Here is a 72,089-nt window from a genome sequence, read left to right on the forward strand (position 1 = left end):
AAACAAACAGTAAGAGGAATGTCACGACATAGAGGGATTAGACAGATATTGCCTTTGGTGTTGTAGCCATGAAATGTAGCAATATATTGTGACAGTGGGATTAGAGAGATATTATCTTCCCTGTTGTAGCCATTCAATATCATAATATATTGTGACATTGTAAAAATAAAATATTATCTTTGGTGCTATGGTCATGGAATGTGACAATATATTGTGACATAGTGAGATTAGGTTGATATTGTCTTTGGTGCAGTGGTGATGATATACCACATTGTGCAAACGTTGTAAAATTAGGCTGATATTGTCTTTGGTATTGTAGCTATGGAAATAGTAGTGATATTTTTGTTGTAGCAGTACATCTAATTTTTGCTTGTTGTGCAGTACAAAGCTATACAGTGGGCTACCTCCACTGTACCCATAACAGTGACAAAGTCTTGAATTTTAGAATTAATATCTCACATTTGTTGCTGAGCTACCAGAGGATGATAGAGTTACTATAATCTTAATGGTATTGTAGTTGTAGAAATACAGCTGCTAATTTCAGTTATAGAAGTGTAGCTGTTACCTGTAACGATACATACACAACTTTATTTGTAGAAGTGTTACTGATAACTTCAGTTCTAGATGTATCAGTAATAATTTAACAGTATCACTGTTTGGAATCTTGGCAAATAACATTGGTTGTATTGCACTGCCCCAGATTTCTAATAACCATGTTTGCATTATAAGGTAAAATCACAAACAACTGTTTTTTATGGAACAAAGTGACAATGGTTTGTCTGTTGTATCCACATCAGGGAATCAAGTCTCATACTTTAGCATTGTAAGTCTGAGACTTACCATCTTCCCACTGGGGAGGTAAGGACAGAGAATCCCATAAACATTTGTCAAAATTTTCCAATCCTTATAACTAAATCAAACTCAGGAAGTGTGTAAGTAGCTTTAGTAATCTTAAAAAGTAACCATCATTCTGAGAAAATGCCATCAGTTGTAAGCACGAGTTCTTTTACACAATCAGTTTATTGTTAACAGGAGTTTATGGCATAGGCCAGATTATGATAAATGAAAGTTTATTGTTTTGTATGCTTTAGTATAAAGGATCTGTTTATAAGTATTATTTAATAAAGTAGATGGAACTGTTTTATCACACTTAAAAACAGTAAGGTATAGAATTTAGTAAAACTAAGGAAGTTGCATGTGTCACAAGTTCATTCACTGCCTGCACATTTCAGCAGTAAAGTCATAATTACATAAAAACTGAAACTTTGAAGTGTGTATGTATACGTTCAGCCAATAATCTATTTCAAACTTTGAACATTTATCAATTACATTGTCTCCAACACCGTACCATTTATCGGTTTCCCCTTCTAATTAGATTTTTTTTTTCTGATCATGTCAGTTTCTGGGTTTCACTTTTAAGTGTTTTTCAATGTGAATTTCCACAGCGAGTAAGAATGCAAGTTCTGATGTGTGCTTGGTGAATCTCTTTATGAAAGATACAAACAGTTGTTTTTCATCTGGAAACATTTAATTACACACAGAAAATAATGATATTAAAGAAAATTCCTTTATCACATATCCTTTGTTCTTAGAGTTCCATACCACTGTTTTACATATAGGTGAAACAAACCAATAACTAAAGGAATAAACCTCTGAAGTTATAACAGCTATGTACAACAATAACATCATTAGAAAAACTAATAATAAGAAGTTTTCACAACAGATGGCAGTTAAAAAACAAAATCTAGATAGTAGGGTAGAGATACTTGTTTACTCTAAATACCTGACTAGAAATATGAAAACAAAAGTTTTCTCCCAAAACATGAGGTAAAAAGTATTGGTAGTTTTAGACAGTAAGTAACAATGTCATTCTCATAACACAAATTAACCTGTTTGAATGTTAATAATAAGAACACCATTCATCGGAAAAATTATATAGAACCTGGAGGAGGAACTATGTAAATTAATTAAAATGGAACCTTTATATACAACCCCATGACCTGGAAAAACCAGGTCTCTTTCTTGAAATAATAATAATGCTATAGATATTTTACTATGCTGATTAAGCCATAAACATTAATTAATTCAGAAAAAATATTGAAATGTTTGTTGCTTTGTCATATGGAAAAGCAGATTTCTAATGAATATATAGATTGTTAAACCTCTACGATGATACAAGGTAGTCTGAATGATGGATCATATCTCTCAAACTTTATTTTAAGATCAAAATGGGTTATAGTTTAAAGTATCCTATCAGCATGATAAAGATTTTTTTTAAGTATGCACACGCATTTGGTTTAAAATTTCCTTGCATGTAGGTAAAATGTTGGAAGCTGGAACTTTTAATATGTCTAACAAGCAATGGAGAGATCTTGAAATTTTCAGTCCTACACTTTATTGTGCTGAATACTCTAGTCAATAAAAAACTAATAATTAATGAAGGTTATTTGTAGAAAAAAGTTCTTTCTTTTAAGAATTTAAAAAAGTCAATTTTATACTTTAGATTTCTACACACACACGCACACACACTATTGGTAAGAAAGCCGTATCTAAAGTTTAATAGCCGTAATTCTTATAATTATTAGCATTAGATATCAAGGTATTAAGAGTACTTTAACGTTAAAAACATTTACATTTAATTCATTATTTCTAAAGTAGGTTATTAGAGAATCAGAACAAGTTTTATGTTTCGAACAGTAACATATTTAATTTGTTTCCCATAAATTCAGAGCATTGGCAAAAAAAGTTCCGTTTGTTAAAATTTATGCTGAAAAAAATTGGTAACTCATTTTTAAACCTCACAGGTGATAACCAGCATAATGTAACATTTCTTTCCTGCAATGCTAAGGTTAAAAGTGCACAAGTTCGCATAAAATGTACAGTACAATTGCTGGTTGTTTTTGTTTTTTTTTTAGAAGTATGTGCCAGCTTTTATTAAACATTTATCTTTCCTAATGCCCTTATTATTCTTTTAACAATTTTTTTGTATTTCAAAGAGGAGAATAAGTCTATAGAAGTTTCTAAAAAGCCAACAAGCAACTGTTTAAACTACAAAGTCATAGTTTAAGCTGTCACTCATTACCTCTCCAGTCAATAATTTAAATGTTATAATTAATGACAACAAAACCAATATACATCTCTGAAAATGACGTAGCAATGGTACTTGCTTTGAGAGAATAATTAATAACATTACTAAACTTGCTTAGTTATCTGTTTCTGTACTTTGTTGCAAAATTCTAACACTTGTTTCACTGCTATCTTTGAATGTAAAACTGTCAATAAACACTGAGTATTGAAGTATTTGTTTATCAGAATAGAATACTCCCACACACTTACTAATAAATACACATAATGAATCTGACACAACAACATACACCTATACAGTTTTGGTAGTTGGTTTTTTTTCATAATGACAAGAAACCCACTTGAAGTAAAAATGTATCTCAAGATGGCTGGTATGGGCATTAACACTTTTATTTTAAAAAAGTAGAAAACAACATTTTGACCTATACTTCTTAGGTCATCTTCAGGTTAACCTAAAAAGGACCTAAGTAGGTCAAAACATTGTTCTCTACTATTTTAAAATAAAAGTTGGTCTATTTTCGTAGCATTCTGCGTGTAGGTGTTATACGTTTTCTAAGGGTTACACAGTTCTTCTTATTTATGTGTTATGTCATGTTTAACCATTATTCCGATGTTTGATTACTTAAAATCCATAGTCTTGGTCATATTGTTTGCCTTTATTAACACAGATTAGCAGCTTATGGCTTTTCTATCTAATATCTGTACCTGTTGTATTAAAAAATACTGAGTATTCTATGCTCTGAAAAAAATAAGTAGAATTACATAGCTATCTTAACGAGGAGATGAAATGTAAACATTTAAAGTTACTAAATGCAATGAAAAGCATTACATTTGTGAACCTATGAATCAAAGCAAAGAATCTGAACTGAAACAATCTTCGTCTCACGATCACTGTGAGAAATAAATATTAATAACGGTTGTACTCTTTTGGTCTTGACAAATATACTTTAAAATAAATCCAAGACCAATCATAATGCCTGACAATTCCACAGTTCATTCCTATGACTGCTATAGTCCACATTCAAAATTCATATATATTAAAATTTTTTACTTATGATAACTCATGTTGGACTGGACACTTTAAAAGTGAAGTTACTTTACTGGAAGAATTTGATTTTTCAATAATGTGAAAAAATATATTCAAGCTTTTCAATTTCCAAATTTTGAGGAAAAAAAGAACAGTTACATTCTACTGAAGTTGCTCTTAACCGTTACATTCTGTACCTAAAACACTTCAGATTTTAAGGCGAAAAATGTTCTTGCCGTCAATGAGAAATGTAATGGTGTTAAATATCTAATTCTCGAAACAAGAGCACACAAAACTATAGTTTTTCAGCCATCAAAGAAGAATAACGACTTGAGTTAGTTCTCGGAAGTCTAAAAAGTTAATAAACTTAACTCGGAACTAAATCAGGTACTAGTTTTTAATTTTTAGATTTGTAACTTCCTTGGTGAAGATTCTGTTGAATCTGGTGAGGGTGTTACTGAATCAAAAAATATGTATCGCATGTTGAAAGAGAATTTTTTTAAATACAGCTTCACGCTTGGTTTTCTATACTTAAGAGTTTCCTACCATCTACAATATCTATTCCAATCACATAAGAAGTTCTCAGCCTATACAATATCTATATAAATCACTATAGAAGTTCTTTTCCTATATAATATTGATATCAGTCACTTTATAGGTTCTCTCGCTATATAATATCTGTGTGAGCCCCTTAAGAAGTTTTCAGCCTATACAGTATCTGTACCAGACATGAGATTGCCATTCTATCATATATATATATATATATATTTCACTGCAAAACAATTTTTAAGTTTCCAGTATAACAGTTTGTTTTGTTTTTCTCATTTTGGACAATTTTCTTTCCTGAGAAATTACTTTCCATCTACTGTTTTGTTTTTTGGCAGGAGTTCTCTACTGTCAAGACATTAACAACATGTTGGTCAAAAGTCATCGTTAAGTTGAAATTTAAATGGTCAACTAATTCTGTCATATTGATTGTTTTCTTACGTCAACATGCGAGTTAAGTCGTTCACTTACCGTCTACATTTTTGTTTTCAACTAAAGGTTCTTTTATGTCTCAAGTCTGTGTTGGTTACTGTGGGGAATTCCAGTCTACCTCAAAGTTACATCAAGTAATGTGAGGATTCCCACCTAACTTGAAGTTGCTTTAGCATTCTACGATGCCATCTTTGGTTTCACTAACATAAATGAACCATTTTTTTTTCATCGAATGCATACTCCAACTCCCAAAAAACTCAGCCAACAAGTTCTTTTTCTCTTTGACAGTTTACTTAACCATCAGCACTTAAGTTTGCGTTCTTCTGAACTACACTGTTCGTGTAGATATTTTTTTCTGGTCAGAACCAGGAGGTTCATCAGCATATAAGTGGTCTGAAGTAGAGGTAGCAGCAGTAGACAGGTCTGAACAGAGAGTTAACACTTCTGATTGGATGGACAGCCGAGATTCCATTCCTTTCAATCTTTCCATCAAGGAAAGTTCCAGAACTTGTTCTAAGTGGAGAAAATTTTTGTAAACACAAAATGAGATCAGAAGTTATCAGGTGTTTTAAGAGTATGCTAGAAAATTTGGAATGAGACACATACGAGTAATAATAGTCAGTCTTTAACAAATATAGGCAATAAACACAAGAAAGAGGTTTAGGTATTGTTGGATACATTGGGCTTGTACTTTTATGGGAGAAAGGCAGTTTCTAATAATAGTGCTCAACACCTGTAAATGTCATATTTCGTATAATGCAATAAACGCCATATGTTTCATAACTGTTGTTTACAGATTATGTCATCCATTGTTGTTTGAAGAAACCCTAGTTGATTTTAAATTAACTGGTTTGTGAAGAAATGCCGTCCTGTGATGATGGGACCCACGATGAAGATTATATAATTCTAATAAATATGTTATGATTATTTGTTAACAGATGGCAGCACAAGTACTTTAAAATTATGAAGCAGCATGGAGACAGAATCGTAATGTTCAGGGATAACAAAATGAATTCTTACATAATAAAATGTGTACTAGTATTTGCATTGTTGGAAACGTGTCATCGAAATAATCATGCGCTCATGCTCAGTGTACCAATCATGAATATACTGGACTTCAACTCTTCAGGTTCTTTGCTCTTGTAGGCCTAATATTTGAACAAGAGGAGATATACTTTAAAAAATGATAACATTTACCCACTGAGCGTAATAATCATGTTTCCGAGTTTACTCTCGCTCTTATGTGGACTAGTAAAAAACAAATCTGACGTTTTAATAAAATTAGTAATTTTCTATAACGCATTATTGTTAGTTGATGGGCTGGTTTCGAATCACCTTAAGTCATTTAAATAGACCATTTTGTTCCAGTGAGTAAAAGCGTTTCTCAGGGAACATAGCATGTCTCAACATGAACATGTGATTATTGTGAATGCGCATTTTTCTGTTCAACTTCAGCATTTCTGCCTGATGACGTCACTAAGTAATGTTGTTCAGCATTGTTACAGTTTTTTGTGTTTATTGTTTTATACATATTGTTTCACTGCATCAGTGTTTATTACTGGTCATAACCCTCAAATACGTACTTTCATAATGTTTAGGAAGTTTATCGATTGTAAACTATATAAACAAAGTAATTACTAATTTTTTTCACATTTATAAATCATGTATTCAACAATAATTTTCTACAATGAAGTTTTCCTACTAGATGGGCTCTAAATATATATTTTTTTTCTTCTCTGTATACTGGTCGTTTGATATATATATTTAAAATTAAAATACGTGTTTAACCTGCGTATTTAAAGGTGGCTTAACATAACAGGTAATAACAGAAGCGCCATCTTACGATATCAGCACTACCTACCATCTACGTTAAAGTTGTCGGTTGTTAATGTGCTTATAATCCTTTTGTAGTACTCGAAAGTCACCGAGTTCGAGATGACACGGCCTTCACACGCCACCTGGAGATTCACCACTGCTGCGTCATGTGCTGAAAATTGTCGTAATAAAAAAAATAATAATAATAAATCAGCCCTGCAAATCATTCAAAATTATCAATACAATAATTTTACGTAAAAGACCAAACATTACTTTTTCCTTTGTTTGAGGTCCAGAAAATTAAGTTCTAATGCACCGAATTATATTAAAGATATTAGTTAAAAAAGACTGGACATAGAAGTTCGTGAGTTTAGTATAAATTTATACATAGCGCGATCAGATATGCTGAACAAAGTGATTTAGGCTTAGAACGAATCAGATTGAACTACAAATTTCTTTTCAGTTACCATTATACAAAAGGACTAACTGGAATGAATAATATGTTTTTTCTTCCTCAACTTCTCCGAGGTCATTTATGTTTATGTTGAAACGCATTAGGAAAGAATTTTGTGAGACAGAACTTATTTCGCTTCTTCCCCCCCTTTTTTTTGAAATTTAAAATTATTACGTTTGGAATTTGATATTTTTTTACCTAAATACTTGATGATTTGATGTAAAATATAAAAAATAAAATAATTCCACATCTAGAACGAGTCCAACGATGACTTTATAAAAAAAATATCAGTTATTAGGGCATTCACATTCAGAGAAGAAAATGGTGATGGTAGAAATAGTTTACGTGCAGTAATTTAGTTTACTGGATCATTAGCAGAGTTTTAGGTTTGGATTTCGTTTTGTCTCGGTTTTCACATGAAGATGATACGTATTTTTTAACCAACTATACCAACTCTAGGTGGCGAGGTTTCTATATTTAATAATTGTTTGCTGTTTAAATGAGCGAATTTTAAACAATTTAGCTATGTCTCTGATAACGCCCCCTAGTGGTAGGTCTTTAGGATTGTAATATGCGTGGTAAGCAGGACACACATAGCCCACCGTGTAGCTTTAGGCTTAACAAAAACAAACCAGTCTCTGCTAACAATATACATCTGAAAAAATTATCTATAGTAAAATTAAAACCTACCAGGACAAAAGCATCGAAGAACTCCACTTTGGACAAGAGTAGTTGGAACGTTAACGCCATCGAATAAGGCAGTATAGAGGGAGCTAGAAGAGTCCCAGGGTCCTGATATGAGAACCTTGATTCCACCCTGAAAAGAAACAAAATAACGCATATTTAGAATATTATCTCGCCTAAATCCTTAACATTTCAAAATGTCACGTAAGAGTAAATTAAATTTTCAGTAATTACCAACGTTGCCAATTTTGGTTAAACTATATATATATATATATATATATATATATATATATATAAAACAAAAATGCATATTCGAACTGAAGAAAAAGTTAGGACACCCTACCCCCTAATAACTAGTGTTACCCCTTTTGCTGAAATAACTGCAGTGAGACGCTTCTTATAGCCATCTACCAGTCTCTGACATCGGTCTGAAGAAAGTTTGCCCCACTCCTCAATGCAGAATTCTGTCAGCTGTGAGATGTTTGAGGGGTTTCTTGCATGTACAGCCCATTTCAAGTCACCCCACAGCATCTCAATGGGATTAAGATCTGGGCTTTGACTCGGCCATTCCAGGACTCTCCATTTAGTTTTTAACCAGTCCTTGGTGGATTTACTGGTATGCTTTGGGTCATTGACGTGCTGCAGGGTCCAGTTCCGCTTCAGCTTTAATTTTCGTACAGATGGTCTCACATAGTCCTCAAGCACCCTCTGATACACAGTGGAATTTATAGTGAATTCTATGATTGTGAGCTGTTCTGGTCCTGCTGCAGCAAAGCAGCTCCAAACCATGACACTTCCACCTCCATGCTTCACAGTTGGTATGAGGTCTATTCCTGGAATGCTGCATTTGGTTTACGCCAAACATGTCCTCTGTTCTAATGTCCAAAGAACAATATTCCATAAGTCCTGGTTGTTGTCTACATTCTCTCTGGCAAACTTCAGTCTGGCCTTGATGTTTCTCTTAGAGAGCAAAGGTTTCCTCTTTGCACACATCCTATGCAAGTTAAACTTGTGCTGTCGCTTTCTGATTGTAGAGGCATGCACTTTCACATCAACAGTAGTCAGAGCCTGCTGTAGGTCTCGTGATGACATTTTAGGGTTTTTTGAAGACCTCTTTTAGCATCTTGAGGTCTGCTCTCGGGGTGAACTTGCTTGGACGACCAGACCTGGGCATGTTGGCAGTTGTTTTGAAAGCCCTCCACTTGTTGACTATTTTCCGGACAGTGGAATGGCTGATTTCAAACTCTTTTGAGATCTTTTCAAATCCCTTACCAGACTTATAAACTGCTACAATTTTCTTTCTGAAGGCCTCAGACAGCTCTTTTGCTCTCACCATGGTGCTCACTCTCACTTCAACAGTAAGGAGCACACCAAACTAAATGTCTGAGGTTTAAATAGAGCAAGCCTCATTCAAAATGCTGAGTAACGATCTTCTAATCATGTGCACCTGGTGTGATACACCTGCGTGTGAGTTCAGCCATTTTAAGTGAGAATAAATGTGGGGTGTTCTACTTTTTTCTCAGTTAGAATATGCATTTTTGTAGACGTTCATTTACAGAAGAACTTGAAAAGTCTTTTCTTCAGTTTTAATTGTTTAGTAATATCCCCTATAATCTTTCAGTATTGTTAAAATTGAGATTAAATATCTATATATCCAAAAATGTTACAAAAATACACAGGCTTTCATTGGGTGTCCTAACTTTTTCACATGACTGTATTTATTTATTTATTTCATTCCCACTGTTTTGTCCAAAAACAAGCATGAAGTTTGCCATCTGTTTCAAACGTATAATCATTTACTAGCAAAAATTTCGTGTTTTGTTTAGGGCTTCATTAAACAATAAGATATATAAAACCAACATTCACTGAGGATTTGTGAAACTAGATCAGCGATTATCTTTAAATACCAATTTGGATATAGATAGTTTTCATTTAGTAAAAGGCCCGGCATGGCCACGTGGGTTAAAGCTTTCGACTCGCAATCCGAGGGTCGCGGGTTCCAATCCCAGTCGCACCAAACATGCTCGCCCTTTCAGTCGTGGGGGCTTTATAATGTAAAAGAGTAGCCCGAGAGTTAGCGGTGAGTGGTGTTGACTGCCTTCCCTCTAGTTTTACACTGCTAAATTAGGGACGGCTAGCGCAGATAGCTCTCGAGTAGCTTTGCGCGAAATTAAAAACAAACAATCATTTAGTTAAACTTTGCTTTATAAACATTAACATACTAAACACATTTCGAATGTTATAAACAACTATTATTTCAGGGCATTTCTATTTTTTATTAAAGATTCTTAATGCAATTGTCATTTACTGCTATGAGCAAGTTGCATCAAATTTGAAATGATGATTTAAATATTTTCGTTACTTTCATAGAAATCACTTTTATGATTTATAATCTTTCACACTTGCATGCAAGAAATTTCTCGTAAACTGATTTAACAAGACTGAAAACACGTATGATATTTTAACACCATATTTCGGCAAAGTTTCTGCAGGCAAAACGGTTTTGTTCCCACAGAAATGTGCTTCTGTTAGGTTCATGGGGTATTTAAGTTAACAGCACATGTTATAGTAAGCTTGTCTTTTGAGTAACTGAAATTCTTTTTATATATATTTAATATAAATCTTTTCTTTTTGGAATAGTTTTAGCCTTAACTGGACTATCGCAATTCTTTTGGGGAAATCGATTCCCCGGAAGTGTATATCTGGTCAGAACGCTATATCAACTGCGAAGTAATAATTGTTCCGCTAAAATTGTCCGAGTCTATGCTATATATAAACGGATTGGACGTATAGCGTAGTACGCAATGAAAATCTAGTGCTTGAACTAGATGCTGGACTGTTACTTTTACTGGAGCCACTCCCTCAAGAAGTATTTTTAATACTGCTCGATTAACTTAAGTTGATGTTCCATACTGTCCACGTCCCCTCCCCACTACACAGTTGGATTGGTAACTTCAGGTTTACCCCGAGAGACCATGTGATGGTTATTTCCACTCAAACATAATTGAGCTTGTATCCTTCGTATACAAAAGTACAGCTTTACATCCATACCCTCCACAGGCAGACCAGGCGCTAACTCAAAGGGAATGACAAGCAACAAAGGTAGATACAAATAATAAAAAAGAAAGCAGTTTTTTTCTTGAGTATGTGTTGTGTGATAATAAATATATAATTAAAAACTTCTATGTAAAATAGGAAGGTACGAAATTTATGGTATGTTTGCATAACACACCATTTTCCCAGTGTAACTAACATCTCGCATTTTTGTTGTCGTCGTCTCACACAAATGATGCATCAAAGCGTATTGAAAAATGTCATTCAGCAGTTTATTCTGAATACTCATGAAATTTCTGATAATATATCAGGGTAGACTGATATTCTAAAGGCCAAAACTAGAATCAAAACTGTCAAGAGTCGAGACGTTAAGAAAATATTTTAATTTTTTTGCTACATGATTCTCGTACCACTTAACACACACATAACCTTCAAGCAAAACTACAAAAGACACCGAAAGAAAAGAAAAATATTTTTCTCACCTCTGTGTATGACCAATCTGGAGAGTAATCATTGATTGATACCACGTCATCATGCTTATGTTGTGGTAACTCCATCTGCGAAGAGCAACTGAAGGCTGGAAATGAAGAAGATGCTGTTGTCACGATGGATGACTCATTTCCTGGTGAGTGCTTGGAATTGGGACTGACTAGAGTATTGAAATCAGTTAACGTATGGAGTGAATTGTATTGGAAAACGTCGTCAATGTGGTTAATAGGAAGGTCACTGTCCGAAATGTCCATAGGAGTTACGTCAAAACTGTTAACATCGCTGATTGTTTGGATATCCATCTCTTTTGGAAAAGTTTCTGCAGATGATTCTTGAGAAGACAAGAATAGGTTTTGAGATTCATGTTTAGATTTGCGTCGATTAGAGGCCACTTTACCAGATGAAACTGTTTGGTCACCTCTGTGATGAACAGTTCCAGTGGGATGAGCCTCAGAACTAGATGCAAAGAAAGCAATAGAACTAAGAAAATCCTGGGAATCAAGGCCAATGGAATTCGTTGTAAGTTTAGGTGATACAATATTTAGAAAGGACTCTCTTCCAGGAAGCTCGTTACGAAAACGTGCTGGAATAGAAATATTATTTGCATGTTGTTTGCTGGTTCTGTTATCCTCTGATGACCTTTTCGAGCCCAGTTGTAATCCCAAAAAGGCTGTTTTACTTTTTTGCTCTGTTTTAAGTGGTGTTCTTTGCACAGTTGTATTGGAATTCTGTCCAAAGTTTGTCAGAATATTTGTTGTTCGTAGTCCTAATTCACTGACAGTTGTGGAACTATGAGACTGAACGAGTCTCTCGCCTGATGCTGCTGTTGTTCTTTGTGCAGGAGTAAGTTTTAATATGGATTGTACTGTTGTCGTGCTTAACGCGGGTGAACGTGCCAGTTCAGTAGCAGCAGTTGTATTTTGAGTCGGAGTGATGTCCAAACCCGTGATGTCCGTTGTCGTGTTTTGGACAGAAGTAAATTCTAAACACGTAACAACAGCCTCGTTATTAGAAGACGGGGTAAGTTCAAGTTCTGTAAGATCAGTTGTGGTATCTGGAGTGGTCGTAGTTCCTAGCGTCGTAATAGCGGTAGTTGTTTTATGAATGGGAGAAATGTCTATGCCAGTGATCGGCGTTGTGATATCCATAGTGGGAGTAAGACCTAGTCCTGTAACAGCCCCTGTATTATTTAGGATCAACAAACCACCTCCACCTTGTATTTGTGAAAGACTTAGTATAACAGATGTTGGAGAAGTGTTGACAAAGTGTGAAGATGTAGATGTCGCTACTGTGGTCTTTTCTTGAGCTGACCGGTAAGAGGAGGTTATTTTGAGACTGCTGGGTCGTCCGCTTCTACTTGTAATTACGCCCATCTTCTGGACCTTGGGTTGGAATTTTGGCACATCTTCCTGAGCTGCCAGTTTCGATGTTGAACGGTCACTGGTTACGTTACCAGAAGTTGACCGAGGGATAACGGCCTGGTTATTCTGAACTGACCGTTTTTCCTTTCCAGTAACTGGACATATGGCTAACTTTAAAGAAATATTCCTATCTCGACTGCTTCTTTGTTGGCTGTTTAGAACTGTTTCAAGCTGGTGTTTCTCCATTAACTGTTGAACTATTCCTTCCACAGTCGTGTCTGTCTGGAAGCGTAAATTGAAAATGATAATTTTAAAAATTCTTTATGTCAAAAAATAACCATCAATGGAAATGATACAATTTTGTTCTGTCTACCTAGGAATAATTTTAATGATGCGTTTCATATTTCACTGAAGTAAGCATATGAACTAAGCAATCTGTTGATGTTGTTAGAAATTATTAGCACTAATTTTGGTATCACCTTACCTTTGAGTATGTTTAATGTTTGTTTGAATTTTGCACAAAGCTACTCGAGGGCTATCTGCGCTAGTCGTCCCTAATTTAGCAGTGTAAGACTAGAGGGAAGGCAGCTAGGTCATCATCACCCACCGCCAACTCTTGGGCTACTCTTTTGCCAACGAATAGTGGGATTGACCGTCACATTGTAATGCCCCCACGGCTGAAAGGACGAGCATGTTTGGCGCGACGGGGATGCGAACCCGCGACCCTCAGATTACGAGTCGCACGCCTTAACACGCTTGGCCATGCCGGGCCGGTTTGAATGTCTTTTAACATTTAAATTACCCAATCGGTCCAGCATGGCCAGGTGGTTAAAGCACTCGCCTCGTAAATCCAAGGGTCACGGGCTCGAATCCCTGGCACACCAAACATGCTCGCCCTTTCAACCATTGGGGCGTTATAATGTGACGGTCAATCCCACTATTCGTTGGTAAAATAATAGTTCAAGAGTTGGCGGTGGGTGGTGATGACTAACTACATTTTCTCTGGTCTTACACTGCTAAATTAGGGACGGCTAGCAAAGATAGCCCTCGAGTAGTTAGTTAGTTAGTTATCACCATTAGATTCCATCTAGGAACATAGGGCCGCAATCGCTTGCGGATTCTTCAACAAATATTTAAGTGAGTAGGTTGTTAGCCCACTGCACCGAGCCGTCCCTAATTTAGCAGTGTAAGACTAGAGGGAAGGCAGCTAGTCATCACCACCCACCGCCAACTCTTGGGCTACTCTGTTTACCAACGAATAGTGGGATTGACCGTCACATTATAACGCCCCCACGGCTGGGAGGGCGAGCATGTTTGGCGCGACACGGGCGCGAACCCGCGACCCTCGGATTACGAGTCGCACGCGTTACGCGCTCGGCCATGCCAGGCCGAGCTCTCGAGTAACTTTGCGCTAAATTCAAAACAAACCAGTTACCCGATCCTACAATTATTAGATATTATTAGCAAAATTATTATTACTTTAGTAATAAATTTGCTTTCTCCCCTATGAGCCAAGTATCTGTTGTTCATAACAGTAACAATAAATAGAGCAAGTGGCTAGATTTAGTAATCTAGTTCACAGTGGATGAAGTTATTTTCGCTGTTTTCTTAATGTCAAACTATACGATGGGCTTTGTATATGACATAGAATCAAACCATGGATTTTAGCATTGTAAGTCCGTAAACTTACTCCTGATCCACCGAGGAATGACAGATGATGATCCTGAGGGAGCTTCAAGCTATGTTTACTGTATCTTTAAAACTAACTTTATACAGGGAGCTACACACAAGAGGTTATTCGGGATCTCTCCACCACAGAGAATCGGTACATTGATTTTAGCGTTGTAAAATTACCAGTGACTCGCGGCAGAATGTTTAATATTCCTATTACAAGACTACTGATCGTTTGAGAGATTTTCTTAGAGCTTTTTTGACATACTTTGGGAAGACATAACTGGAAACTTGCTTTAAAAAGTTCCTTACTTATATTAGTTAATATGTATGAATTTTTTGTAGTTTTATACATGTAACAGGATTGGTAATTTGTGCATCTTGTAAATATAAGAAAAATCTAGTAGATGACATTTGTTCAGTCACAAACTCTCGCGACATTTCTCACGCTTTGATGATGCGCAGCCTTTGTTAGATGTCTCTATTGTCAGAAGTAGACTGCATTGGCTATGGTACAATTGTTGTTACTGCTGTTAAGAGACTAAAATCACTAATAATATTCTGCTAATAGTAGCTTACAACAATGAGAAACGGGCGCTTTGACAGCAGTTTCAAATGATTTATAGCAATATCGGTCTAAAACAACATAAGAGTCAAAATACTTGTATACAAGGAAAATTTGGTAAAAACAAATATCCTCAAATGTGGTATAGACTCTTATAATCAAGATTTCTGTTGCTTTATATATTTCAGTATTTATCATTGTCCGTATACGTGTATAGTTTCAGATGTCGTTACCCGTTGAATGGGTGGTGAAGAGAACTCAATTGCAAGTTTAAGAAAAAACTTTGATAAATATTTGTTGATCGTATAATCTTAAATCGACACACAGATTTGTTAATTTTGTCACAAAACATTACAGATGATTCACATCACAGGAAACATGGTGTACCGTTCGGTGTTCCACATTAATTATTGAAAAAACGTTGACCAAAAGCAAGCTAATTATGCAAATTAGAACTCAAGTAATTAGTAAAAAATAAAGTAAATATCACACTTCATAACACATCGTCCAGAAATGATTAATGTTAAGTTTAAAAAGAAACTTAAACCTATTAGAATATATTCAATTTTCACTTAAGTGGTCTCGCTGTTGAAGACATTTTCGGCTGTCATCCCAGTAATACGGCCAAATTATGAAACTAAACTTAATTTTAAATATACATGCTAAATCATTAAAACAATATACTCTTCGTAAATGTACTCATAATTATATATAAACGTTAACAATCTTAAGCAATATAATTAAAAGGTTTTGTGAAATGTTATAAATTTCTTATTACGTAAAAACAATAAACACTTAATTTTTTCAGAGGTTAAATCCACAGATATGATAAGTGCAAAAAACTTCGATACATTTACAGTTTGTTTTAAATTTCGCGCAAAGCTATACGAGGGCTATCTGCGCTAGCCGTCCCTAATTTAACAGTGTAAGACTAGGGGGAAAGCAGCTAGTCGTTACCACCTACCGCCAGCTCGTGGGCTACTCTTTTGCCAACGAATAGTGGGATTGACCATCACTTATATCGCTGCCACGGCAGAAAGGGCGAGCATGTTTGGAGTAACGGGGATTCGAACTCGCGACCCTCAGATTACGAGTCGAGAGCCCTAACCACTTGGCCAGGCCGAAACGACTACATTTATAATGCTTCATGTTTGCAATAATGCAAATCCAACATCATAAAGTGGCTGTTGTTAGAATATATGGATAAAACTCTAGATAAATGGAACCAAGCCACTTATTTGGAGAATAACAAGTGGACTTGACCACGTATTTCCTTAGATTTAAAACATCTTGTGGAATACGTTTTCAAATAATGGTAAAGGAAGCTTTCTTCTTCCTAATAAAATCATACATAACGATTCCAATACTGGAAGACCACAGATCCCCTGCTAGCGTAACTGTATTTAAAACATTTTTTCTTAGAACTGTAAATTTAGAATGGTCAACTTACCACAGTGTCAAAATGATCCGAGTCTTCACTTGTATGAACTACAAAATAACATTTAAAAATATTAAGATTTTTTTTTCGCCTTTCATCGACACATCAGACTGAAAAACAATCGCAATAGAATACAAAAGTTCATAACTTAGGCTTAACACTCGAGACTTGATAACTTGAAAGGTAGGTTTTAATCTTACTATGAAAATGATTGTGTAAGACAGTTGCTACTTCCCACAAAACAAAATATGCAACTAAAAGTTAATCTAAACATTAAGACGAATGAAAGAAAAAGAGCGTTAACAGTTAACAACAGATTAACAACAAATTGTAAATAACCATAATAATTTACTTTCCTCTTACACAAAATATCTTCCATGACTAATAATTCGGAGACATTTCACTTCCTTACACTCTTGGAACTTTCCAGTATAATCTTACATTTCAAAAGTTATAGTTAATAATACGAGCTACATGTGATCACAATTCGACTTGCATCTAGTGTCATAGTCTAGTTACAATATCAGTACGTGTATTTTAGTATACTGAGATTCGATTAACACTTCTTTCTCTTTGAATACATAGATGCATTTTCTGACTGACAGCTTATTCATACAGAACAATTAATTTCATACACGCGATAATTCTCATGAGACAGATAGTCACATAAGATTCATAAAATTACAGGTAAAGAAAACACTTCTCACCAAAGGAAGTAAATATAGGGATGGCCAGGGGCGTAGATTTTTTACACCCGATGGGGGGGATGATTTTTGCAACCACTTATGTGGACTGTTCAATTTGTAAATTGGTAATTTCTGATTACGTGAACCTGAAAGCTGTAAACATGCAGTTACAGAGTAATCTTGTTGCCACGATACTTGCATGTATACTTAGGCCTACTGACTGATACTTACGAACTATCGCTTAGATCGAAAAGCTTAGAAGCACGCCTGTATTAAAGATGTACATTTCGGCTACTGAAAAAGCCTACATCTAGGTCTAATTATGTAATTCGGTTGGTAAGAACACGAGAATCACAAGAACAAACACACAATTTGTAGGTCTGTGATGCAATAAAACAATTCAACAGACCAAACTGTAGGGGGAGTGATTGTATGCACCATACCCCCCACCTAAAATAAAGGGGTGGATGTATACCCTCCATCCCCCCAGGATCTACGCCCCTGGGGATGGCTAATATTAATCCTTCAGAAACAAAGCAAGCAAGATAGTAGGGATGGCATTTACATTATTCCTACATAATAGCATTAATACACGCAGTATAGTAGAATGTTATTAGACAAGAACAGTGATTTAAAATCACTTGTAGTAGATTAGTTACATATATTAATACAAGTTAATTCTTGTCTGTGCTATTACGTAGGTATGACGCAAATGTCATCCTTCTTATCTTGTTTAGAGTGTTTTTATTGGTTTTGGTTTGTTTTGAATTAAGCACAAAGCTACACATTGAGCTATCTGTGCTTTACCCGCCACGGGTATCGAAACCCGGATTTTAGCAGTGATAGTCTGCAGATATGCTGCTGTGGCACTAGAGATCACATTGTTTTTGAATGACTGATACTAGCCATCCCTACATTTGTTTCCTTTTTTCTGAATACTTTTTCTTGACCTGTTTGCTTGTTGTTGTTTTAATGCAGTGTTTCAATAGACATAGGAAGGTTGTATTTATAACTAAGTTCTATATACAATGAGTTCCCAACTGTAATATTTATCGCTCACCTATCATTGGCTGGTATGTCCTGTTTCACCCTGTAATTTAAGTATTTGTTTTTTTCAAAGAAACAAATGTTTGTAAGAAAACTAACTTCACGGGGTAATGATACATAACATCGTTTAAATTAGAATTATGTTGTTGGTTTTTATATTACTCTAAAACATCAGTACTACTTATAAAATCAGATACTCCATTTTAAACTACGTAATCCCAGTAAAAATTGGTGGACATCATTGTTTTGATTTTTGAGTTATGATTTATTAAAAAATGAGAAACAGGGGGAAAGAACAACAAATTCAAACTTTGCTGTAATAATGACAGACATTCCCAGAACGTACGACTGTCATTACATATATATTGTTATAATAGTAAACACTGTGTAGTATTGTGAAGTTCTGATGGCCTGTTGAGAAGATTCTAAAATACTGGTTCGATGAATAACAGTAACCATCCCTACAGACACAGTGCTACTGCCAGCTTGACAATAAACACATTTCTCAAGAATAACAATCTTTATATAACAGTTATTTGTATAAAGAATAATATTTTTTCATTAATTATAACTGAAAGTTAACTTGCTTTGGTTTGGGGCTGTTAAAATATAAGTATTATCAGGTGGTTCGTAAGTTTAGAGCTAGTAATAAAACCTTTATTTCGGTCTATTTCTATCACTTTACAACTAAACAAACGTTTTCATTAGTTTTTCATAAGCATAACATATGTGTAAATTTTAAAGATGGCGCTACTTACACATTGGTTTAAGCTGTGAAACTAGTTCTTCTTTAGTCCATTTCTTACTCTCGGCACATTGACTTAGAGCTGCTGAAGTAACCATTTTGGATTCGTCTGCACTCGGTACATTGAGATAATGAACTAAAACGATATCTGGGTTCTGGAAAGATGATGAGATTTTTTTCTTCCTGTTCAATATTCAATCCTCAGAAAAAAGTTTAATACTTTCGGATAATAATCACCAAAACAGAAACCGAAATTCAAGAAGCTAACGAGAAGTCAATTTTTCTGAAGAAGCGAGAAATGAAGAAACGGTGTAATCGAATCTACAACTGTATTTAATGGGCAGAAATCTTACAAACTACACCATTAAGCCTCGAATGCTGAAATCTCATTTTACAGATCATTAGCTATGAAGAATAGAAGTTGGAAGGACCAGTCAGCTATGGATTTACTGATTTACTGTGAGTAATTGGTAAAATCCATGAAATAACTCGAGGTTGACTCTTAACCACAAGAGTGTGGAAAAAACGAAGTTGGTTACAGTTCACAGAAAAGCAATCGTTATTTCTAACAATCATAAAAACAATTAAATATTTGAAGGTTTGTGGGTTTTCTTATAGCAAGGTCACATCAAGTTATTTGCTGTGTCCACTGAGGGGAATCAAAACCCCTGATTTTAACGTTGTAAATCAGAAGACTTACCATTGTTCCAACAGGGGCCAGATATTTTAATTACATGTGTGTTTAGATACCTTAACTGAATAACGTTTAAAGACGTGTGTATTTTAGAACCTTTACCGGAGAGTGCTTTAAAACAAACTCATAATGAATTTTAATCTCATCTACCTTCTGTTATTATCTTGCCACATGTTTCAAACCGAGAAAATATGGAATTAGATAGGAAGAACTATAATGCCACTATCCTCAGGGCCATGTACGTGATTGTAGACTACTATAACTGCTTAACAAGGGATATTGTATTCCTGTAGTATGACTTTATTTGCCACTAGAAAAAGTAATTATTGCTTTCTATATAATATGATCCATGCTATACCAATATTTCGTGCGAAAAAGTACATGTGGTACCCTAACTGAATGACGTAGTTTTATGAGTAACTGGAGTGAAAGAAACTTAGTAGATTTCTTTATCTACTTTCTGTATTAGGAACATATGCTCCAAATGTAGAGAAAGTTTGAAATTTTTCGTGTAAAGGAGGTAGAAGACAAGTGGTAATTTTGCATATAGCAGAGCTATGCCGTTCAACATGCAAAGATCAGAATATGGTAATTACCAAAAAATTTCAATTCTATGGGTCTGTGTGTACCACCATTAAAAATGTTTATAGTTAAAATATGTAGAAGCATATTACTGATTATTATTATAATAATAAGAGTTATTAAGAAATGATTTAATTATAAACAATAACAAACGACTACTTTCATACATTGTTTATGAATAAATTTTGCCAGAACTGAAAACTACAACGTGACCAATATTTAATAAATATATTAATTATTGGGAAACAAAATAGATTTTTTATTTTTCTCGATTTATATAGCTTTTTCCTTTTACACATCTTTTATATCTTTTTCTTGGACTAAATTATTAAATACAACGCCCTCTATTAACAAAAGTAAAATAAACTTAAATTTTTTTTCTCCCATAAAATAAACCAAATTATCGACGTATTATACATAAAACAAAGTCAACCATGTTTAAAATTTCCTTACATTTATTTACGGAAACTTTGCAATTTCTAAGGAAGATTTTAACTATGTACTTCCACAGTTTAAGTAATTACAACTTCTTTTTTTTAAATCAACTATTGAGATAAGTTTTAAAACTAACATATGTATCTTAACTGCAGAAAAAAATTGCTTATGTGAACATAGTGGAAAATAATAAGATCCATATGGTGTCAAAATATGTTTGAAATTTAAATTACATTTTTACTTACTTCAAGTAACCAGTAACACCTCCGGTGAAATGTGGGAAGGACAGCAGAATGAACGTAACAGCCATAGATGCACTGAAAAACAGACAACCTTGCGGTAAGTAGGTGCAGAGTTTTGTATATTGTAGTTGCTATTTGCATGTAACTTGGTGTTAGGTATTGTCGAGTTTTGTAGCCACTTTTCGTTACAAAAGCGTGGCATTCGGCGTTAGCTCAGGTGTCAATACTAATTCTGTGTTACATGTGCTACAAACATGAAACTTGGAGTTACTTGATATTGAGTTTTGTGATATTTTTGTTACATATGCTACAAACATGAAACTTGGCGTTACTTGATATAGAGTTTTGTAATATTTTTGTGTTACATATGCTACAAACATGAAACTTGGCGTTACTTGATATAGAGTTTTGTAATATTTTTGTGTTACATATGCTACAAACATGAAACTTGGAGTTACTTGATATAGAGTTTTGTAATATTTTTGTGTTACATATGCTACAAACATGAAACTTGGCGTTACTTGATATAGAGTTTTGTAATATTTTTGTGTTACATATGTTAGAAACATGAAACTTGGCGTTACTCGATATTGAGTTTTGTAATATTTTTGTGTTACATATGTTAGAAACATGAAACTTGGCGTTACTCGATATTAAGTTTGGTAATATGTTTGTGTTACATGTGCTTCGAACATGAAACTTGGCGTTACTTGATATTGAGTTTTGTAATATTTTTGTGTTACATATGTTAGAAACATGAAACTTGGCGTTACTTGATATTGAGTTTTGTAATATTTTTGTGTTACATATGTTAGAAACATGAAACTTGGCGTTACTCGATATTGAGTTTTGTAATATTTTTGTGTTACATATGTTAGAAACATGAAACTTGGCGTTACTCGATACTGAGTTTTGTAATATTTTTGTGTTACATATGTTAGAAACATGAAACTTGGCGTTACTCGATACTGAGTTTTGTAATATTTTTGTGTTACATATGTTAGAAACATGAAACTTGGCGTTACTCGATACTGAGTTTTGTAATATTTTTGTGTTACATATGTTAGAAACATGAAACTTGGCGTTACTCGATACTGAGTTTTGTAATATTTTTGTGTTACTTATGTTAGAAACATGAAACTTGGCGTTACTCGATACTGAGTTTTGTAATATTTTTGTGTTACATATGTTAGAAACATGAAACTTGGCGTTACTCGATACTGAGTTTTGTAATATTTTTGTGTTACATATGTTAGAAACATGAAACTTGGCGTTACTCGATACTGAGTTTTGTAATATTTTTGTGTTACATGTGCTACAAACATGAAACTTGGCGTTACTCGATACTGAGTTTTGTAATATTTTTGTGTTACATGTGCTACAAACATGAAACTTGGCGTTACTCGATACTTAGTTTTGTAATATTTTTGTGTTACATATGCTACAAACATGAAACTTGGCGTTACTCGATACTTAGTTTTGTAATATTTTTGTGTTACATATGCTACAAACATGAAACTTGGCGTTACTCGATACTTAGTTTTGTAATATTTTTGTGTTACATGTGCTACAAACATGAAACTTAGCGCTCATCGACATCGAACCACATCGTGTGCAATAGTTTTATGTTGCGGATGTAATGGCATGAAACTCGATGTTATTTGAAGCTGAGCTTTTTACTAGTTTTGGATTACAGATACCACAAACATGAAATAACGTTAGCGTCAGTTAGGTATATTGTACAGTGTAAGCGCACTAACCAAAAGCAGAAAAACATAAAGTCTGTCATTCTGCGAGTACCGTTACTGTTCAGTTTATGTTGGTATACATCCGTAATTTTGTGAATGGTAGACTAAAATCAAAGAGACTCGTCTATTAAAGTTTGACTGACCTCCACCCCTTGAACTTTCAGTTTCATATGATCTTCTCTCGTGGTCTTTCCATCCTTCCGTTTCTTCCAACAGTATCCATCCCTTCGATAACGGACGCGCTTTCTGCTGTAAAGAAGCATGGTTCCGCTTTGTGGCCTAGAATACAAGATGTGGTGCGTCCATTTATAAACTTTTTAGGTAACGCTCTCGAAAGTTCACTTGCCAACAATACTGTCAATCACTATTATTACATACACCCCTAGTACATTGTTGATTCTTACGCTCGAGAATCTTCTACAAATTTAGAGAAATATATTTAACAACACAAGTTACACGCATTTCTAAATATATACTAAACTGACACTAGATATCAAAATAATATGAAATCCCTTAGAAGATCAACAGTGAAGAAAATTTGACAGTAAATTTGCTTTTCATTTCCAATGCCTGTTATATTTTAAGACCTGTATGACCCAAACTTATGTTTCTCTTTACCTCGTGGATATTCAGGAGGATAGGCTTTATAAAACAATAATTTATTTTGTTATTTCCTTGTTGCTATCCAAACGGTACGATAAAAATATTAACACAATCCTTAAAATAAATACGAAAGTACAATATACTTAAATCTTATTTAATCAATAAATACCAGCAAAGTATCCTTCCCTGGAGCACTCAAATCAATACTTCTCGTAAATGTAAACGTTTCTATTTGTAACTTCTCCCTAACCCTAATTTATTTTGGCTTCTTCCTTAAATCGACGCGACACCTACAATTCTTGATTATCACCACAATAATGAAAAATGTTTGAAAATTATTGTTCGTTTACGTAATTGAAATAGATCCAGCGCAGAAATGGGTTGATTTGTTAATAGTTGTATTTTCATTGCGTATCTCATGGTGGGGATACTAGAAATCAATGGATTCAAAATATTAGAGTCCAGAAGTTATAATATGGTAGTATCTCCGAATATTGAGACAACGGTTTAGATTAGTTGATTTAGAGCGAAGTTTAGGTTCCGTTTTTGTAGTGATATTAAGATAAATAAATACACTGAACCAACTTTCCTTTTTTCTTTATAAATACTAAATAATATTATATTTTATTAATATTAATTTCACATCGGTTAATTTGTTGTAGCAAGATTAATTGTGGTGCACATAGTAACAATCAAATTAGTGCGTTATCCAACTTTAATAACAATAATGAAGGTTGCGAAAAATTTTTTTATCTCCATTTAACGAAAATAAATATTGAGAAATTGCGAGTAATGAACATAAGTTCAGAAATATTTTAAATAAAAGATCGACACAATATATTTCACGAAACAGCAATCCCAGTTTTCGTCCAGACGCGCCCCCTGTAAAACTGCTCTTTTCGTATAACTTACCCGACAGCAGAGAAGTCGTCCATTTGTTTCAAGTTCTTTCTTTCGTTTTGTACCAAATATTTTGAAAAGTCTAACATGTAAGTTCGTCAACACCCTACACTTTCGTCAGAAAGAAATAAGTTGTTTATGAACAAAAGAAATGCAATTTTAAATACTTTTTCAAAGGTTATAATGAAAACATACACAAAACTTTCCAACGAATCTCCCGAGAAGATGAGTCAGGCTTTCAAAGTGTTTTTTTTTTTTTTTTATCACGGTCGACAAGTTTTGAACTAATACATTTATAGTCTCACTCTTTAAATAAGGGGGCGTATAAAATATCACTCTTTAAATAAGGGAGCGTATAAAATTTTGCGATTTGGAATTAAATATTTACGTAGTTAATTCTCGTAATTGCAGTCGTATCCAGTATTTTTCACATTACTCACAATTTCTACGAATTGATGTTGGTCTTTGCACCAGTGGTAGAATAGCACCATTAATTGTTTATCAAAAGAAACCTGTCACCACAAAAATGCGTCCGCACTTTGGGGTCATGAGCGCATAAATAAGTACGATTGTCGAAACCCACTACCCCGATCATCACAAAGTAAAATGTGAAAAACCTACAATGTTTTGTAATTAAATATTAGATTTATAGAGGGCGTTGGGTGACACTTACCGTATCTTTACTTCTTTGGATAACCATGACTCGTGCTTGTCAAAACAAATCAAGATGGAAGCAATCTCCTGTAAAGATATCAAGTAATAAAGTAATTTTTTTTAATTTGATTTTTGTTTGTTTTGCAAAATTAATTGGAAATATTACGTTAGAAATATCAAATCTGTAGTGTTTTTCCTTTTCTGTGACATAATTTCGAGGTTTATGTAATGCTTTTGTATGCAAGTGAAGGATTATTAGCTAAGGTGAAACACATACAGAGTTCAAGGTTTATTGTAATCGGCTTGACAATCGTTTTTTGTTGATTTTTTTGTCTCTTCGTTTAGGGTCGCCTCTAGTGGATTAGAATTAAGTCTGAAAGCTTATAACTTGAATAATTGGGTTTCCATGCCAGCGATGGGCAGAGCACAGATATCCCACATCATGTATCTTTGCGCTTAGGTCTAAATAAACAAGCAAAACAAAATTCGTTTAGTTTCGTACAACTAAGATGTCAGCTGCCGGAAAGAAATTCTCTGCACAAGAAACCTATGATGTCCACATCGACCGTCTCGAGAGCGAAGTCGCTAAACATTTCTCGAGGCACGAGCAAGTCAATGAAAGTTACGTCTTTTCCTCCATGAATTTATTAGCGCGATGACAGAAATACCAATAATAAAACATGTTCTAGTGATGAAAATGTTTTGCTGATTGTGGAACAAATAAATAGAAAAGAGTTGTAATTTATATCGAATGTAAAATAACTACAACAACGAAACTAATAGAACATAAATGTCTATGCGATACGTGTACATTCATTTGGTAAATACAAAACATTGACCGAAATGTAACAGAAGTGTCCAAGAACAGTCCAAACTGACAGTTTTTCACATACTCAGGTTTTTATCGATACACAATTTCCCTCTTCTGAATGTGATTGTATTCCTGGAATTAAAATGAAGAGAAAACTTCTTACATCATAACCCTCTACATAAATAATTTAAATTCCACCTTCAGAAATAAATCATCAGATTTCACCACGAGATATTAACTGTATGTGCTCTATAGCTACTGATAGTAATACATTCTCTGTATATTTTGTTTGCCCCGATAAGGATAGACCAACAGGGTTTTGTTTGGTATGGTTTGAATTTCACGCAAAGCTAATCGAGGGCTATCTGCGCTAGCCGTCCCTAATTTACAGTGTAAGACTAAAGGGAAGGCAACTAGTCATCAACAACCATCGCCAACTCTTGGGCTACTCTTTTACCAACGAATTGTGGGATTGACCGTTTATTATAACACCCTCACGGCTGAAAGAGCGAGCACGTGTGGTGTGACGGGGATTCGAACCCGCGACCAACAGGGAAAAACTCGCCTAGAGGTTCGATCTATAATAGAAAATATAATTCTCTATTATGACATAGAATAAAACATTATAAAGAAAACTACTGTGATTGGTAAACGTAGTTTAAGATTTAAGTAGGTATATTTATCTGTCAAAATATACATTTGTGCAACTCTAGTATTCCAAAAAAAAAAAAGTCTTAAACGATTCACAAAACTCCTGTTCTTGGAGTCCACATCGTAATAACAATTAAATTTCAGTAGATAATTGACCAAGGATTTTAGGAAAACTTTTTAAAAATAATTTGTACACATTAATTTTCGAGATTTTGTTAAAATGTTGGCATAATATAGTTACATTGTATCAAAAATTATTACAGTGTAACAACGAATTTTAAATATCACTCGCATTATACATCACCAACAGAACGCACTTCGGCAAGGTAATATTACTACTTATGGACAAAAGTTACCTCAGGCAAATATTCGTGGAGCGTTTACACTTTAACAGATGATTCCAATTACCTCATTTCTGTCACCTAGATTATGACGCATCTCGTTTAAGCCCTAAAAGCTTGAGGTTAATTATGGCGTTGGTTTTGTTTAGGTGCACCATATCAATATAGCTTGGTTTGTTTTGAATTTCGCGCAAAGCTACACGAGGGTCATCTGCTCTAGCTGTCCATAATTTAGCAATGTAAGACTAGAGGGTGTGTGTTTACTCATAGCAAAGCTACATAGGGCTATCTGCAGAGCCCACCGAGGGGAATCGAACCCCTGATTTTAGCGTTATAAATTCGAAGACGTACCGCTGTACTAGCGGGGGGCATAAGACTAGAGGGGACCATCTGCTCTAGCCGTCCCTAATTTAGCAATGTAAGACTAGAGGGAGGGCAGCTAGTCGTCATCACCCATCGCGAACTCTTGGGCTACTATTTTACCAACAAATAGTGGGATGAACCATGACTTATAACGTCCCCACGGCTGAAAGGACGAGGATGTTTGCTGTGACGAGATACAATTGAACATGCAAGTCATAAAATATTTGTACTAGACTTTCCCCATTGTTCAACATGATAAAGATAGACAAACGTAGAGTAATTTGGAATCAATAACGACACCTATAACAAAATTAATACAGACCAAAATTAGGATAATTATTTTTGTAATAAATACGTTTATCTTATTTTAGTTTTACAAAGTAATACACCTGAAAGAAGAAGAATAATTGGTGATGAGCGAACAAACATACATCATCCTTTGAAACAAATTAAAGTAATAAAAGAAAAGCTTAAAACATCAAAGTACAGAAAATATACATTTTAATCTGAAATATTTTGATTTGTATTTATAACACAGAAACCTGAATATCAACTGAGAGACGATTTCACGTAGGGTATTGTTAAGCCTTTTTTTAAAAAGAAAAGAAACTTATTCTGTCCACCAGTTGGCAAGCTATAAATTCAGTAATAGTCGTGGCAGTTTGTTCGTTTCATTACTTCTGACAATAGCTACGTAAGGGATATCTACAACAACCGTTTCAGCTGATTGGCTAAATAAAACAATGCGTAAACTGGACCCACCATCACCTCTTAAGCAATCACTCTTATGTGAACAAATAATGGGATTTGACTGCCATTCTTATAACTCGCCCATGACTCCTAAAGGTGGAGCCATTTTTCTGCGCGGTGACGGGGTGCGAACCATGAATCCTTGAATCAAGATTCCAAGCATGTTATCTACGAAGCCAGATTCTGTTCCTTTCACAGTATACACAAACTATCATACCACTTCTGCTTTTTAAATCTGGTAGGCCTGACCCTTCAAATCCAAATAGAATTGTACTTTGATGTTAATATTCTGGCTAAGAAAAAAACCAAAAACAATTTTCGAGGTGCAAACTTTTAAAATTTAAAATTAATACCTTCGTCACTTTACCGATTTTAAATTATAGGGAACTTTTTTTTCCTTTTTTTTAAATCACGAGAAATTTAATATTTATATTGTTATACAGAACGACAAGACAATTTCTTACACCTAATAACTGCCTGTCTGTACAGTTTCTCAAGTGTGATACTTTTAAACCACACGGAATACAAGTTATTTTGAATGTTCAGTAAAAGGAACAAAACTTGTAAGACTATTTTCTTACCTCGTTCGTATTCCAACGATGTCTATAAGATGAAAAATTCTCTACCCTGGGTAAATTTTGTAGAGTCTCGGGTAACTCGAGTCTATCCTTGTCTAGCAAACGAAAACAAGCGTAATTAAATATTTGGATAAAACTTTGTCCTGTTCCAAAAGCGTTTTCAAACAACTATAAAGTGAAGGTAATAATACAGCTGTTTAACTACATCCAAACGTATTGTTAATGTGTGAACAGTACGGCTCTTAAACTATCGAAACATAAATTTAATGTGTGAACAGTAAGGCTGTTTAACTCTATCCAAACATAATTCTACTGTGTGAATAATAAGGCTGCTCAACTCTAAACATAATGTTAAAGCGTGAATGGTATGGGTACTTAATTCTATCTAAACGTAATGTTAATGTGTGAATAGAAAGGCTGTTCAACTCTATCCAAAAGAGCTATAAAACAAACACAAAAATTAGGGTTAAGAGTACAAAATAAAGTTAATTTCTTTTTAGTTTACTTCGATATAATGATGAAGAAAGTTATGTTAAGGAAACTACATTATTAGTCCTCAGAATCAGTAAAGAAATTCCAAGGCTAACAACAAACTTTACTAGTGTCAGAAAAGTCAAACCTCATGATTTCGCACGATTCGAAAAGTATATCGTTCACTGTTTGCTGTTAACTACGAAGCAACACAATAATCTGTTCTCTGTCTGCCGCGGATGTGAAAATCCTATTTTTAGTGTGATAAACCTACAGAGTTACCGCTGAGCCCCGGAGAGCAATTTATAAAGAGTTTCTTATATTTGTCACAAAAGGTTCATATTTATATTGTAGTTCTATTTGATTTTGTATTCAAAACACAGAGTCTACTGGTAGGTCAACTGTAAGTTAAGAGGCTTAAAACGTTAAAACCCAAGGCTCAATTCCCCGCAGTCTATAGAATGTAAATAGCTTATTTTGTAGAATTGTGCTAAATAGGGGCAAAGAATAAACAAACAAAATAGGCCTAAACAAACGTCTATATTTTTCTGTGTAAAAGGCCCGACTTGGCCAGGTGGTTAAGGCATTCAACTCGTAATCTGAGGGTTGCGGGTTCGCATCACCGTCGCACCAAACACGCTTGCCTTTCAGCCGTGGGGGTGTTATAATGCGACGGTCAATCCTACTATTTGTTGGTAAAAAAGTAGCACAAGAATTGGCGATGGGTGATGATGACTAGCTGCCTTTCCTCGAGTCTTACACTGCTAAATTAGGGACGGCTAGCGAAGATAGCCCTCGTGTAGCTTCGCGTGAAATTAAAAACAATCCAAATTCTGTGTAAATGGTGGCGTTACCTGTTGACAAAATATTATTGATTCGCAGAGAAACATTTTTATAAATTTTAAAATCAATTCTTTCCAGACATAAAATTAATATCTGCTAAATTAGATTTCTTACGAATTGATTTTGCACTGCCATAACCATTTCTAGATGCTCATCTACGGACACCACGATGAAAAGACAGTATCAGGTGTGGCGCCGTCTGGTGTCTGATTCAATAACTAAATATAAATAAATTTAATTAATTCAATAATTAAATAGAAGGAGCCTTTCTAAGTTGTCAGCAGTCACTAAAGAGCAGTTTCATTTATTTTCTAACTCTTCAATAAAGAAAATACCCCATACTTTGATACCTGAAATCTTGACTTATCAGAGGTACCATCCTTTCTGGTATACCGAACCGTTTTGGTGATATATTTGTTATTCGAGTTGAATGATACTGTTGACATATCAAACATGCTTCAAACGTAGGTAGAAAAAAATGTTTAATTTACGAAAGGAACGGTTCATAATGTATTCATACAAAATACACTAATTTTCTAGGTTACATCCTCAAATATCACGGACTAATGAATATAAGAAATTGACATTTTTCAACTATGAAAAGACAGCATTTAAAGCGATATTTTTATAAAAGATATTTGCATTGAACCTGATGTTTTTATTTCTCAGATTAGAATTATAGTTCGGTATCGCGGGTTCAATAAACTATTTGATTAACAAACAGTCGTATTTATATGTCTTTAAACATTAAAATGCGAGGGCTGGTGGGTGTATGCTAAGTGAACTGTTTTCTTCAGTTTGCTTTTCGCTACCAGCTCTTTTAATATACATGCAAAACAGAATGTGTCTCTCTTGAAAAAAACAACAAATAAACAAATTAAGAGCGTAAAATCGCTGAACAAACGAAAGATGGCTGATGATTCGGAGTACGAGCCTTTTGCATAGCAACTTTTTGGCAATGCAGTGGCTCTCTGAAACCTTCACTATAGTACTTCCAATGATGCCAGTCTATATGAAAAAATGATGTGGTTTGAAAGGTCTTCTGCAGTCAAGTGCTTGTTGGTTCTGAAAATTATAACGAAATTCAACATTCTGGTTGTAATCGAGTTTCAGAAAATATAACAAACGAAAAAAAGGAAACATGGTTTGTAACAACCAGGGTTAATAACGTTTTATTTGTTTGTTTTTAAATTCAATTCTACGCAATGTTACAACTACGCTCTTAACCACCAGGGGGCGACTAATAAAGAAAAATTTTAAATTATTATTGTTGAAAACGTGCGTACTATAAAGTACAGGTGGACAGACAGATGAATAACTTTTATATGCAAATAAACTGACAGACACATACATCCGCGGGGTTACAAGTAGGGAGACAGACAGACAAAGAAACGGATTAAACATAAATTGTAAAGAAATAGAAAGCCAAACAAAATAAAAATAAATCGATTCAAGTGATGATATAAATAGTGGCGCTTTCGGCGTAAGAACACGATTGCATGTATCTTGTAAAATAGTTATCCAGCTGAAAGTTCACATATTACCAATACACGACAACGAAATATTGGAAGTAGAACAACATTAAGCTTGCATAACACAATACGCAGTAGTTCCCTCTGTGTGATATGAATATAACAATAAGACTGGTAATCCATATCACATTATTCTTTCCTGCTTTCCATTAAGAATGCATGATAGCATTCCAACTACACCTAGTCAGTTACGTGTGAGCTGATCCGAACGTACTTCGCTCAGACCTAGACATATATATTGCTACAGAAGTTTTTATTCTGTGTTGAAACTACGAAAAATATATTTTTTTTAAAGATACGACCAGCACAGAGACGGCACCTGCTAAAAGGGTATAGATACATTATATTTACTTCTATTTTCGATTCCTCTGAGTAGCTCTGGACTGAATGGCAAAAAAAAACTGTTTGTAAAGCTTTAAACAGGAACTTCGTATCACCTACAAAGTTGTTCCAGGAAAAAATAATGGATATTTGTTAACTGGCATCTCTTCGTTAATGCCATACGAGTTTATTGAACTACACTGCTTAGTTCTATTATATATAAGGATTTGCGAATCATCATTCGTAGGAACACGAAATAGATAGAAATCTGTCATGTTAGTTACTTGCCAGTTTGTTTACAAAGTTTGTTTTTTTAACAAATATATACTTAGTAATAATATATTTGTTTGTTCATAACTGTTTTTCACAAAGCTACACAACGGTTATTTACGCGTAATAATCCCTAATTTTGAGCTGATAACTGACAGGAAGGCAGAAAGTGTGCGTTTTCTAATAGCAAAGCCACATCGGACTATCTGCTGAGTCCGAACAGGGGAATCGAACCCCTGATTTTAGCGTTGTGAATCAGTAGACTTACCGCTGTACCAGCAGGGGACGGCAGTAAGTCAACAAACACCAACTGCAAATTCTTGGCCTTTTATTTTTTAATCAAATAATGCAATTTCATAGTCCGTTTTATTATGTATTCCCAGCTCCAAAGTGCGGAGCAGCTTTTCGCACTAAAGGGACACGAACCATGAACCCTCACCATCCGACGAGAATAACCGCTAGGTCACGTGCGTCCCATCTAGAATTCTAGGATTTAAGAAAAATCTAAATAGTTTTCACATTTTATCACAAACCTGTTTCTTTATGCCTTTTTACTAAGTCAGTTCTTACAAAGCCAATATTTTTATTTCGAAGTGTTAAAGGGGCCCGAGGAACACGGATTGGTCACATAAGACAATGTTGTTACAGAATAGAAACAAAACATTGTAGTGACATACGTTGCTGTCACTCTTGTTTGTTAACCATGGACGTCATGAAGATTGTTTGTTTTTGTTTTTTTGAATTTCGCGCAAAGATACACGAGGGCTATCTACACTAGCCGTTCTTAATTTAGCAGTGTAAGACTACAGAGAAGGCAGCTAGTCATCACCACCCACCGCCAACTCTTGAGCTACTCTTTTTATCAACGAATAGCGGGATTGACTGCATATTATAACGCTCTTACAGCTGAAAGGGCGAGCATGTTTGGTGCGACCAGGATTCGAACCCGCGACCTTCGGATTACGAGTCGAGTGTCTTAACCATCTGGCCACGAGTTATGAAGAACCACAGACATATACATATAATTGAGTCGTATTAAAATATATATATAAACAAGTCTCCAACAAAACAAAACTAGTGCATATAGACTCTTCAAAGTCTGTGGTAAACAGAAACTTTCGCCCAGAGTCGGTGAAGTCTTTATCGACCAGAGGTAGCCATCACGCGGCGCGCGTGCAAGTTGCACACGAGGCCAAACTTTGCGACACTCCTGTCATTTGTAAAATATATTATTTCGTGGTACAAAATACAAATTTTACTTGGAATGTTTTCGCATGTGTGAAATGTTAAAATAAATATCATGAACTTCTTCACTGAGCTCATTAATGTTTTTTGTTTGTTATAACCCCGTTTCTATGAACTTTGGTTTCAAGCGATTTTCGGGACCAGTACTGTCTTACTCAAGGTGCAGAATTTACCATTGACACAACTGCTAAAAATGTCAGTCACTCTCTGTCTTCTGAACAGTATACACAAAACTTAAATTAAGTCAGTAATTCTTATGGTGATTCCCTGAGGAAAACAGTAATTTTTTTTTTTAGAATGACTTACTAAAGAAACTGGTAATTTGTCTTATAATGACTGTCTGAGGAAATCGGCAACTTTTCTTATAACGACAGACTACAGAAACTAATTATTTTTACAAGTACTTTCTAAAGAACTATTTAAACAGTTTAATAATCTTTGTTCACGTCTTTAAAAAGAACCAAAATTATTAATAATGCAATTCTTAAAATGTAATTTCTGTAAACAATATTAATTCAATATAGCGAAATAAAGTAAGATTTTACTTTTTACTATTCAATGTTCGTCTGTGGTCTTCCAGTCCTGGTTTCTGCCACTGTGTAGCGAACATAAATCAATCTCCTTTATAAATATGTAGTTATTTATTAATGCTCGCAGGTGTTTTAAGAACAGATCGACTAGCTAAAAAGATTTTGTGTATGGCTGTAGAATATTTGAACAACATCGAAATATAGGAGACATGTATAGAGGAGAGAAACAGAATGAGTAATATTTTTTGAATTATCAATTAATGTTCACGAGTTCGGTTGTTTTTGTTTGTTTTTTGAATTTCGCACAAAGCTACTCGAGGGCTGTCTGCGCTAGCCGTCCGTAATTTAGCAGTGTAAGACTAGAGGGAAGGCAGCTAGTCATCACCAGCCACCGCCAACTTTTGGACTACTCTTTTACCAACGTTTTGACCGTTACATTAGAATGTCCTCATGGCTGAAATGTCGAGCATGTTTGGTGCGACCGGGATTCGAACCCGCGATTATCAGATTACAAGTCAAATGCCTTAACCCACCTGGCCATGCTGGGCCATGAGTTCGGACACTTTCTTAAAACAAATATTGTGTCCTTGTGAGCAGGATTCCAACTGAAACACATTAGAAACTTCTGTCATTTTACTGCTCAATGTCAAGTCCTGAGCAATTTGTAAATTCGAAAACTATTCATCACGGTTCATGGATAATCTATAATTTTTTATTTATTTTTTTTTTGCTTCAACTGAACGAGTTCTCTACGGATATTCCACGAAAACAAGAACCACCCGTTACCATGACAACGAAGTTCTCTCCGAGGGCTGTGTAATACACTACTAACCACGTAAACACGTACATTAACTCAAACGTCACAACATACTTCTGGTATGAATGCAAAAGTGTTTCAGTTTTTATTGTTCCGAAACCTAAACGAAACCTACGACTCGCACGAAACGAAACACTAACAAAACTTAGATGTTTCTTTTAAATATGTACCTTACGACAAAAAGCATATTGTTATCATTTCGACTTAAGTAACTGAAAATTGAAAATCGAATTTTTCGTGTCTGTTGCAGCTTTGGTGCCCAACAGTAAACCACCGTGAAAACTTACCAAATATTTTAACAAACATGACACTTCCTACGTTTCTTTCCAGCTTATCTCATTCGTGTCGATTTGTGCGTGTTAGAAGTACGCAGGTAAAGTAGAAATCTTGTGACTGTTTATCATTCAAATTTAAATTATGTGACAGTGGCTAACGTTTCATTCAGCTACGCTTCCTACTGACATTTGTAAGTATACTGAAACGTAGCCTCGCGGCCATATTGGTGCTAAAAAACAATGTTTCTCGTTTGGATTAATGGTCTATGACTGTATTTTTTGACTTAATAAGATTTACTTTGTAGTTTTTCTAAACCGGCAGCTTTATTTAGGGTTAGGCTTCGAAATGATAAATGTTTTTGTTGATACCCTGAGAGTGGGAAGATTCGAACCTAAGAACTTAAGAGTTAGAAATGCGGATTTAAATTATTGGATGACCCCCCCCCCCCTCTCAGTGGCACAGCGGCAAGTCTGCGGACTTATACCACTGAAAACCGGTTTTCAATATTCGTGGTGGGCAATGCACTATATGCCCATTTTGTAGTTTTGCGCTTAATTATAAACAACAAGGTAATTAAAATACCTTAAAATTTAAATTAGAATGCATCGTATAAAACTCTTTAATTTAGACTTAATGTTTTCTACGTATACAAACAAAACATAGGAACGTTTTGTTGTCTAATGGAACATTCAGCAGTCGTTGCACTAGGGTTTGTTTTGTTTTGAACTTCAAACGAGTAATGTTCTGTTCCTTTTCTTCCATCAAAATTTGAAAATACATTTCTCCGAGTGCGACTTTTTCTAAACATTCGCCCTAAACCTTAAGTTCCGTATAACAGTATGGCGACTCAAGACTACTCTAAAAATTACTAGGAAGATATCACAGGACCTTAATAAAAAAATACTTCCATAAAACAAAAAACGGTGATTTTTCCTTAGGCTAGTCTGTAACAAAATATCGATACTTACGGGTCGAACTCATTTTCAGCAAACGGCGAGGATTGTCTCAATAGTAAAATATAAATTCTGGCATAAACATAAATGTCTACTAACATCTGAGATTTCGCCACATGCTGATGAGTATATTCGGTAAGACATTCGTTTAACCCGTGGTAACACCCACACACTTAACACTCAGGTGTAACATTTTCGTAAAACTGCTATGGCACGAGGTACTGACTTACTACATTACGCTTTTCGAGTTGAATGCGAGATAGTCGAGTGCAATTTCAAAACGACACCAGAGCCTTATACTACGTATTAAAAATGACCAATGTCCGAGCTTTAGGTCACTTGAAGGACGGAGAAACGGTCAGTTAGTACGAGCAACGAGAAACTGTCTATGTCAGCAAGGTCTGGCGCACCCTGGAATAATAAGTCAGTCTTCTTTCCTCGTTACAGAGAGGGACAGTATGCCTTTGTCAAATTATTGGTTTATTTTCCCCTGGTGGTCGTCCTTAGTACTATGCTTGATTATACCCGTACATTATCTCGCTGATCCACTGAGTTCGGCTCAAATTCAGGGCGACATTTTGTTCTATACAAAACTCTAACGACTTCGATTAACGTGCAGAAAAATGGAACGTTATCAACGATATAAGTTATCAAAATTATATTATTTCTTAAAAATAATGGTCATAAATGTTTAAAAAATGTCGAGTCTGCTTTTGCAGTTAGAATATCTTGAATGTATGTTCTTAAATATAAAAATGGAAGGGGTATTTTGTATAAGTATCCCTAAACGTTCAAGATAATTAAGATAGAAGAAATGAGCCAACGCATTTAAAGAAACTAACCGAATTCTTTTTGATGTGACATTACTAGTTCAAGAATTTCACAAATTACTAGGTCCATAGTTAATGTTACTGGCTTGTCGCCAAACAAATCTAATCATCCATGGATAATATCCTGGTGGCAAAAAGACAAAACTCAGTCCAATGCCTAAACCACGAAAAATAAAGCAACAACAACAAAAAACAGGTTAGTAAAAATACTGAGATACGTAAAAATTCACAAGCACTCATGCAAATGAACAGACAGGTAGTCTAATACTGTGTGAGGAAGATTTGAAAATGAGTCTGTAATAAGAAAGTGGCGGCCCTGGTCGCACCACACATGCTCGCCCTTTCAGCCGTGGGGACGTTACAATGTGACGGTCAATCATACTTGTCGTTGGTAAAAACGTTGGCGGTGGGTGGTGATGACTAGCTTTCTTTCCTCTAGGCCCGGCATGGCCAAGCGAGTTAAGGCGTGCGACTCGTAATCTGAGGGTCGCGGGTTCGCATCCCTGTCGCGCCAAACATGCTCGCCCCTTTCAGCCGTGGGGGCGTTATAATGTTACGGTCAATCCCACTATTCGTTGGTAGTAGAGTGGCCCAACAGTTGGCGGTGGGTGGTGATGACTAGCAGCCTTCCCTCTAGTCTTATACTGCTAAATTAGGAATGGCTAGCACAGATAGCCCTCGAGTAGCTTTGTGCGAAATTCAAAAAAACAAATAAACAAACAATCTTCCCTCTAGTCTTACACTGCTAAATTAGGGACGGCTAGCGCAGATAGCTCTCGAGTAGCTTTGTGCGAAATTCAAGAAAACAAACAAACAAACAATCTTCCCTCTAGTCTTACACTGCTAAATTAGGGACGGCTAGCGCAGATAGCTCTCGAATACCTTTGCGCGAAATTCAGAAATAAACAAACAAATAGAAAGTGGGTGTGTCGTTAACTGTTGAATACCTGAGCAGCATGGGAACTGATGTTTCCTGTAATGGTTACCGTCAGGCTTCAAATCGCGTAATTAATTATTTACGTTCGTTTGAAGCTGTTTCACTATCATATACTTCCACAATAGTAAACTTTCTTCCACATTCTATAACGTACATCCCACGTGACTCAACTAACTTATGATCTATCGATAAACAGATTATGTAATTTTAATTTATATTAAATCAGTCATGTATTAAACTTCAGTTTAGTTAATCGCTCTTTCATAGTCTTGACTCATTGATTGTTTTCCCTCCAACAGTGTGACTCATTCAATTCGTTTTCCCTTTAATATTGTGACTCACTAGATTTATTGATGTATTTAAAACGTCAAATATAGTGACGTCATCGCATAAAAAAGGAGAAAAAAAGCTATCGATACCAAGAACACTCGTACCAGCTGGTATGTACCATGAAACTCTGGTAGTTTTCAAAGATTGGCATCATGAATATATATACACTTTGTTTACCCAATTATAACAGTTTGAACTTCTAAATAACATTGCTAATCTGATGTTCTATCGTTACAATCGCAATTATTTATGTAAAAGAATTTTCCATTTGAGACAGTTAGTGAGGTGATTTGGACAATTCAAACAAACAGCGAAGTAGAAACTATTCAAATATTGAATAAAGACAAGTTTTTCAAATTGTTGTCTCATCCCAAAATGCATCATCCCTCAAATCCTATAATGTAGCATCCCGAAAGTTTCACACCCTACTGATACGATATAGAATGTGTTATATTTGTGTTTGTGACAGGTAGAAACATAATGAAAACTTTTCTCTAAAAAATAAAGAGATTATCCTGATAGTGTTAAAAATGCCTTAAGCTCCGACTTATGTATACGGGCCTATGGTGCTCTGCCTATCGCGGGGATCGAAACTTGATTTCATCGTTATAAGCTCTCGGTCTTCCCACAGAGCGTATTTGATATTTTCAAAATTACTGATAAAGAAATGAAATATTAACTGTTGCCAGATAAAAGAAAGTACGAGTAAAATAATATAGTCCAAAAATGTACAGAAGCCCCCCCGTAACACAGCAGTATGCCTGCTGACTTACAATGCTAAAAAACCGGGTTTCGATACCTATGTTTGCAAGAGCATAGAAGCCCATTGTGTGTGTACCTATGTGCTTAACTTCAAACAAATAAATTATATTTTCCTACATCCGATCAAAAATCAACACATTCTAAGCGTCAACTGTTTATCACGTGGAATACAAGTCGTCATTTCGCTCCATGATGTAAGTGAAATACAGATTTCGACCTTCTTAGATTAACCTGAAGACGATCTCAGAAGGTCGAAACGTTGTTCTCTGCTTTATTAGTAAAACTGTTAATGCCAGCCGTCCTTAAATACATTTTTACTTCAAGTTGGTTTCTCGTCATCAAGAAATTTCTGGGAAGGTCAGGTACATTTTCCATCTCTTCTTCCCTCCTGAGTTCAAGGGTCGCAGGTTCGCATCCCCATCGCGACAAACATGCTCGTCATTTTAGCCGTGGGGGCGTTATAATGTGGCAGTCACAATCCCACTATTCATTGGTAAAAGAGTTGCCCAAGAGTTGTCAGTGGGTGGTGATGACTAGTTGATTTCCCTCTAGTTTACTCTGCTAAATTACGGACGGCTAGCTCAGATTGGCCTCGAATAGGTTTGCGTGAAATTCAAAACAAACCAAAACCTGATAATGTTAAGTTGTGGTAGTGAAGTTTTATTAACGTTATCAAGTTCGTAATGTCTTAAAAATAGATATATTTCATATTTTTATTTATATATAGCAATGACCAAAAGTCACTATCCAATACAGTCACCATGGTCAGTTCAGAACTGTGTAGTTACTTTTGGTAACCCATGCGCACTCACACAACCAACACATTCTACCATCGGATAGAATTAACAGCTTCTGGTCAAGATGGCGGAAGGTGTTTATATGTGTTTTTGAGCTCTGCAATTGATTTTTTTTACTGTAATCAAGTGAATTTTAGTATTACTTCAAGGTTCCACTGTAAAAAAAAAAAAAGTCCTAAACCGTAATAAGAAGTAAAACAGTTGTTTTTGTTCATGTGAACCAGAAAAAAAATTATTATATTACTGTTCATTCTACAAAAACGTACACAACGACAGCCAACCTGGTGAGTGTCATGTTATCAGAACCCGATACCTGATGAATAAACGTTGGTGATAACATCCAGGAGGATGTTAGAAAGTTAGAAATAAAGTATCGTTAAAAGTTTATTGCACATTTTAAAATATATTGAACATTTCTGAGATCATGAAAGATTTACACATAACAGAAGAACTAATCAAAGTTTGTTTGTTCTGTTTTGTTTTTTAATTTCTCGCAAAGCTACACTAGGGCTATCTGTGTTATTCGTCCCTAATTTTGCCCCCCGCTAGTACAGCGGTATGTCTCCGGATTTATAGCGCTAAAATCAGGGGTTCGATTCCCCTCGGTGGGCTGAGCAGATAACCCTTTGTGGCTTTGCTATACGAAAGACACACACACCCGTCCCTAATTTAGCAGTGTAAGACTAGAGGGAAGACAGCTAGTCATCACCACCCACCGCCAACTCTTGAGCTACTCTTTTACCAACGAATAATGGGATTCACCGTCACATTATAACGCTCCCACGACTGAAAGGGCGAGCATGTTTGGTGTGACGGGGATTCGAACCCGCGAACTAGTATAGTAAACAGGAATTCTGTAAATTCCATAAATAGAAATGTAGCAAAGACATTTATTTACGTGATGGTTGAAATAATGATGTGACATTATGAACATTTCTTGAACAGTGTTCAAAATAAAATTTGGAAAAATTCCTGGCCCCCAAGTGGCGGTATGTTTGCGGACTCACACCGCTAAAACTAGGATTTCGATACCCATAGTGGGCAAAGCACAGATAGCCAATTTTGTAGCTTTGTGCTTAATTGTAAACAAACAAACAGATCCCTGTGACAGGACTGTTGAGAACAGGAGGTTTATGGAAACGCTAAATCTTTCCAGACTGGTTGTAGAAACCGAAATGCTATTTTTGCTGTAAAATTGGTATACATGGCATTGTACACACAATAAAACATTTTAAGTTTTGTCATAAGAGTGGACTTGGTGACCAAAGCAATAAATGGAAGCTGTTGGATTTGGCATTTGTAAACTGCAGATTCTCTTTACAAAGGTCATGTGCAAATTATCGATGTGCTTTTCAGAACTGCTCTTTGCACCCTCTCATACAAAGCGCAGAAGCGTCTATCGCACAACGCATGCGCGAACTGATGCAACTACACAGCACACTTCAATAAATTGTCGAGTCTAAAGGCTAAGTACTAAAAAGGTTGAAATAAAACTGCTGAAGCAAGTGATACATATTTGAGCTTTCCACAGTTGTCCAGAAGGTATCTTTAGTAAGTTACACTGGCGTAAGACTGAAGCAAGTGTTGGATACTGAGCTTTCCATAGTTGTCTGGAAAATATCTGCAGTCAGTTACACTGGCATAAGACTGAAGCAAGTGTTCGATACTGAGCTTTCCACAGTTGTCTGGAAGATATCTGCAGTCAGTTACACTGGCATAAGACTGAAGCAAGTGTCCGATACTGAGCTTTCCATAGTTGTCTGGAAGATATCTGCAGTCAGTTACACTGGCGTAAGACTGAAGCAACTGTTGGATACTGAGCTTTCCATAGTTGTCTGGGAGATATCTGCAGTCAGTTACACTGGCGTAAGACTGAAGCAAGTGATATATATTTGAGCTTTCCACAGTTGTCTGGAAGATATCTGCAGTCAGTTACACTGGCGTAAGACTGAAGCAAGTGATATATATTTGAGCTTTCCACAGTTGTCTGAAAGATATCTGCAGTCAGTTACACTGGCGTAAGACTGAAGCAAGTGGTATATATTTGAGCTTTCCATAGTTGTCTGGAAGATAACTGCAGTCAGTTACACTGGCGTAAGACTGAAGCAAGTGATATATATTTGAGCTTTCCATAGTTGTCTGGAAGATAACTGCAGTCAGTTACACTGACGTTATCATATGCAAATACACACACAGGAACAGTAATCTGTAACACGTGTAGATCATTTCGGGAGTTTCTCTATGTAAAGATCGACTTCCTACACATTTCAAGTAAAGGATACTCTGAATACATCAAGGCAGTTAGTGGTTCCTCCCTTCTTATTAACCTGGGGCGTGTGATGCGATAACTAGAACTCAAACCCAACAAAGAGCACGAGCTCACAAGATCAAGTTCTAGACCTGCGATAATTATTAATAGCATTTCCAATGTATCCAACAATGTAAGTTTGAGTGTGAACAGTTAGTTTAAACAGTATATTAAACACTGTATTCTTGTGGATCTGTCATGGACAAGATTAGTTGAAGAAGAAATGGACACAGTATATGTACCTACAGAAAATTGAGGAAGAAATGGACACAGTTTATGTACCTACAGAAAGTTGAAGAAGAAATGGACACAGTATATGTACCAACAGAAAGCTGAAGAGTGGATGAAATTCCAGACCATTGACCTTTATAATGTTTTTATTTTTAATGTATTTACATATTAAACGTCCAATACCAAAATATTCTTCAGTTACGTAAATCATTATGTGTTTTACCAACAGTTCAAAGTATGGTATGTTTCTGACTGCGAATTTTGTACATAATATTAATTAAAAACGCATATTTTTGCAGATGAAACACGAAATAAACAGACCCATAATTTGTTATTTTTGACGAGAAAGGAGATTTAAAACATGTTACCTAGTCATGCAGATTTGTTAATATTTTTAAATTAATTAATATTTTCACTTCTGTAAACAAATATTATCGTGTAAGTTGAAATTATAAAGCCTCTTGATGGTCTGTGTTGTTAAGAATTTGATTTTGGTAGCTTTGTTTTTAACAACAAACAAATTATAAAACGACTATACTTGGATTAGAAGCCATAACTTTTAAAAGCAGCTCGTTCGGTGTTAAATTCCTTCCCTATTTACCCTTCCCCCTCATTTTGGTGGCTCAGTGATAAACCTATAGGTTCACGATACCAAAAATCGGTTTCTGATACCCGCACTGGGCAAAGCATAGAAAGCCCATTGTGCAGCTTAGCAACAATCAAATCTATCATATATATATATATATACACACCTATCATATTTACATACCTCTAATTAAAGACAAAATTTAATAATAACTTTTATTTACTGATTAGGTACAATGTAACAATCTAAATATTATATTTCTATTTAAAACTGGGAATGAAAATGAATTTATAAAAAGATTGGAACATTTTATGTTTACACCGTTTTATCTTCATTGATTCCACATACGAGTTACCATGGTTCATGCTCCTTGTTTTAATCGTATAACATCTGTTTTTGAGATTTCGTTTGGCACACGTGAGTCTTGGATCTTTAGTCTGCGAGGAGAAGAAGTACATGAGTGCAGAGAACTCCGAAAATAGTTTGGTTTGTTTTTTAATTTCGCGCAAAGCTACTCGAAGGCTATCTTCACTAGCTGTCCTTAACTTAGCAGTGTAAGACTAGAGGGAAGGCAGCTAGTCATCACCACCCACTGCCAACTCTTGGGCTACTCTTTTACCAACGAATAGTGGGATTGACCGTCACATTATAACGCCCCCACGGCTGAGAAGGTGAGCGTGCTTGGTGCGACAGGGATGCGAACCCGCGACCCTCAGATTACGAGTCGCACACTCTAACCCACCTGGCCATGCCGGGCCTCGCGCTAAGCTACACGAGGGCTATCTGCATTAGACGTCCCTAATTTAGCAGTGTAAGACTAAAGGGAAGGCAACTAGTTATCATCACCAACCGCATACTCTTGGGCTACTCTTTTACCAACGAATAGTGGGATTAACCGTCACATTATAACGCCCCCACGGCTGAAAGGGCGAGCACGTTTGATATGACCGGGATTCGAACTCGCGATCCTCGGATTACGAGTTGAATGCCTTAACCACATGTAAAAATAGTAGCTTCACATACAAGTTTATCACAAAATTTTATATTTTCTTCCCCACTTCACACCTCCTTTTGTGTGTGTGTGTTGGGGGGAGGAGATAGTATGCTATGATTGAACTGCCATGTTACCACGTAACATTAACATGAATTTCCACATGGACACAATAAGCACCTGTGCCAAAATTGGTGAAGGCCCATCAGCAGTGGAAGAAGTAGTGATAAAAAACACAAAATATCGAAACTTGAAAATTTCTATGGTCCCAGTAAATCTCTGGACCACATTTTTGGTGAGGTTGTGGGGGAAATAAAAACGAGCAGAAAAATCGCTAAATTGAAAAGTTACGAATATGTTCCCACGTTCCCAATGACCCTCCATACCAAAGTTAATGAATATCCTTTTATAAGGGGCGAAATAACGCCCATAAAAACTGCAAAACTGAAAACTTGTATGTTCCAATTTTGGTGAAGAAATCAGACAACAATGCTGTCATATTTATATACATTCTTAGAGGAGTTAATGGATGGTTATTACTGTTTACCTTTTGTATTGTTGTCTTTTATTGATTCTTTGTAGTAAGGTAATACATAAATACGTATATACAATCGATGTAAAGAGGTTGAAACACTATTAATAGAGAAAGGTTTAGAGTGAGCATTTTATTAACACGTACGGTTTTCATTTCCTCGTAAAAGGCTTAACTATCTAAGAAAACTTTGGAATTGTGGCCGAAATGTTTGTCCACGCTCGTGAAACCTGATAAAATAAAAGCTTATTTTTCAAGTACAGCGGTAAGTCTACGGGTTTACAACGCTAAAATCAGGGGTTCGATTCCCCCTCGTTGGGCTCAGCAGATAGCCTGATGTGGCTTTGCCATAAGAAAACACAAGCAAACAAATACAGGCATAGGGTGCCATCTGTTGACAATTTCTACTAATACAAGTGTTATTTTTGATAACACGAGGTTCTAACTGCAGTATAGTGCTGCTATCTATCGGAATATTTCACGAAGAAATAACTCCTATTATGAAAGCGAGTATGGAATTTAAAAATAAAGTAACACATAATCGTTTGTCATAATTCTTTTAGTACTCATGAGAAGAAACTAGTTTGCAGATATATATCACGTCTCCTTTTAAAAAAAAATTAAACCTGTTTTGATGGCTCGTAATTTTCAAACTAAAATTACTAAACTTGGAAATAAGTTGTAAGAGGGTTTTTGGTAGATAATTAAATTATATTTTTATTTTTAGCGTGTTTAATTGAGTTAGGATAATTCTGAAACTGTCAAATTAATTGACGTCACACCACGAGCAAAATCTTTTATTGCGTATTTGCTTTTGACACTGACGTAGAACCTATTATAACCGCAAATTTAACGCGGCTTTTCCAACGTATTTAAACTGGAGTTTGCCTAGTGGTTAGTGTGCCCGATTTGTGAATCTTTGGACTTTGAATGGTTAGTAAGTTGTAATAAGTTTTATATAATTTTAATTATAAAAGAAAATCTCAGATCATGGTAATGCTGGCATTGTGAACGACTTAAAGTAATTAACTGCTAGTCACGAACGACTTACGTTAATTAACCGCTAGGCAGAAAAAGCCCGCGAAATTTGATGTAGTACTAACGGATGAGCAAATATTTCAACAGAACTTTGGACATGAAACAAATGAACGTTTTGAAACACATTAAAATTTAGCCAAAGAAAAAAAAACGTTTATGAGTACACAGAGGTATACGATTTGGCACGCGCTATTTAGGGACATTTTCAAATTATAAGGTAATTAAAAACAAGTTTATTAGTACATAAAGGTGTATTCGGTTTGGCACGCATTGTTTAGCGGTTGTGTGCAAACTATGAGGTATTTATATATGGTTTGTTTTGTTTTTGAATTTCGCGTAAAGCTCCACAAGGGCTATCTGCGCTAGCCATCCTTAATTTAGCAATGTAAGACTAGAGGAAAGGCAGCTAGTCATCACTACCTACCGCCAACATTTGAGCTACTCTTTTACCAAAAGAACGAATATTGGGATTGACCGTAACATTATAACGCCCTCACGGCTGAAAGGGCGAGTATGGTTGGTGCAATGGCGATTCGAACCCTGATCCGCAGATTATGAGTCGAATGCTTTAACCCAGCTGGCCAAGTTATACATAGATGAATGAAACACTTTCTGTGTAATAAAAGCACGCTACCACGTGTTTCTTTTTATAACTGAGCTAACTTTAGTTTGAGTTTATATATCAGCAGTTAAACAATATAACGATTACTCTATTTTATTTTACGTATTTATTTAGATTTCAATTCGCTAAACATATACGGAAGAGAGATCTGTTAACGTTAGAGTTTAGACAGATAATAAACAAATACAAGTAATACAATATATATTTCCGTATTTATACGCTGAGGCAACGTTGAGTTTTCGAATTTAAATGCTAAAATTAGAGGTTCGATTCCACTTGGCGGACACAGTAGACAACTCGATGTAGCCTTGCTGTGAGAAAACAGAAACACGCCTACAATAAACCAGTGTGGTAAGTGTAACTGTTTAAAAACCATGTACAATTAATTCAAATAGTAAAAAATAAATAAAAGGTGTTTAGAAATAAATAAATTATATTTTGCAATTAAACTTTACGTAAAAATACAATTTAAAAATGAATTAAATGCAATTAAAATATCGATAAGTTTATTTAATCTCACAATAAAACTATTTGTTTATTTTTAATTTTGCGCAAAGCCACACGAGGGCTGTCTGCGCCAGTCGTCCCTAATTTAGCAGTGTAGTCATCACCACCCATTGCTAACTCTTGGGCTACTCTTCTACCAACGAATAGTGGGATTGATTGTTACATTATAACGCCCACACGGCTGAAAGGGCGAGTATGTTTGGTTTGACGAGGATTCGAACCCGCAACCCTCACAATACGAGTCGAGTACCTTAACCCACTGGCCATGCCAGGCCTAATATAACAGTTCATTCGTGAAAACTAATAATATGTATTTTTTGTAAAAAGATGCTTTAAATTAACACGTGAAAATAATTCAACGTTCAGTTCACTTACTGAACTGAAACCAGTTTTATTTCCTCTTCTAAATGTTTCTATAGGCTCGTATTGCTTTTAAACTGTGGTTATTTCTTAGGTATGCATTTACTCTCTGTCTCTTGAATAATAGTGGTACATATAATAGGTTTAGTACTACCACTACCTTGTTGTCCTGTGTATACATGATAGGTTCAGTACTACCACCACCTTGTTGTGCTGTGTATACATGATAGGTTCAGTACTACCACCACCTTGTTGTCCTGTGTATACATGATAGGTTCAGTACTACCACTACCTTGTTGTCCTGTGTATACATGATAGGTTCAGTACTACCACCACCTTGTTGTTCTGTGTATACATGATAGGTTCAGTACTACCACTACCTTGTTGTGCTGTGTATACATGATAGGTTCAGTACTACCACTACCTTGTGCTGTGTATACATGATAGGTTCAGTACCACCACTACCTTGTTGTGCTGTGTATACATGATAGGTTCAGTACTACCACCACCTTATTGTCCTCTGTATACATGGTAGGTTCAGTACTACCACCACCTTGTTGTGCTGTGTATACATGATAGGTTCAGTACTACCACCACCTTGTTGTCCTGTGTATACATGGTAGGTTCAGTACTACCACCACCTTGTTGTGCTGTGTATACATGGTAGGTTCAGTACTACCACCACCTTGTTGTCCTGTGTATACATGATAGGTTCAGTACTACCACTACCTTGTTGTGCTGTGTATACATGATAGGTTCAGTACTACCACCACCTTGTTGTCCTGTGTATGCATGATAGGTTCAGTACTACCACCACCTTGTTGTGTTGTGTATACATGATAGGTTCAGTACTACCACCACCTTGTTGTGCTGTGTATACATGATAGGTTCAGTACTACCACTACCTTGTTGTCCTGTGTATACATGATAGGTTCAGTACTACCACTACCTTGTTATCCTGTGTATACATGATAGGTTCAGTACTACCACTACCTTGTTGTCCTGTGTATACATGATAGGTTCAGTACTACCACCACCTTGTTGTGCTGTGTATACATGGTAGGTACAGTACTACCACCACCTTGTTGTGCTGTGTATACATGATAGGTTCAGTACTACCACTACCTTGTTGTGCTGTGTATACATGATAGGTTCAGTACTACCACCACCTTGTTGTGCTGTGTATACATGGTAGGTACAGTACTACCACCACCTTGTTGTGCTGTGTATACATGATAGGTTCAGTACTACCACCACCTTGTTGTGCTGTGTATACATGATAGGTTCAGTACTACCACCACCTTGTTGTCCTGTGTATACATGATAGGTTCAGTACTACCACCACCGTATTGTCCTCTGTATACATGGTAGGTTCAGTACTACCACCACCTTGTTGTGCTGTGTATACATGATAGGTTCAGTACTACCACCACCTTGTTGTCCTGTGTATACATGATAGGTTCAGTACTACCACCACCTTGTTGTGCTGTGTATACATGGTAGGTTCAGTACTACCACCACCTTGTTGTCCTGTGCATACATGATAGGTTGAGTACTACCACCACCTTGTTGTCCTCTGTATACATGGTAGGTTCAGTACTACCACCACCTTGTTGTGCTGTATATAAATAATAGGTTCAGAACTACCACTACCTTGTTGTCCTGTGTATACATGATAGGTTCAGTACTACCACCACCTTGTTGTGCTGTGTATACATGATAGGTTCAGTACTACCACCACCTTGTTGTCCTGTGTATACATGATGGGTTCAGTACTACCACCACCTTGTTGTCCTGTGTATACATGGTGGGTTCAGTACTATCACTACCTTGTTGTGCTTTGTATACATGATAGGTTCTGTACTACCACTACCTTGTTGTGCTGTGTATACATGATAAGTTCAGTACTACCACCACCTTGTTGTCCTGTGTATACATGATAGGTTCAGTACTACCACTACCTTGTTGTCCTGTGTATACATGATAGGTTCAGTACTACCACTACCTTGTTGTGCTGTGTATACATGATAGGTTCAGTACTACCACTACCTTGTTGTGCTGTGTATACATGGTAGGTTCAGTACTACCACCACCTTGTTGTCCTGTGCATACATGATAGGTTCAGTACTACCACCACCTTGTTGTCCTCTGTATACATGGTAGGTTCAGTACTACCACCACCTTGTTGTGCTGTATATAAATAATAGGTTCAGTACTACCACTACCTTGTTGTCCTGTGTATACATGATAGGTTCAGTACTACCACTACCTTGTTGTGCTGTGTATACATGATAGGTTCAGTACTACCACCACCTTGTTGTGCTGTGTATACATGATAAGTTCAGTACTACCACCACCTTGTTGTCCTGTGTATACATGATAGGTTCAGTACTACCACCACCTTGTTGTCCTCTGTATACATGGTAGGTTCAGTACTACCACCACCTTGTTGTGCTGTGTATACATGATAGGTTCAGTACTACCACCACCTTGTTGTCCTGTGTATACATGGTAGGTTCAGTACTACCACCACCTTGTTGTGCTGTGTATACATGGTAGGTTCAGTACTACCACCACCTTGTTGTCCTGTGTATACATGATAGGTTCAGTACTACCACTACCTTGTTGTGCTGTGTATACATGATAGGTTCAGTACTACCACCACCTTGTTGTCCTGTGTATACATGATAGGTTCAGTACTACCACCACCTTGTTGTGCTGTGTATACATGATAGGTTCAGTACTACCACCACCTTGTTGTGCTGTGTATACATGATAGGTTCAGTACTACCCCTACCTTGATGTCCTGTGTATACATGATAGGTTCAGTACTACCACTACCTTGTTGTGTTGTGTATACATGGTAGGTTCAGTACTACCACTACCTTTTAGTGCTGTGTATACATGATAGGTTCAGTACTACCACTACCTTGTTGTGTTGTGTATACATGGTAGGTTCAGTACTACCACTACCTTGTTGTGCTGTGTATACATGATAGGTTCAGTACTACCACTACCTTGTTGTGCTGTGTATACATGATAAGTTCAGTACTACCACCACCTTGTTGTGCTGTGTATACATGATAGGTTCAGTACTACCACCACCTTGTTGTGCTGTGTATACATGATAGGTTCAGTACTACCACTACCTTGTTGTGCTGTGTATACATGATAGGTTCAGTACTACCACCACCTTGTTGTGCTGTGTATACATGGTAGGTTCAGTACTACCACCACCTTGTTGTCCTGTGCATACATGATAGGTTCAGTACTACCACCACCTTGTTGTCCTCTGTATACATGGTAGGTTCAGTACTACCACCACCTTGTTGTGCTGTATATAAATAATAGGTTCAGAACTACCACTACCTTGTTGTCCTGTGTATACATGATAGGTTCAGTACTACCACTACCTTGTTGTGCTGTGTATACATGATAGGTTCAGTACTACCACCACCTTGTTGTCCTGTGTATACATGATAGGTTCAGTACTACCACCACCTTGTTCTCCTATGTATACATGGTAGGTTCAGTACTATCACTACCTTGTTGTGCTTTGTATACATGATAGGTTCTGTACTACCACTACCTTGTTGTGCTGTGTATACATGATAGGTTCAGTACTACCACCACCTTGTTGTCCTGTGTATACATGATAGGTTCAGTACTACCACCACCTTGTTGTGCTGTGTATACATGATAGGTTCAGTACTACCACTACCTTCTTGTGCTGTGTATACATCATAGGTTCAGTACTACCACTACCTTGTTGTGCTGTGTATACATGATAGGTTCAGTACCACCACTACCTTGTTGTGCTGTGTATACATGATAAGTTCAGTACTACCACCACCTTGTTGTGCTGTGTATACATGATAGGTTCAGTACTACCACCACCTTGTTGTCCTGTGTATACATGATAGGTTCAGTACTACCACCACCTTGTTGTCCTATGTATACATGGTAGGTTCAGTACTACCACTACCTTGGTTGTGCTGTGTATACATGATAGGTTCAGTACTACCACTACCTTGTTGTGCTGTGTATACATGATAGGTTCAGTACTACCACTACCTTGTTGTGCTGTGTATACATGATAGGTTCAGTACTACCACTACCTTGTTGTGCTGTGTATACATGATAGGTTCAGTACTACCACTACCTTGTTGTGCTGTGTATACATGATAAGTTCAGTACTACCACCACCTTGTTGTCCTGTGTGTACATGATAGGTTCAGTACTACCACCACCTTGTTGTCCTGTGCATACATGATAGGTTCAGTACTACCACCACCTTGTTGTGCTGTATATAAATAATAGGTTCAGTACTACCACTACCTTGTTGTCCTGTGTATACATGATAGGTTCAGTACTACCACTACCTTGTTGTGCTGTGTATACATGATAAATTCAGTACTACCACCACCTTGTTGTGCTGTGTATACATGATAAGTTCAGTACTACCACCACCTTGTTGTCCTGTGTATACATGATAGGTTCAGTACTACCACCACCTTGTTGTCCTGTGTACACATGATAGGTTCAGTACTACCACCACCGTATTGTCCTCTGTATACATGGTAGGTTCAGTACTACCACCACCTTGTTGTGCTGTGTATACATGATAGGTTCAGTACTACCACCACCTTGTTGTCCTGTGTATACATGGTAGGTTCAGTACTACCACCACCTTGTTGTGCTGTGTATACATGGTAGGTTCAGTACTACCACCACCTTGTTGTCCTGTGTATACATGATAGGTTCAGTACTACCACTACCTTGTTGTGCTGTGTATACATGATAGGTTCAGTACTACCACCACCTTGTTGTCCTGTGTATACATGATAGGTTCAGTACTACCACCACCTTGTTGTGCTGTGTATACATGATAGGTTCAGTACTACCACCACCTTGTTGTGCTGTGTATACATGATAGGTTCAGTACTACCCCTACCTTGATGTCCTGTGTATACATGATAGGTTCAGTACTACCACAACCTTGTTGTGCTGTGTATACATGATAGGTTCAGTACTACCACTACCTTGTTGTGTTGTGTATACATGGTAGGTTCAGTACTACCACTACCTTTTTGTGCTGTGTATACATGATAGGTTCAGTACTACCACTACCTTGTTGTGCTGTGTATACATGATAAGTTCAGTACTACCACCACCTTGTTGTCCTGTGTGTACATGATAGGTTCAGTACTACCACTATCTTGTTGTCCTGTGTATACATGATAGGTTCAGTACTACCACTACCTTGTTGTGCTGTGTATACATGATAGGTTCAGTACTACCACTACCTTGTTGTGCTGTGTATACATGATAGGTTCAGTACTACCACCACCTTGTTGTCCTGTGTATACATGATAGGTTCAGTACTACCAACACCTTGTTGTGCTGTGTATACATGGTAGGTTCAGTACTACCACCACCTTGTTGTCCTGTGCATACATGATAGGTTCAGTACTACCACCACCTTGTTGTCCTCTGTATACATGGTAGGTTCAGTACTACCACCACCTTGTTGTGCTGTATATAAATAATAGGTTCAGTACTACCACTACCTTGTTGTCCTGTGTATACATGATAGGTTCAGTACTACCACTACCTTGTTGTGCTGTGTATACATGATAGGTTCAGTACTACCACCACCTTGTTGTGCTGTGTATACATGATAAGTTCAGTACTACCACCACCTTGTTGTCCTGTGTATACATGGTAGGTTCAGTACTACCACTACCCTGTTGTGCTGTGTATACATGATAGGTTCAGTACTACCACTACCTTGTTGTGCTGTGTATACATGATAAGTTCAGTACTACCACCACCTTGTTGTCCTGTTTATACATGATAGGTTCAGTACTACCACCACCTTGTTGTGCTGTGTATACATGATAGGTTCAGTACTACCACTACCTTGTTGTCCTGTGTATACATGATAGGTTCAGTACTACCACTACCTTGTTGTGCTGTGTATACATGATAGGTTCAGTACCACCACTACCTTGTTGTGCTGTGTATACATGATAAGTTCAGTACTACCACCACCTTGTTGTCCTGTGTATACATGATAGGTTCAGTACTACCACCACCTTGTTGTGCTGTGTATACATGATAGGTTCAGTACTACCACCACCTTGTTGTGCTGTGTATACATGATAGGTTCAGTACTACCACTACCTTGTTGTCCTGTGTATACATGATAGGTTCAGTACTACCACCACCTTGTTGTGCTGTGTATACATGATAGGTTCAGTACTACCACCACCTTGTTGTGCTGTGTATACATGATAGGTTCAGTACTACCACTACCTTGTTGTGTTGTGTATACATGGTAGGTTCAGTACTACCACTACCTTGTTGTGCTGTGTATACATGATAGGTTCAGTACTACCACCACCTTGTTGTTTTGTGTATACATGATAGGTTCAGTACTACCACTACCTTGTTGTGCTGTGTATGCATGATAGGTTCAGTACTACCACCACCTTGTTGTCCTGTGTATACATGGTAGGTTCAGCACTACCACCACCTTGTTGTGCTGTGTATACATGATAGGTTCAGTACTACCACCACCTTGTTGTCCTGTGTGTACATGATAGGTTCAGTACTACCACCACCTTGGTGTCCTGTGTATACATGATAGGTTCAGTACTACCACTACCTTGTTGTCCTGTGTATACATGATAGGTTCAGTACTACCACTACCTTGTTGTGCTGTGTATGCATGATAGATTCAGTACTACCACCACCTTGTTATCCTGTGTATACATGGTAGGTTCAGTACTACCACTACCTTGTTGTCCTGTGTATACATGATAGGTTCAGTACTAACACTACCTTGTTGTGCTGTGTATACATGATAGGTTCAGTACTACCACCACCTTGTTGTCCTATGTATACATGATAGGTTCAGTGCTACCGTCACCTTGTTGTTCTGTGTATATATGATAGGTTCAGTACTACCACCACCTTGTTGTGCTGTGTATACATGATAGGTTCAGCACTACCTTCACCTTGTTGTCCTGTGTATACATGGTAGGTTCAGTACTACCACCACCTTGTTGTCCTGTGCATACATGATAGGTTCAGTACTACCACCACCTTGTTGTCCTCTGTATACATGATAGGTTCAGTACTACCACCACCTTTGTGTGCTGTGTATACATGATAGGTTCAGTACTACCACCACCTTTGTGTGCTGTGTATACATGATAGGTTCAGTACTACCACTACCTTGTTGTGCTGTGTATACATGATAGGTTCAGTACTACCACTACCTTGTTGTGCTGTGTATACATGATAGGTTCAGTACCACCACTACCTTGTTGTGCTGTGTATACATGATAAGTTCAGTACTACCACCACCTTGTTGTCCTGTGTATACATGATAGATTCAGTACTACCACCACCTTGTTGTCCTGTGTATACATGATAGGTTCAGTACTACCACCACCTTGTTGTCCTATGTATACATGGTAGGTTCAGTACTACCACTCCCTTGTTGTGCTGTGTATACATGATAGGTTCTGTACTACCACTACCTTGTTGTGCTGTGTATACATGATAAGTTCAGTACTACCACTACCTTGTTGTCCTATGTATACATGATAGGTTCAGTACTACCACCACCTTTTGTGCTGTGTATACATGATAGGTTCAGTACTACCACTCCCTTGTTGTGCTGTGTATACATGATAGGTTCTGTACTACCACTACCTTGTTGTGCTGTGTATACATGATAAGTTCAGTACTACCACTACCTTGTTGTCCTATGTATACATGATAGGTTCAGTACTACCACTATCTTTTTGTGCTGTGTATACATGGTAGGTTCAGTCCTTGTTGTGCTGTGTATACATGATAGGTTCTGTACTACCACTACCTTGTTGTGCTGTGTATACATGATAAGTTCAGTACTACCACTACCTTGTTGTGCTGTGTATACATGATAGGTTCAGTACTACCACTATCTTGTTGTGCTGTGTATACATGATAGGTTCAGTACTACCACTACCTTGTTGTGCTGTGTATACATGATAAGTTCAGTACTACCACCACCTTGTTGTCCTATGTATACATGATAGGTTCAGTACTACCACTACCTTGTTGTGCTGTGTATACATGATAGGTTCAGTACTACCACCACCTTGTTGTTCTGTGTGTACATGATAGGTTCAGTACTACCACCACCTTGTTGTCCTGTGCATACATGATAGGTTCAGTACTACCACTACCTTGTTGTGCTGTGTATACATGATAGGTTCAGTACTACCCTTACCTTGTTGTGCTGTGTATACATGGTAGGTTCAGTACTACCACCACCTTGTTGTCCTGTGCATACATGATAGGTTCTGTACTACCACCACCTTGTTGTCCTGTGTATACATGGTAGGTTCAGTACTACCACCACCTTGTTGTGCTGTGTATACATGATAGGTTCAGTACTACCACTACCTTGTTGTCCTGTGTATACATGATGGGTTCAGTACTACCACTACCTTGTTGTGCTGTGTATACATGATAGGTTCAGTACTACCACTACCTTGTTGTGCTGTGTATACATGATAGGTTCAGTACTACCACCACCTTGTTGTCCTGTGTATACATGATAGGTTCAGTACTACCACCACCTTGTTGTGCTGTGTATACATGATAGGTTCAGTACTACCACCACCTTGTTGTGCTGTGTATACATGGTAGGTTCAGTACTACCCCTACCTTGATGTCCTGTGTATACATGATAGGTTCAGTACTACCATTACCTTGTTGTGCTGTGTATACATGATAGGTTCAGTACTACCACCACCTTGTTGTGCTGTGTATACATGATAGGTTCAGTACTACCACTACCTTGTTGTGTTGTGTATACATGGTAGGTTAAGTACTACCACTACCTTTTTGTGCTGTGTATACATGATAGGTTCAGTACTACCACTACCTTGTTGTGCTGTGTATACATGATAAGTTCAGTACTACCACCACCTTGTTGTCCTGTGTGTACATGATAGGTTCAGTACTACCACTACCTTGTTGTCCTGTGTATACATGATAGGTTCAGTACTACCACCACCTTGTTGTGCTGTGTATACATGATAGGTTCAGTACTACCACCACCTTGTTGTCCTGTGTATACATGATAGGTTCAGTACTACCACCACCTTGTTGTGCTGTGTATACATGGTAGGTTCAGTACTACCACCACCTTGTTGTCCTGTGCATACATGATAGGTTCAGTACTACCACCACCTTGTTGTCTTCTGTATACATGGTAGGTTCAGTACTACCACCACCTTGTTGTGCTGTATATAAATAATAGGTTCAGTACTACCACCACCTTGTTGTCCTGTGTATACATGATAGGTTCAGTACTACCACTACCTTGTTGTGCTGTGTATACATGATAGGTTCAGTACTACCACCACCTTGTTGTCCTGTGTATACATGATAGGTTCAGTACTACCACCACCTTGTTGTCCTATGTATACATGGTAGGTTCAGTACTACCACTACCTTGTTGTGCTTTGTATACATGATAGGTTCTGTACTACCACTACCTTGTTGTGCTGTGTATACATGATAAGTTCAGTACTACCACCACCTTGTTGTCCTGTGTATACATGATAGGTTCAGTACTACCACCACCTTTGTGTGCTGTGTATACATGATAGGTTCAGTACTACCACTACCTTGTTGTGCTGTGTATACATGATAGGTTCAGTACCACCACTACCTTGTTGTGCTGTGTATACATGATAAGTTCAGTACTACCACCACCTTGTTGTCCTGTGTATACATGATAGGTTCAGTATTACCACCACCTTGTTGTGCTGTGTATACATGATAGGTTCAGTACTACCACCACCTTGTTGTGCTGTGTATACATGATAGGTTCAGTACTACCACCACCTTGTTGTGCTGTGTATACATGATAGGTTCAGTACTACCACTACCTTGTTGTGTTGTGTATACATGGTAGGTTCAGTACTACCACTACCTTGTTGTGCTGTGTATACATGATAGGTTCAGTACCACCACTACCTTGTTGTGCTGTGTATACATGATAAGTTCAGTACTACCACCACCTTGTTGTCCTGTGTATACATGATAGGTTCAGTACTACCACTACCTTGTTGTGCTGTGTATACATGATAGGTTCAGTACTACCACCACCTTGTTGTGCTGTGTATACATGATAGGTTCAGTACTACCACTACCTTGTTGTGTTGTGTATACATGGTAGGTTCAGTACTACCACTACCTTGTTGTGCTGTGTATACATGATAGGTTCAGTACTACCACCACCTTGTTGTCCTGTGTATACATGATAGGTTCAGTACTACCACTACCTTATGGTCCTGTGTATACATGATAGGTTCAGTACTACCACTACCTTGTTGTGCTGTGTATGCATGATAGGTTCAGTTCTACCACCACCTTGTTGTCCTGTGTATACATGGTAGGTTCAGTACTACCACCACCTTGTTGTGCTGTGTATACATGATAAGTTCAGTACTACCACCACCTTGTTGTCCTGTGTGTACATGATAGGTTCAGTACTACCACCACCTTGTTGTCCTGTGTATACATGATAGGTTCAGTACTACCACTACCTTGTTGTCCTGTGTATACATGATAGGTTCAGTACTACCACTACCTTGTTGTGCTGTGTATGCATGATAGGTTCAGTACTACCACCACCTTGTTGTCCTGTGTATACATGGTAGGTTCAGTACTACCACCACCTTGTTGTCCTATGTATACATGATAGGTTCAGTGCTACCGTCACCTTGTTGTTCTGTGTATACATGATAGGTTCAGTACTACCACCACCTTGTTGTGCTGTGTATACATGATAGGTTCAGTACTACCACCACCTTGTTGTCCTGTGTATACATGATAGGTTCAGTACTACCACTACCTTGTTGTGCTGTGTATACATGATAGGTTCAGTACTACCACCACCTTGTTGTCCTATGTATACATGATAGGTTCAGTGCTACCGTCACCTTGTTGTTCTGTGTATACATGATAGGTTCAGTACTACCACCACCTTGTTGTGCTGTGTATACATGATAGGTTCAGTACTACCACTATATTGTTGTGCTGTGTATACATGATAGGTTCAGTACTACTACCACCTTGTTGTCCTGTGTATACATGATATGTTCAGTACTACCACCACCTTGTTGTTTTGTGTATACATGATAGGTTCAGTACTACCACCACCTTGTTGTCCTGTGTATACATGATAGGTTCAGTACTACCACCACCTTGTTGTCCTGTGTATACATGGTAGGTTCAGTACTACCACTACCTTGTTGTCCTGTGTATACATGATAGGTTCAGTACTACCAACACTTGTTGTCCTGTGTATACATGATAGGTTCAGTACTACCACCACCTTGTTGTCCTGTGTATACATGATAGGTTCAGTACTACCACCACCTTGTTGTGCTGTGTATACATGGTAGGTTCAGTACTACCACTACCTTGTTGTTCTGTGTATACATGATAGGTTCAGTACTACCACCGCCTTGTTGTCTTGTGTATACATGATAGGTTCAGTACTACCACCACCTTGTTGTCCTGTGTATACATAATAGGTGCAGTACTACCAACTCTTGTTGTGCTGTGTATACATGATAGGTTCAGTACTACCACCACCTTGTTGTCCTGTGTATACATAATAGGTTCAGTGCTATCAACTCTTGTTGTGCTGTGTATACATGATAGGTTCAGCACTACCACCACCTTGCTGTCCTATGTATACATGATAGGTTCAGTACTACCATCCCTTGTTGTGCTGTGTATACATGATATGTTCAGTACTACCACCACCTTGTTGTCCTGTGTATACATGATAGGTTCAGTACTACCACCACCTTGTTGTCCTGTGTATACATGATAGGTTCAGCACTACCACCACCTTTTTGTCCTATGTATACATGATAGGTTCAGTACTACCATCCCTTGTTGTGCTGTGTATACATGATATGTTCAGTACTACCACCACCTTGTTGTCCTGTGTATACATGATAGGTTCAGTACTACCACCACCCCTTTGTCCTGTGTATACATGATAGGTTCAGCACTACCACCACCTTGCTGTCCTATGTATACATGATAGGTTCAGTACTACCATCCCTTGTTGTGCTGTGTATACATGATATGTTCAGTACTCCCACCACCTTGTTGTCCTGTGTATACATGATAGGTTCAGTACTACCACCACCTTGTTGTCCTGTGTATACATGATAGGTTCAGTACTACCACCACCTTGTTGTGCTGTGTATACATGATAGGTTCAGTACCATACAGGAATAGGGTTGTATGGGTTACCTGGATTACCACACCTGTGTTTAGGGTATTCGGATCGTCATGAAGTCACGTGTCATTCAGAAGAATCAGAACAGAAATTACGTCATTTCAAACAGAATTGACTTCATCAAAACACAAGCAGTGCAAGAATAGAAAATCTAAACGATTAATAATAAACTTTGATCATTGAGTTCTTTTTTATATGTTGTATTTAATATTTATTTGAAGTAGTATATTTTTTATACGAATTACCATATATAGAGGGCCGAAAATTCTCGTTTTGTGATGCATTCTTTTTTATGACTTTGCGAGTTTTAGGGTTACGACCACCTGTAAGGATATAGTAAAGATACTGGAAACATGAATTACTGAATGAATAACAACGTGTTGTAATTTGAATGGTCGTTAGCTTTGTCACAAACATGAAACACATAGTCAGTGGTTTCATCCGATACATAGCAGAAGTAACGTAACCCAGTATTAAATCCCCATGTGGTGCGTGATGGACATAACTCAAAGTGGTTAATAAAACATAGAACATACTGTTATGAATAAAAGATACAAGCATATAACCCACTGTGACAAGAAAAGGACATAACCCAAAATGTTTAATAAAGCGTAAAGTCACTGTGGTAAATAAAGGATATAACAACATAACCCATCGTTAGTAATGGACATAATAATCCTCTGTGGTAAGTAAAGTATATAGTCCACTGTTGTGAGTAAATGATATAATCACATAACCCGTAGTTAATAATAGACATAATCTAACCTAATGTGGTGATCTATCTTTATATATACATAGAATATAATTATACTACCCATGGTTAGTAATGGATATAACTCAATATAGTCAGTAAAGATAACTCGCTATCATTTCTATTCACATTAGTGATGTACTAGATTTGGATACAGATAACTTGTTATCTTTCCTACTCACGTGAATGATGTAGTAACATTTTGGTACAGATTACTCCTTATCATTCCAATTCGCGTGAATGATGTACTGGTTTTTAAAACAGATAACTCGCTGTCTTTGCTATTTGCGTGAATGATGTACTAGTTTTTAAAACAGATAACTCGCTGTCTTTGCTATTCGCGTGAATGATGTAATAGTTTTTGAAACAGATAACTCGCTGTCTTTCCTATTCGCGTGAATGATGTAATAGTTTTTAAAACAGATAACTCGCTGTCTTTCCTGTTCGCGTGAATGATGTAATAGTTTTTAAAACAGATAACTCGCTGTCTTTCCTATTCGCGTGAATGATGTAATAGTTTTTAAAACAGATAACTCGCTGTCTTTCCTATTCGCGTGAATGATGTAATAGTTTTTGAAACAGAAAACTCGCTGTCTTTCCTATTCGCGTGAATGATGTAATAGTTTTTGAAACAGAAAACTCGCTGTCTTTCCAATTCGCGTGAATGATGTAATAGTTTTTGAAACAGATAACTTGCTGTCTTTCCTATTCGCGTGAATGATGTACTAGATTTTAAAACAGAAAACTCGCTGTCTTTCCTATTCGCGTGAATGATGTACTAGATTTTAAAACAGATAACTCGCTGTCTTTGCTATTCGCGTGAAGGATGTAATAGTTTTTGAAACAGAAAACTCGCTGTCTTTCCTATTCGCGTGAATGATGTAATAGTTTTTGAAACAGAAAACTCGCTGTCTTTCCTATTTGCGTGAATGATGTACTAGTTTTTAAAACAGATAACTCGCTGTCTTTGCTATTCGCGTGAATGATGTACTAGTTTTTAAAACAGATAACTCGCTGTCTTTCCTATTCGCGTGAATGATGTAATAGTTTTTGAAACAGAAAACTCGCTGTCTTTGCTATTCGCGTGAATGGTGTACTAGTTTTTGAAACAGAAAACTCGCTGTCTTTCCTATTCGCGTGAATGGTGTACTACACATATCAGTAAACATTTACAACAAAAATAAAGTATATGTATGTTGAATATCATTCATTGTTCTATTCTGCGTTTAGCAAAGAGCATACTCAACACAACTTAATAGTATTACCTCACACCTAACGCTAACTATCCTCAATATAGTTTAATGTATTACCTGACACAGAAAACGTTCATCACAACTTAATGTATCATCTCACACCTGATACAAAATATACTGAGTTTCACCTAATGTTTCATTTCACACAGAATATAAAATATATCTAATATATAAATGTTTTTGACTGCATATAGCACTGAATATTACTGTTCTAATGTAGTATTAGTTTTTATGTTAAAAGTTTCGCATAGTTCAGTGAACTATTAACAAAAACTAACGTTTCAAAGAACGAATACATTTAGTTTGGTTTCTTCAGAAATTCGCGCGAGGCTACACGAGGGCTATCTGCGCTAGCCGTCCCTAATTTAGCAGTGTAAGACTAAAGGGAAGGCAACCAGTCATAAACACCCACAGCCAACTCTTGGGCTACTCTTTTGCCAACGAATAGTGGAATTGACCGTCACTTTATAACGTCCCCACGGCTGAAGGGCGAGCATGTTTGGTGTTACGAGGATTCGAACCCGCTAGTCTCTATATTACGAGTCGAGTGCCTTAACCACCTGGCCATGCCGGGCCTACATTTATTTAAAAGCAATCTAAAATCACCTACATATGATTTAGTTAAATATCAGGTGTTGTTTTATTTGTTGTGTTCAGTATATATTAATCCCAACTTTAGATCACAAGCACACTCTATTTAAAATGGAATTCTGTAAAATTAATAAATTATTTTTATTTACTCAATTCCTATATTGGGCTAACGTTATATTCATCTCTTACAATAATTCATCAGATTTTATCTTTAATGCACAAGTGCTTTAAATACTTAATCTCATAAATAAGGTAAACATCTTGTAAAAGCGCCTTAAGTACTTATCACAGTTAAGAGCACTTAAGAGCTGATAGATTTCTAAATTACAATAGCAAAGTCTTTTCCATAATATTTAATAGTGTATCTACTAGATGGCAGCACGTATACATAACATTCAGCATACGTCAAGCTATTGTAATGATTTTATATTATATTATCTTACGGTTCTTATAGTTTGTTTGATTTGAATTTCGTGCAAAGCTACACAAGAGTTATCTGCACTAGCCATCCCTAATTTAGCAGTGTAAGACTAGAGGGAAGGCAGCTAGTCATCACCACCCACCGCCAACTCTTGGGCTACTCTTTTACCAACGAAAAGTGGGATTGACGGTCACATTATAACGCACCCACGGCTGAAAGGGCGAGCATGTTTAGTGTGACTGGGATTCGAACCCGCGACCCTCGGATTACGAGTCGAGTACCTTAACCACCTGGCCATGCTGGGGTCCACACACAGTGTCCCTAATCGGTTTCTGACACAGTCAAATACTTGGCAGTTTAGTCATACGTAGAAGTTTTAGAACAAATAAACAAACCTGGTACAAAATAAAAACTAAACTTAGTAGTTCTTTCAACATGTCTGAATTTTTAAAATATGGATGTACAGTTTTGTTACTATTTATCTTCTAGCTTATTCTAACTAGTCTCCCATTCTTTATCCTACGGAGATCAAAATCCCATTTTGTTTTAATTTTCACAGTGTTAAATATGCTGCTCGCGAATATTCTGTAGATAATTTAAAAGCCTGATATTTTAGTATACCATTATAATGTCTACGTGAATAAACAGCAGGTTGTCTGAGAAAATATATTTATATACTGTTCGTTAAACTCTTTCTTACTTTAAATACATGTAGCCCGTGAGTAATTCAATGCAAACGCAAAAGTCCTGATTCGACGTACTATGCTTATATATTTTTCTACTGCTTTAGAAATAATATCTCACATAGCACGCTATTTTTTAAAAGTGCACTGACTGGTGTAATTTTTAGTTTTGCTGTATGAAGTAGCCCGGGATGGCCAGGTGGTTAAGGCACTCGACTCGTAATCTGAGAGTCGCGGGTTCGAATCCCCGTCACAACACCAAACATTCTCGTCCTTTCAGCTGTGGGCGCATTATAACAGGAAGGTCAATCCCACTATTTGTTGGTAAAAGAGTAACCCAAGATTGGCGGTGGGTGGTGATGACTAGCTGCCTTCTCTCTAGTCTTACACTGCTAAATTAGAAACGGCCAGCGCAGATTGCCCTCGTGTAGCTTTGTGCGAAATTCAAAAACAAGCAAATAAACACACCACACATGCCCTTTCAGCCGTGTAGGCGTTATAATGTGACAATCAATCCCACTATTCGTTGATAAAAAAAGTAGCCCAAGAGTTGGCGGTGGATGGTGATGACTAGCTGTCTTCTCTCTAGTTTTACACTGCTAAGTTAGGGATGGCTAGCGCAGATAGCCCTCGTGTAGCTTTGTGCGAAATTCAAATCAAATCACTGTATGTGTGCGTAGATTATAGATCTAAAACACTATGAGTGACAAACACTTTGATCCATAAAACCACTATCCCGTGGGTCTGTGTTCTCCGTGTTGGAAGGATTCTTTTCTTTGTGGCTGTTAGTTAACTCTGGTTTCATCTTTACGTATTTGAAATCACTCAGAAAATAACTAGGAAGTATATTAACAGTGAAGAATTGTAGCTGAAAGGTCAGGTGCCAACAAAACAAATACCGTGTTCAAAGTTCTCTTTGATATCTTGTTGTAGCTCATAGTGGAAACGAACCGTTAAACCCATATAATCCTTATCTGTTCAGCCATATCTATCAATCTATGTATAATATGCTTAGTTTATATTTACATCTTTGCTCATAACGAAAAATTAAAAACAATGCATTCCTGCTATTTTATATTTGGTGCACTTTAATGTGGTCCAGAGTAAAAATTAGATCCATTAACCAATCACTTTACTTAAAGAAGACGTAACACTCGATGTATACTTCCGCAGAGTCCCTGAAAGAGTTCTGTTTCAAGAGGAAATGAATCAAAAATTAAGAGTACCAAATATTTTGATTTCTCGCTTTTGAAGTTCTCATGTCGTGATGTGTTACAGCCTACAGAGTGTATAATTATTCTCATGATTCATGGCATACGCACGCTTTACTGACGTCATGATATACAAGTTGCAACGTCAAACGCCTTTTATGTGACGTCATTTTATTTTCTCCTGACAGAGAACTGACAACTGTATAGTGGTCCGAGTGAGTAAAATTAATCAACAGTTTCAGTTCTACGTGACATAAAATACGTGGTGTATATCGCGACACTTCAAGCAATATCAGTTATTACTACATTAAATAATTACTAGAGAGTAAACCCAATTGACCTGGAAGTTTAATGTCAGAAGAACTAATTAGCAACTTTTTTGTATGGATACTACGTTTAAAAAATGCGTTCAGTCAGTGTCACGTATGAAAGTAAAACTCAGTTATAGCGAAGACAATTAAATGACACGTCTGTTCTGACTATATATGTATCGTTCAGGTTTATAAAACTCTTAATAAGTTACATGATCTCTTCAAAACTGTCCCTAATTTTGAACTGAAAGATTAGAGAGAAGACAATCGGTCAACATTACTAGCCAACAGTTCTTGGGCTAACCAATTATCACTCTCCAGTGCAGTGAGGGTTCCAAAGTTCGGAGCATACTTTAGTAGCGGCAACGGGATTGAACCAGGAATCCTTCCATCAAATTCGGGGTACGCTAATCATTAGGCCACGCCTAGACCGCGAGTTTATCAACAAGGGCGAAATAACAGCAATACGACTCTTAAAACCCTAATCCCAACAGAACAACAACAGAACTAATGTATCGGACCGATCACCTCTTGAGCCATGTGACAAAACGAAAGTTATTATTTATAACATACTAGTAAAAGTGACGAGACACAGAAAAGAAGGCAGAGTTTAGAAGACACCATAAACGCTAAGGTTTCGAACCAAAGACCAATAAGAAATCACTAGGTCTGTATTTAGTTTGATCCGTGTTGGTTGCTTATATTGGTCAGAAGGTGTTATTAGTTACTAAAGACAACTCTAGAGTATTATGTTCTAAAAAAAAAGAGGGAGTTCTTGTTTTGATTTAAGCACAAACCTACACATTGAGCTATCTGTGCTCTGCTCACCACGGGTATCGAAACCCGGTTTTTAGCGTTGTAAATCCGCACACATACCGTTGAGCCACTGGGGGACAAAAGAGAGAGAAAATACCGAATAATAAATGACAAAACTAATGTTTTGGTTTAATCAGCAGCTGTCATATTAACCACTAGCGAAGAACGTGATAACACGTTTATCTGTTCCAATAATAGGGCACGAACCACATGTAATAAATACATAGGTTTAGAAGTACGCTGTATCTTTCGTTTATCAGATAACAGGTAATCTGAGATGAAACTTGGTGTCGCTCAGTTACATGAGGAAGAACCACGAAAAGTAATTTTAAGTAAACACCAAGATTAGACAAATATTGACAGTTAAGTCTTGGGTCCTCAAGTTGTCTTGATTGATAAATCATCTAATGTTTGAAGAAGGTGTGAACTGAGGCCACAAAATCGTTGTGCAAGTTTTAACACCGACTTGGTTTGTGGGATTTTGATAGCAAGTGTCACAAAATTATCTTTCAGTGTTCCCGTGTCACCTTATTTCATCTGTTGATCTGAACTTTCTAAAGTTCCGCCATAGTTGTTAAGAATATATAAGGTCTTACTTCTGTAGAATTCTGTTGAGTTTGCAAACTTATACTGTAAATTAGAGTGAAATCAAACAAATCATATGTTTACAATGTTTATAGTGTATGTATTGTCGCTATGTAGTGAACAGTAAGATCATTCGAAACCTGTGATGACGAGAAACCCACTTGAAGTAAAATGGTACATGGAGTTAACGTGGTTGAAAAAACTAACTGTGGGTTAACTCTATACATCCCAACATTAAGTTCACCTGTGAATACGAAAAAAAACAAACCAAACAGTATTTCTCAACCTCAAGATCACTAGAACTGATACACAATTCAAAACAGAAATCCACAGAGAAAAAATCACCCACACTGGATTATACATTCCCTGGAACTCAGCACATGAAACAAAACAAAAACTCAACATGTTAATAAACCACATAAACACAGCCACAAAATTATGTTTACCTGATAAAATTAACGATGAAATCAACAGAATAAAACAACACTTTGTCAACATCAAAAAATTTCATCAAAAAACCGTTGAAACAATTGTACGCACACACCTAGACAAACAACAAACAAACAATAAAACCCAAGGAACTACAAACTACAAAACCTTATATACCAATATGTTCACGACATCAGCGAAAAAATAACCAACATTTGGAAAAAAAACCTATAATAAAACACAACATTCCAGAACACACCGAATTTATTCTAAAACCAGGTACAAAACTAAAGTCCATACTATGTGAAAACTACACTTACAGTTAACAGTAGAATCATATAAATCTATGTCGGTAATGCACGTAGTGCCACCTTACAGCTAACAGTAGAATCATATAAATCTATGTCGGTAATACACGTAGTGCCACCTTACAGCTAACAGTAGAATCATATAAATCTATGTCGGTAATGCACGTAGTTCCATCTTACAGCTAACAGTAGAATCATATAAACCTATGTCGGTAATGCACGTAGTGCCACCTTACAGCTAACAGTAGAATCATATAAATCTATGTCGGTAACGCACGTAGTTCCATCTTACAGTTAACAGTAGAATCATATAAATCTATGTCGGTAATGCACGTAGTGCTATCTTACAGCTAACAGTAGAATCATATAAATTTATGTCGGTAATGCACGTAATGAAATGTTTTGTTACAGCTAACAATAGAATCATATAAATCTATGTCGGTAATGCACGTAGTTCCATCTTACAGTTAACAGTAGAATCATATAAATCTATGTCGGTAATGCACGTAGTGCTATTTTACAGCTAACAGTAGAATCATATAAATTTATGTCGGTAATGCACGTAATGAAATGTTTTGTTACAGCTAACAGTAGAATCATATAAATTTATGTCGGTAATGCACGTAATGAAATGTTTTGTTACAGCTAACAATAGAATCATATAAATCTATGTCGGTAATGCACGTAGTGCCACCTTACAGTTAACAGTAGAATCATATAAATCTATGTCGGTAATGCACGTAGTGCCACCTTACAGCTAACAGTAGAATCATATAAATCTATGTCGGTAATGCACGTAGTTCCATCTTACAGTTAACAGTAGAATCATATAAATCTATGTCGGTAATGCAGGTAGTGCCACCTTACAGCTAACAGTAGAATCATATAAATCTATGTCGGTAATGCACGTAGTGTCACCTTACAGTTAACAGTAGAATCATATAAATCTATGTCGGTAATGCACGTAGTGTCACCTTACAGTTAACAGTAGAATCATATAAATCTATGTCGGTAATGCACGTAGTGCAACCTTACAGCTAACAGTAGAATCATATAAATCTATGTCGGTAATGCACGTAGTGCCACCTTACAGTTAACAGTAGAATCATACAAGCGGACACAAAATGCCTCACCTTCATAACAGTTTCCAGTTAATATAAAGCTTAACGTGTGATTATTTCATCTAACATTAACGTTTTGTCAGTTTCTATAGATATTTTTACCACAGTCGTTTCTACACATATTACTATTGATGTTTCGACAAATTTCATTTTTTTATTTTAAGGTCAAATGTGACTTATTGCTTAAAGTATCAGTCCTACTCTAGAAGAGTGACTGATAGATCCAACTATTCAGTGACACAAAAGTCGCTGGTATGTGCTATTAACAAGACTCCTTTCCACAAGTCTTTGTTGTTGTTGTTGTTTTATTTCGCGCAAAGCTACACGAGAGCTATCTGCGCTAACCGTCCCTAATTTAGCAGTGTCAGACTAGAGGGAAGGCAGCTAGTCATCACTACCCACCGCCAACTCTTTTGCTACTCTTTTACCAACGAATAGTGGGATTGACCGTAACTCTATAACGCCCCCATGGCTGAAAGGGCGAACATGTTTGGTGCGACGGGGATTCGAATCCTCGAACCTCAGCTTACTAGTCGAGTGCTTTAACCACCGGGCCATGCCGAGCCTTCCATATATAGCTTATCGAGTTTGGAATTAGGATAACGTAGATGGCCCCCTCGTGGCTTTCCGCGAGAATTCAAAAAGCAAGTAACCAAACAAAAGGAAAACTGTCTCTAATCTTCTCTCGTTTCGTTAAGTTTCATACTATTCTGATCACATCCTTCGTTCGAATTAGTTTTATGTGTCTTCTGTATACCATAAATTTAGCTATTAGTTTCGTGTTAGTTTACGGCATCTTTAGTTTCACTTACTTTGAAAATATGTCTATTATTGTGATCTTCACAACTACTTCATTCTGTTCAACTTATTGTAATCAGTATTCATTCTTTTCACACCAATCCGCTTTAGATCCATTACTACCGGTGAAGACATGGAAAAAATAGAGCAAATTAATAGCAATTATGACGTATAAAGACAACTCAACACCAGGTGGTTTTTGCACTTAATTTCATAGGTTTTTACTTCATTAATGGTACAAGAAGAACTAGGGTTAAAAACTTATCTACTCTTTTCAGATTACCCCCAGTGGCATAGCGGTATGTCTGTGTACTTACAAACACTAGAAACTGGGTCTTGATATCCGTGACAGCCCATTGTGTGTAGCTTTTTGTGCTTAACCCCCCAACCAATTTTTTTTTTCAGGTTAACGAAAAAAAACCCAGTAAGACTTATCTTACTACTGGGGATATACCGACATGTTTTTCTGTGTTGTTTAGCCCATCACGCCACTCGTGATCTGAATACTAAGCCATCGTTTTGACGTATTGAGGTATTTTCAGAGCGTATGGTTGATTGGTATCATACTTGTTACATTCTCGATGGCCATCATTTGAAACAAAGAACTTGTGAATACCTGTGAAAGTGGGACTTCTTCCTGGATTTAATACCTAATACTTGTAGCTGCTTTTGTGTCCCTAGTGAAGGGATATTTCAAGCTATAAATGAAACATCTTTCTCCCTCTCTATTTTGTATATATGCGTACACACACATATATATATCTATTCATATTATACAACGCATAGAATGAATCAATAATAATAAATAAACATTGTAAACGTGTTTGCTTCGGTGTGATTGACACGTACTTGCCATATCTCTGGCATGCTTACTTCAACTTAAAATTCGACGTATTCGGTTGGAAAGTGGGGGCACACATGAACTGTTCATCTGGAGATTCGTGAGAAAAAGAAGATAAAGTGATTACACCCATTTCAATCAACATATCTTTACACCCATTTCAACCAAAATATCTCGTCAGACACGAATGCTGTCAGGCAGTTAGATATCGACTGATCTGACCAATAGTAGAACGACAAGACATTGGTATTTTTGTTGCCATGAGAACAGGGATCCTTTAGATAAGGTATTAAAACAAGGGGGTAGTTTGTTTTTTTTTACAAATTCATACGTACATTTTTTTTCCCGCAGAGCTTCAGTTCGAATTTGTTTAAAACTATTTATTCGAGCGTTTCTTATAACTTAATGCTAGCGGTAATGTGATTTATTACCTACCATCGAACACTCGCTTTTCCGTCTAAAGTGTATTTTAAACACGAACTCAGAGCTCGTCAGGGTGGACTATATTTTTGTTGGTTTCGTTAAGTGGTAAGACGGAAGTTAAGCTATCCTCGAAACCGAGAAAAAAAAAAAGCTATTGGTCACGAGAATTTTTTAGAAAAAAAACAACAACAAATTTTGTCCATGTTTATTCTTTAACGAACATTTTTATTAAGAATTCTAATGTTTCATACATGCTTCTGATAAGTGAGATATTTGACTACTTTTCACACGTGCACAGTTCACCAATTAAACACTTAAGATTTAAGTATTTTGAAAAGTAAACTGTTGGTACGTGTTAAATGTTCTAAACCTCCACTGAAGAGAAGATATTTCTTCTTTGATGCACTTACATGTACTTTAATGGCAATATTTCCTTATCTCGGAAATACTACAGTAATTGCGGTCGTAAAAACTAATAGTTCGTGCACGAATGTGGCCACCTGCTTTTTACACATGTTGACACCTTATAGGGACCGTCACTTATATTATCTTGAAAATTTAACGTGTGAGATAAAAGAAAAAATTTTCAAAATAAAGAAAACAGAAAAAAAAAACGTTTGCGAACTTGTAGGATTTAATACAAACATAATCGCGTGTATCATAATCACGTGTTTGTTTCTTGTTGTTGTTTTTTTCGATTTTAAAATTTAATACATCAATATTAGTGTTTCCAAGTTTATACTGATTATATTTACTCGAATTATATTTTTGGTCATTTCGACACTCGAAAAAATTATTATTCATTTTTTAAATGTGTGGATGATCCCTCAAAAGCTTTAATAGTGCCGCCACTACATGTTCCATATTTCTGGTTGACTTCTAGTCCATCTCCCGTGTTTCTGGACCTCTTAACAGGGTCCTCCTGTTTTTCTAATGGTTACATCTCCATCGACTCCTGCGAGTTGTCCGTCAAGTAGTGATAACAGTGGAATGTTCCCGTTTACCCCCACCGACCAGATAACGCGAGGATGTGAACCTAGGGTCATGGGAGTTCCTAGTAGGCTTATAATAAATTCGTTTTAGCACGAGACAAGTTGTTCAAATATTCCATGTTAAATCCAAGAAACGGAATACAAGTGTAGTAATTACCAAGGGCTCTAAACCGACGACACAGTTTAGTTTGTTTACAGCCAGCTTTACCTTGTTACCTCGTTCGTCATTTGTCTACCAAAGTAGGCTCTTGCGAAGATGTTTGAAAGGAACTTCTCAACTTAGTCTCTGTATCTGTCCTATTGGAACTTTAAATATTGCTTTATCACGTTACAAACATTCGCTATTTTAAATATAGGAAATTGATAATCGTAGGAAACGTTAATAATTATTTATGTCATCGTAAAAGTACGCATTCATCATGTTCTAAACGTGCGTTGTCCTGTCTAACAAAGTGAACCTGTCGATTCCTCACGAAAGTGCAAATAACAGAGCATACTTTTCTCTCGTGATAAAATATGCTTCAATTGGTGTTTATTTATTACGTAAATGTCCGTGAATAAAATATCGTGTGGAACCAAACAGAATCATTGTCCTTTGTATTACACGTTTTGTTACGCGTATTATTCTATTTTACGAACTAATTAGCTTTATTGGAGTACAGTGATTTTTTGTTACGCGTATTATTCTATTTTACGAACTAATTAGCCTTCTTGGAATAGAGTAATTTTTGTTGCACGTTTATTACGTTTTAGAAACGTGCTATCTGGTTACCCAAACAATAATTTTACGTATTAATCACACAAATATACACAAGTTGTGTTGTTGTTGTTGTTTTTCTTGAATTTCGCGCAAAGCTACACGAGGGCTATCTGCGCTAACCGTCTCTAATTTATCACCGTAAGACTAGAAGAAAGACAGCTAGTTGTCACCACCTACCACCAGCATTTGCCCTCCCCGACGGCTCACAGCCAACATCGAGGACTGAAGGGTCAAATCTGACTTTCGAACCCTGTGATTAGCATAGCATAACACAGGCTTCCCACTGTGCTGTTTCGTGTGTCACAGTAAACAAATAGTGTTCCATTGGTGCAACTTACTGATGAAATACGAACAGTTAACTGAAAAGCTCAACATAACTAGAGTAAAGTGTGTACACATTCGTTTACGTATATTCCGAATGCCTTGTATGAAATGCCTGCCACTAAAAGGAAAGACACTGCAGTTATCGACACATAGAGTAACAGCTTAACGATTTTTAGACGTCAGTAGACACTCGTTACCTGTATTAAAAATTAAATTGTCTATTTATCTAATAGTCAGCCTTATCCAGTTATATAATACTTATAAACTATTTATCTAATAGTCAGCCTTATCCAATTAAATAATACTTATAAACTATTTATCTAATAGTCTGCCTTATTCAGTTATATAATAGTGATAAACTATTTATCTAATAGTCAGTCTTATCCAGTTATATAGTAGTGATAAACTATTTATCTAATAGTCAGCCTTATCCAGTTATATAATAGTGATAAATTATTTATCTAATAGTCAGCCTTATCCAGTTATATAATAGTAATAAACTGTTTATCTAATAGTCAGCCTTATCCAGTTATATAGTAGTGATAAACTATTTATCTAATAGTCAGCCTTATCCAGTTATATAATAGTGATAAATTAT

The 72,089-nt window shown here is 36.5% G+C and overlaps 1 protein-coding gene across 1 annotated transcript; it reads right to left on the bottom strand.

The window, feature by feature from the left end:
* Nucleotides 1–1,452: 1,452 nt before the first annotated feature.
* On the bottom strand, nt 1,453–36,174 carry LOC143254328 (calmodulin-binding transcription activator 1-like). Its single transcript, XM_076509315.1, has 11 exons — nt 35,724–36,174; nt 28,454–28,545; nt 24,976–25,043; nt 22,943–23,078; nt 21,055–21,126; nt 19,112–19,253; nt 16,633–16,670; nt 11,579–13,228; nt 8,049–8,175; nt 6,951–7,076; nt 1,453–5,602 (listed from the first exon to the last, which is right to left on the bottom strand). The coding sequence occupies exons 1-11, from the start codon at nt 35,734–35,736 to the stop codon at nt 5,418–5,420; spliced, it is 2,649 nt and encodes an 882-aa protein (XP_076365430.1). The 5' UTR covers nt 35,737–36,174; the 3' UTR covers nt 1,453–5,417.
* Between the last annotated feature and the right edge of the window lie 35,915 nt (nt 36,175–72,089).

The sequence above is a fragment of the Tachypleus tridentatus genome, chromosome 6 (assembly GCF_004210375.1).
Source record: "Tachypleus tridentatus isolate NWPU-2018 chromosome 6, ASM421037v1, whole genome shotgun sequence".
NCBI classification, from domain to species: domain Eukaryota; kingdom Metazoa; phylum Arthropoda; class Merostomata; order Xiphosura; family Limulidae; genus Tachypleus; species Tachypleus tridentatus.

Bases quoted from the DNA above. Each gene is read 5' to 3' on its own strand.
- LOC143254328 (XM_076509315.1), bottom strand. The intron at 19,254-21,054 runs GTAAGTAAAAAT...TCATCTTTCCAG, and splicing joins GGTGTTACTGGTTACTTGAA to AACCCAGATATCGTTTTAGT. The intron at 16,671-19,111 runs GTAAGTAGCGCC...GTTATTTTGTAG, and splicing joins TTCACAGCTTAAACCAATGT to TTCATACAAGTGAAGACTCG.